Consider the following 72,089-nt stretch of genomic DNA (forward strand, 5'->3'; position numbering starts at 1 on the left):
TATCTCTTCCAATTAACAATCTCTTTAGGGTTGTTTCTTCAACATTGAACATATTGGGAGAAAAATACATTTGGATGCTTCCTTATCTTATTATTTTCACATCTTCTCCTAGTACATGGATAACAAAAGGCTTTTAAACAAGATATGTATTGAGAAATGCAATTATGTGCCTTTTAAGACGGCATAATTTTTATTCAAACTTTAACTCTATTCATACACCTTTTAAATATTTTTTTCTAGAAAAATCATGGATAAATCAATGTATGATTTTTCATTACTTTTCAATGCATAAAACTAAATGTTTAAATGTTGAAAAACATTTTCTATGGAGTGTGTGTACGAAACTTCTTTCTATTGTTGGGTGCATGATAATGAATCAAGACTATCAATTATGGGTGTGTGAGTTCGCCGGCTCCATAGGCCCAATGGTAGGGCAGCAGGCTAGACCCATAGGATTGGATGGGGTCTAAGTTGTGCCTATGGATATAGTTCAAGTGGAAATTGGAGTCACCATTAAGAAGCGGGTGGCAAGGTGGACCCAAATAAAATAGCCACTTTCTAAACAAAAACTAAAACTTACTTGAAAAACTTAGTAAACTTGGAAAAATGAGATTTTTCTTCTAGAAAAAGTAAAAACTCAAGTAGAATCATCTTCTTTATAATCGGGGATAGGACATTGATAGTCTCCACAAGTCACCAATATGACTTCAATCTGTGAAAATTATGGAGGGACAGTTCTTGGAGGAATTATACGCATTTCCAAGTGAAAATTTTTTCCAAATCAAATGTGAAACAAGCTACTGGAAGAATGATTAACATTAAGATAGCATCATAGGTAGGGCCTCAAGTGAGTTGCTCTATCCTTGTGCTAGTCTTCTACTCTAGGCGGTATGAGTGTTTGTAAGGGGTGGGGGTCTCACAAAAATTTACAGATGTGGCCTTAAGAGATGTAGCAACATCCAACACTTCTACATTGTTTTTTCCTTTAAATAACTTTTCAGGCATTAAACTCCCCTTTGAATGAGTCCTCTAAAATTTTAACCTTTAACATGATGCCATAATTTCCTTGGCCCCCCACGCATGTATCTTAAAGTAGGCTGTATATCTCCCTCTCACATAAAAGCTTCATTAAGGGGGCTAAATTGTTCGCTTGCATGAAGGTTGGTCCTTGAGGCATGTCACTCTATTTTTTAGGCCTAGAGGATGTAGGCTCAACAATGGAATGCTCAATTTAATGGCTCTCCCCATCTTGAGAGGGGACAACAACAAAGGAGAGAGGTTCTACCATTGTGGCTTGGCACTTGAAGCTTTAGAACATTTGATGTTCTTCACCAAGCCATGCCTTAGCTTTCAAGCTATATCAACAATCATGTATGATAACTTTAATGCATTTAGTTGTCCTAAGATCCATTGACACCCGCCCTTCAAACACGATTCTACTAACCCAGGATTTTCCAAGTATCTTGGATACTTAGATGTCATGAATGTAAAGCTGTTGTTGTTTAAATCAGAGCTTGCTAGCCTTATATACTCGATCTTAAGATTAGAGTCTAGATACTATTAGTAAACATCTAAGCTCGGGCTTAGATAGCTCTTGCTCTTTCCTATTCTCTCTAGTTTACCCCATGATCTAGCATAAATATATAAGATGATTCAAAACTTTTCATATATATACTAAAGCACGTTGAAAGGTTAATAAATTATATTTGAATAATTCAGTTTGAGAAGTGAATATCTAGTAGGATGTCTAATAAGTCAAACTTTAAAAATTTAAATTGGATTATACAACACAAATAAACATACAATGAAATTTTAAAGAATAACATTGTAATTCATAAATGTTAATCTAGGCTAGAAGTATAATCATAGATAAACATACATATGCCTTAAAAATAGTTTTTATGATAATGCACAATTTAAAACCGATTTCTCTAGCAATCATGGATAAGGGTAGCACACAATGATTCCATAAAATTTATAATGTACATACATAATGATCCACACAAGAAATGAAAATGTAATAGAAACAATTATGGCTATTTCTTATTACAATATACTTTTTGGTTTATCTTGAGTATACCAACTCAAAAGTTGTCGGATAATGTATATTTAGAACCTACTCTTCAAGAGATTTCCAACAATATGTCATATGAGGGGGTTTTGACAAAATCTTAAAAGGATTTACCATGCCCCCTATTTTTTGATCTTGCAAAATGGAAATTGGGATTTTCCCAAACTCCCTAATATGATCTTGATGGCTTAAATGCCATTTTTAACTAGATTATCTAGTAATACTAGGTGTAAGATATTATAAAGTAGTGCAAAAGTATAAAAGTATTTCCAAAGCTAATGATGATGCCTCTACTAGGCATGTAGTGAAAATGAGAGAGAGGGCCTCTTTAACTAGGTGAGGGCTCCTCATATACATGGGATTGCACCTAAATTGGAATGTATGAGTCCTAACCACCATGCACATTACTTTGGATGAGTTAACTTAAGGAAAAAAGGGCTATACTAAGGCTGAATAGAATAAGATCCTGTAATGCGCAAATGCAACTAGAGTTGAGAAAGCCCGACACCACTCATGCAAGAAACCACTAGCCATCTCATGGTTTATCAGTTAGACCTAACAAAAAACCATGTGCACATAACCACTTTTACCATTTTTCACTTTTACCACTTGGTTTCCTCAAACCATGGTTTTCACTCAACCTTAAGCCTTAGACCATTTAATTTAATTTTTCTCAAAGAATGCACACACTTAGGCTAGGCCTATTTAATTTAATTTTTCTCAAAGAATGCACACACTTAGGCTAGGCCTATTTAATTTATTTTTCTCAAGATGCTACCAACACATTTACCCAAGCTCTTGGTCCTAGGAAAAACCCCACATTCCACATTTAATTATAGGTTTAGATTTTTTAAATTAATATGGGATCTAAGTGCTTTCACATGGGGTTACACTCACATGTGTGCACATGTACATAATTGCACTTTTATAATTTTATAAGCATAGGAATCTTACACAATTTTAGGGTTATCACCTAAAAATTAATTTTCAAAGGCTTTTGAATATTTTTTTCCCATGTGTATAATTCTTCTTCAAGAATTTACAATTTATGAGACAATTTATTTCTTTTATTTAAGATTTTCTTTAAACACGATACGAGGGATCTTACAAAAACTAATGACCCTATATTTGAATAATTCACAAATAACCTTGAATAATTTGCATTTAAAAATTATATAGCCCATCCCAATAGGCAATATAATACATGGCTTTCATAATATAAGTTACGGTATTCCCATAAAACTATAAATGAGAGTACTCACATAAATACGCTAAGCAATAGATGAGGGTATGACTACAATAAGTTATATGTATGTTCTCACGCTAAGGTATAAATTGGAGTACTCTCACTAAGTAATAAATTGCTCGGCATGTGTAATGTACCCCTACCTTATAAGCTTATGCCTCATTTCAAAAAACCCCTTCTCGTACACTCATGTGATATCTTATAAGCTTATGCCTCATTTCAAAAAACCCCCTCTCGTACACTCATGTGATATCATAAGTTTTCTAAGAGTGAATCCCCTAGGAATCAGAGTATGTTCTCTCACTACAATCAGAGTATGTTCTCTCACTACAATAGGAGGAAAACGTTTAAAAAGATAGAGGTTATGCATATATTTTGTAGCTCAATACTACGAGGGAAGGTTGTGTATAATCTCTCTATACAAAAAATTTACTTTTAGAAACTCCACACAATGAGACAATGAATTCCAAGAATTTTAAGGCTTATTCCAAGGAAAATAGAAGACCCTTGCAATAAGCCTCGATTTTTGCAAGGTTTATTTTGTGAGGCTCCTTGTGATGTCCTAAAATAACAAAGGCTTATTGTGATGTCCTGAAGCAACATACGGTCATTGTTTTGAGGCCCAATATTTTTTTGCAAAGTTAATTCAAACTATCCAAATTTTCCTCGCTATGCTCTTGTATTTTTGTAGTAGTGAATTTATTTGTGTAGCCGTGCTTACACTCTATTGAAATAAGCACGATTTTAATCCAATAAAAACTAATTTAAATTTCTTGATTTTTTAAGTTAGTTCACTCTTTACATCAATCATAACGGTGTTCTTGAAAGGTGTAGGGATGTTTGTTTCTTTTTCTAAACCAAACGAATCTATTCTTAAATATTATTCTTAAAGATGCACTTCATTATGCTTTCTCTTAGTATCTATTGCCTCCGAACAAGGTTTATATGCCTGTGTTTATTTGGCATTTCTCAACACTATTTTTACTGGGGTTGTATAGTTAATGCAGGATATTTTTTATCTTTCTTGACAAAACTCAGATAGAGATGATATAGGATATGATAGCTTAGATACAAGTATAATATACACTCCATGGGAAGATTGTGAGATGTATAGCTAATAGGGAGACTTGCATGTATATAAAAAATGACACATAGCACGGATGGTAGGATTCGTGAGATATATAGCTCAGACAGAGATAGAGTTAATTTAAAAAAGGTAAACCAAGATAAAAATATGATATACATTATGGATTTTTGGATTCTTAAGATTTATTACTAGGAAGATATTTGCTATGTATGTATATAACTCAAGATTATAAGGGCATTGTTGATGTTTGTGTTTCCTAAAGTGCAAGAGACATGGTGGGGCGCGAGAGTTGTTGTGGTCGCAAAACTTGGAGTATAGGAAGAGGAGCATTATGCACTAGGTGATCTAGGATCTAAAGTCTTTCCTCAAGATGAAATAATGCTATACAATATGGATAGTAGGACTAATAAGATATATAAGTCATAGGGAAAGTTGATATAATAATGATACATCAAGAAAAAAATATGATACACTATGGATAATAGGATTACTGATAGAAAGCATGAACTATGGCTGGTAGGATTGTTGAGATATATATGTCCTAGGGAATATATGCATATGTAATAATCATCCCCTTCCATTGAATATGTCTCTTCAAAGATATGTCAGCTATAATACACATAAAACATATTCCACTTTGATCTCACTATTTGTTATAGTACTTTTTGGAGACATTTTAAAGCATTCATTTCCCAAGTCAAATGATGATGAAGTTATTGAACAAACTAGTATTACATCTTTTATTGAGGCAAGAAGTTGTGATATTTTCTATGCACGCATATGTAGTAATAAATATCATTTTGTTGAAGATGTGTCACTTTGAAGATATTGGAGCTATAATATACAAAACCACTTTGATCTTGAAATTTGTATTTTGTTGGATGTAGTAGTACAACAACATTTATAGATGCAAGATGTTGGGTGATGTTTTTTAATCCCAATATTTTTTGGCACTATACACAAAAGTATATAGATATTTGTTTTAAAGATAAATTGAGCTCAAGCCAATTTGTATTCCAAGTGTGATACCAAAGGTATTCAACATAAGGAAGAATGGTGGTGTAGAGTGAGATAAGCACGAACCCCATCATTTCACAAATTTTAAAAGAGGAAAAATATTTTGATGTCTTTTTAAAGTACTTAAGTGATATAGTAAAACTTGTAGTTTGAAAAGACTTCCACCATTAAGGAGAGTGTAGACATGAAAAACTTTTTAGTCAAACCGACATTATTGCATAAAGAGGAAGAAGGTGATATAGTAAAACTTATAGTTTTTTGAAAAGACACTCACCATCAAGGAGGAGGGTAGACATGGAAAAACTTTTTAGTCAAAACTACATTACTATGTGAAGAGCAAGAAGGTTCCTAGAAGTGAAAACATGGGGCTCCAACGAAACCATTCGTGCTCCACATGATGGTGGGGTTTACGCTAGATCCTTGTGGACCTACTTGAAAATGGAGAGGGTCATATATTTGTGTCGCCTACTTGAAAATTTTGACAAGATTGTTGTGTAGATGGGTGTGACATATGCTACATCGAAGACCATGTTTTGGAACATTAATAAGGCTAGTCACACATTTACCTTGGACACATGTGGGCTAGCTTCATTGGGTGGTGGAAGATTTTAAAGTGGCACCCCCACATCCTTTATGATGGTGTGTGTGTGTGTGTGTGTGAGAGAGAGAGAGAGAGAGAGAGAGAGAGAGAGAGAGAGAGAGAATTTCTATGTGTGAGAGACTGTTTTGCTTTTAACCATATCAACAATGAGCACAAGCACGCCTTTTGACGGAACCACCCTTAGTGTCTCGCTCTTATCGATTTTGACCCGTAAGGAGTGAGCACCTTTGGGAAATTCTCTATAAGCGGAGTGCTAAAAGCATGTGTGGGGATTTCTCAAAGGTACTCAAAGGGGGAAGGGGTCTCGTCACGCATCATCTTCGCTGTCTCGTCTCTGGTCGCTCCATCCACAAAGGCATGGCTGGCCATCACGCATCCCCCCCCCCCCCCCCCCCTCCCCCCCCCCCCCCCCTAGTTTATTGAAAATGCGTTTCCATGTGCTTTAGTGCGCCATTGTATACCATTTGACTTAGTGTCACTAAAAAGTATACCATCGCCATTCAGATTTCAAATAGAAATTTATTAGCTAGATGCCTTCCAAGGTTCAAAAGCCATGGTCATTACAAATATACCTCCACCATCATATTACTTCTTGCACTTTTCCAACCAATGAGAAGATGTCACCTCCGATTTTCTACACCTCACAGCTCAGCTTTTGTTGTGAAAAAGTTACAATACTTTTTTCTTTCCTTTTTTCAAAAGGAAAAGGGTATCGTTTTCAAAGTGGAGGGTGTCCAATAATTTAGGTTTTTTCATCTTAGAGAGTCCCTACATATTTTGGATAGCATTTGAATACCCAAACATAAATCATCCCTTGAATATAGACCCGATCTTTCTTGCCCACATCCTTTTTTAGTTGTGAAAAAGGCAAACGCATGATGCCTATCTTTGTCGGCCTCATGTACTTAATCAAAGAAAACTGGCCTTTCATGTCACACCACTTCTAAAAAGCACAAAACAAATGCATTTGGTTGTAAGGAAAGTGTCATATTTGCATCAATCTTTCTCACATTGTAGTTTCTAATGAAGAATTTTAAGGCTTTGTAGATCTAGTTAAACTTTAGTATCTGGTTATTTGAAGCTTTTTAGTGTCATGCTCACATCAATCTCTCTCACATTATAGTATCTACTGATTCGAAGTTTTTCAGTATCATGCTTGCATTAATTTTTCTCACATTGTAGTTTCCAATGAAGATTTTTTAGGTGTTATTGATCCAATTAATGGAGAATAATTAACTTTAGTATCTAGTTATTCTTCGGAGTTTTCCATATTTTGTAGCCTTTATTAAGGTATGTCCTTCCTTTTGATGTGATCTTGCAAGAAGTGTGTCAAGCTCAATATCTTCATTATTCATGCTATCTCAATTGATTGAAATGATCTTACGGACTTACAGAATAAAGTTAAGCGAAGCCCATGTCCATTGAGATAAGAGTGGAGAGGCTCCACAAAAGGAACCCAATTGAACAAAACTCTCTTTGGATTACTCATGTGTGGTGAACATTATAAATTATAAGAACATTACTAGTCATGTCTGGTATTGTAGACATTGTAGGTTATAAAAACTTGATAGTTCCACCAAAAGATAAAAGGATTAAATTATAAGAACATTACTAGTCATGTCTGGTATTGTAGACATTGTAGGTTATAAAAACTTGATAGTTCCACCAAAAGATAAAAGGATTAAATTCAAGAGAACATTGTTTTATTGAATAGATGTGAGAATTCACTTTACATTGTGGAAATAAGACAACATTATGCATCTATAATATATTACTTGTAACCTACCATGTGGCAAGCAAAGGAGAGCCCCACTTGGCAAGAGAAGGAGAGATCTTTCACATAAAGGAGAAAGGAGAATTTTTTTAACTTTTATACGTATTATTTACACATGCCTAAATGCATTGGGCTCACAATTAGTTGTCACCATCAAGTCATTCGCTCATTGAATGAGTGTGTGTGTGTGTGTGTGTGTGTGTGTGTGTGTATATATATATATAGAAGTATGTATGTATGTATAGGAGAGTTTCACATTTTTGAACTTTTAAGAAGGAACATTCTTTTCCACAAGCCTAGATGCATTGGGGCTCACAACAATTAGTTGTCACCATCAAGTCATTTTCTCATTGAATGAGTTATATATATATATATATATATATATATATATATATATATATATATATATATATATAAACACACACACACACACATACACACACACACACACACACACACACACATATTAGAGAGTTTCTCATTTGCTCATTTGTTTCCCTAGCACACATAGATGAACACACACAATATTATATATATTATGTGCACATGTGTGAGACCACAGAGAACACATACACACATACATGTATATATATGTATTTATAGGTATGTATATATGTATATATAAATAGATCTATATGTATGCCAACATAAACACATGCACACAACACATCGCACACATACACATGCACACAAAAACACACACGCACACAAAAAAACACATGCACACACACTTGCATGCACGTGCACATACACAAATATGCACACTTACATGCACACACTTACTTAACCTCACACATGCACATACACATACATGCATATAAACTTACATATATATACATGCATACACACACTAAAATACACAAATACACGTGCACACACATCGATAGGCACACATGTATACATAGATGCACATGCACACACACATTTGCACGTGCACACACAGACACAAAAATGTCCACATGCACACACACATCGATAGGCACACATGTATACATAGATGCACATGCACACACACATTTGCACGTGCACACACAGACACAAAAATGTCCACATAAAAAATTTACATGCCTGTACACACATATACATTCGCATATGCACACACGTTCATATATATATATATATGTGTGTGTGTGTGTGTGTGTAAATAATATACATATATATTATATTATATTATATAAAGAGTATAATGTGTATATAACTATACGATATATAATATATATATACATATATATATATGTATGTATGTATGTATGTATGTATGTATATATTATAATATTCTCTCTCTCTCCCTCTCCTAGATAGATATATATACCATTATTATACTCTTTATATAATACAATATGATATATATGCATATGTGTGTGTATGCATGCCTGTGTGTGTGTATGTATGTGTGTATGCATGCTTGTGTGTGTGTATGTATACATATAAGTGTGTGTGTGTGTGTGTGTGTGTGTGTGTGTAAGAAAATATATAAATACATACACACACATATATATGTATGTGTGTGTGTGTGTGTGTGTGTGTGTGTATAGATTATATAAAGAGTATAATCTAAATATATAGCAGAGAGAGAGAGAGAGAGAGAGAGAGAGAGAGAGAGAGAGAATATTCAAATACACAACACACGTATATACATACATACATACATACATACATACATATGTATATATGTATATATATATATATAATTATTTTTATGTTTAATATTTAAATATATATATATTTAGAATATATATATATGTGTGTGTATATGTGCATGAGCACGTGCGTGAGTGTGTGTGTATTATTATATTAAATTTATAATAATTAAATATATATTATTAAAAAAATTTATAATTGTGTATGTATCTATATACATATGTGTGTGTGTGTGTGTATACATATACATACATATATGTATATGTATATGTATACACACACACATATATATACATATACATATATGTATATGTATATATATATATATATATATATATATATATATGTATATGTATATATATGTATATGTATATGTATATGTATATATATGTATATGTATATGTATATATATATATATATATATGTATATGTATATATATGTATATGTATATATATGTATATGTATATGTATATGTATATATATATATATATATATATATATATATGTAAAGTCAATATTAGATAATTTGGGAAAAATCTCATATTTTGGGAATTAACTTTTCTATATAGTTTTGGACATATCTTAAATATAATAGCTTCAAAGTTGTCAGAGATTGTAGATTTAGATTCTAGTCTTCACTAATGATATGTCACATGAGAGGGTTTTGATAAAATTTTGGACAAGTTCACCATGAACCCATTTTTCAAATGGGAATGAGAATTTTTCCAAATTATCTAATATGGTGTTTGTATATATATATATACATATATACATATACATATATGTATACACACACACACACACACACACACACACACACACACACACATATGATTTAAACAAAACATGTGATAAAACCAACCTTGTGAAGTGAGTGATATTCACATAATAAGAAACATCTTCATTCAAACAAAGCACATGAGAAAACCAACCTTATGAAGGAAGTGAGTCATATTCACATGATAAAACCAACCTTATGAAGGAACTGAGTCATATTCACATGTATCTATTAAAAGGGTGGTCTTACAAAACACATAATAAAACCAACCTTGTGAAGTGAGTGATATTCACATGCATCTATTGAAAGGGTGGGTCTTGTAAAACCCCCTTTGCATAAAGTTTTATTGTCCTATAGTGCATCTTCTCCTCCCAAAATGGTTCCCATAAATGCTTAAGGAAATTCATCATGGTTTAGCATAAAGTCTTCAGAAATATTGCATTATTGGTAGCTGAGAAAATATTTTCATTCATCTTTTGAAGTGGTGAGATAATATGAACCTATTGAAAGGATGGCACAAAACCTCTTTTGCATAGTTTTCCTACAACAGTGCATCTTCCTAAATGGGCCCCATACACACTTATGTAAGTAATCACAATGTTATAATATCAATGGTAATTCTCTAAGCAATTTTCATTCAAATGCAAAATGTTCTCTTATTTCCACAACGTAAAGTGAATTCTCACATCTAATCAATGGTAATTCTCTAAGCAATTCAATCAAACGAGTGGGCGAGACCCACCTTCGGCAGGTCGATTATTAACCGGTGTTTATATATATATATATACACACACACACACACACACACACACAAAGACATATATGTATATACATACATACATATATATATATATGTCTGTGTGTATATACATATATACATACATACATACATACATACATGTACATATATACATACATACATATATAGATGTTATTCACTAAGAATGCAATCATTCGCAAGACTCTAGTTGATGCATGAAGAAAATTGTTGGGCTAAGAAAATGTTCGAAAGAAAGTAACATCTAAGTTAGCCTTGGATTAGCCTAATTATCCTAGATTAAGAAAAGCTTAAGATATTATCACTAAGGACAATGGAAAGTAAAGTGTAATGATAGTCCAAATACTCAAAAGGTCCAAAAGGTAGAATAGTCTCAGAGCACATGCCTTTTATAGTCCCAAGCCCCCTATGCCTTAATCTCACATGTAAATGATCCTAAGCCCATGTGCCTAGGCCCATCCCATGTGCATGCGTAGATTAAAAACACTTTGTTACAAACCATCCCCTCCTAACATGATTTTGTCCTTGAAATCTAAGGGTGGCCGTGCATGAAAATACATATGCAAGAGGCTATATATACAAAACAACCAAAAATCGAACATAAAGTACGTATACATCCAAGTAAGGAAATGAAGATTGTGGTGACAGAGATGTTGAAGAGGCCTCCCAAATTGAATGGAAAGCCCAAGAGTCACACAATCAAGGACATGGATCTCATGCCACCCGGGTCGAAAGGATAGGTCATATCTCCCCAATGCCACGAGTGTGCGACCACTTAGGTCAAACATAATGTAATGCCACCCCAATGTCAAAAGGTGATCTTGGACGATGCTCACATTGAATGGAAAGGTCAGTGGACTCCCGTTGATGATGAGGCTAGACAAGCTTCCGCCTAGATCGAATCGAAAACTAAGGCAATCTAAATCCAAGACTGTGGTGCTAATGGAGAGGCTAAGGAACCATTGTCAGTGGTGAAACTAGTTGTGTACCCTCCAGGATCAAACAGATAGATAAGGTACACATCAGGGATCCTTGATATTGATGTCATGGTAGCACCACCAGGGTCGAGAAGGGAAAGCTCGTAAGCCCGCCCACACAACCACAGTGTGAATCCAAAACCTAAGGTATCCACCAAGTGGAATCAACACTCCTAGCATAGGAATGTGGAATGGTCGCAGCACAAAAGAGCCATCGTGTATGGCACGACTAAGATGTGCTATAGGTGCATCAAAATGATGTGTCACATAGTCGGTAACCATGTGCCCAAAGTGGCAAAGAGTGTACCCATAGGAAAATGTCCCAGCCCCAAAGAACATAGGCTTGTGTCGACACCCGTGGGGGAGCCAAAAGAACATAGCTTGAAGTCAGCGTCGTGCAGGATGAAGTGTGAACTAATGCTATCATCCACTAAAGCACCACTTAAACAATCGAAGGCACGATCCACTACGTCAATGTGAGTAGAAACATGATCCAAACCATGCACTACATCCTCCAAGTGCAAGATCTTCTATGTGTGCATGATCCACCAAGGTAGAAGCATGATTAATAAGATCACTGTAGACCTCATGCACTATCATATGCTCATCAACATGTGACTCATCTAGCACTAGGAACTCAAGTCTATGCTCCTCATTCACTATTGTATGCTTATCAACATATGACTTCAATATCATTATCTCCAATCTAAAATGCACTAATGGATGCATCATTAATCAAAATTTGAACCCCATGATAGTCTAATGCATCACTATGATCTGCTGGAAGGTAGGTAGACATAGGCATATCATCAATCATAATGCTCAAAATGTTCGCTGCCACCCCTCCCATCAAGATCATGCCCACATGATCTAACTCACACACATCACTCTCGTACATCATCATCATGTGCATATATGTGAGTGGCCTCATGTGCACCTCTATCACTATCATCATGTGTATGTATGTGCGCGATACATCAATATCATCATGTGTATATGTGCACGATACATCATCATATGTATGTGGGTGTGATACATCATCATCTGAATAGTCCACATCTTGAGGAATATGACCATAACTACTCACGAGTGTAGGACACTCGCTCAAGTCTCCATGCACATCATCCCAAGCAAACAATGCTGATCTGTCTGTGTCAAGATAGCCACATAAGTCAACACGAAAATCACCATGTGTGGAGGACCATCTGACACGTATAGCTCCCTCATCGACTAGATTTCTGAACTAACTACTTAATAAACCCTAAAGCTCATACAACCATAGACGACATGAGTATGCTACCTTGGCATAGCATGATGTCGGTGGGGAAAGATCTAAAGGTCAAAGTGTCATGTTGCCAAATGTATGTGTAAACTCAGCAAATGATACACAACTCCCAACTCAAAGTGGTAGCTCAATATAGAGCAAGTAGAGCCATCTCAATAGAGCGTGAGCAGATGTCAACTAATGAGAGTCTGAAAAAGTAGCGTAGTGATATCGACAACGATGATGATGCTGAGTAGCAAAGCAATCATACAAAGCATAGTAATAAAATGAATAGCCCATAACTGCGTATGAATATGTAAAAGAATCCCAAAATGTGCTACGTGTATGAATGAAGGCTAGCAAGACACAAATGCATGTGAACAAAGGCCAAAAATCCCCAAGGAATCCCAATTGTGCGAATAAGGCCCACAATACACCAATGCACGTGAACAATCACTACTAAAAGCACAAAATTATGTGAACGCCTCCCACAATGTTTAAACCCTAAAGATCTCTCTAGCTAATCACTATGCATAAACATGCATAAACTGGGCATATACTCATCCACCCGACCACCCCCGAGTCCAAAGGTGCACACATAAATATAATGAATTACCACATACCTAACCTTGGTGTCCCATACCACCAAGAGGTATGGCTTCAATCCAACAGCACATAGCTCTAGCATGAAATGGCAAAAGAGTAGATACAATGCTCTACATAAGAGAACATCCCATGAGAGTGCCCCATGCCCTTTTTATATAGGAGGGCCCTCAAGTGACTGTTGATTCTCCATTTCCATGTGTGACCCTTGGTTTCCTGACCCTAACCTCAACCCAAGGTTATACCTAACCCTTTCCCCACTAGAGCATGTTCCCATGCTCCTATGCTCACATGCCTAGGGTGGGTTAACCTCCTAGTATATGCACATGTAATGTGTAACATACCTCCCCTCTCTCAAAACATTGCACTATTGCAATGAAAAGAAGGAAACCTGTGCTGAAAATTCTCAATTGACTCCCAAGTCGCATCCTCCATTTCCCTGTATTTCCACATAATTTTAACCTCAGGAATTAAGCGACTATGAAGTTTCCTTTCCCTAAATTCAAGTACCTTTTCATGTTCATGTGGAACATAGGATAAATCCTTGAATTCAATGAGTTCTTGAGGAGTAACTATGTTATCCTCACCTCCCAACTTCTCTTTCAGTCTATTGACATGAAAGACTGGATGAACTCTAACATGTGGAGGTAGTTTTAGCTCATACGCAACCGTGCCAATCTGACGTATAATTCAAAATGGACCACAATATCTAGGAGATAATTTTGAGTACTTTTCTATTGACAAAGTCTAAGAATCTTTAGGAACTTTAAAATAAACCAACGCTCCTAGCTCAAAAGAGGGTAAGCATCCCCTCTATCAGCATAAAACCGTGCTTCATTTCCTATATATCATGCAAGAAATCCCTTAAGACCGACAGCAACAGGTGCCCTAGGTTGATATCCGTACATAAGCATGAATGACTGTAGCCAATAGCCGTATGCTTAGAGCTGTTATAGGAAAATTCCATCATTAGAAGATATTTTTCCCAACTCGATGGTTTTCCAGAGACATATACACAAAGAATATCCTCTACAATCTGATTCACATGCTCTTTTTGCCCATCAGACACTGCTGGTGATTAGAGAAACTCATACTCAAATTAGTTTCCAATTTCTTGAAAACTTCCTGCCAAAAATGAGCCGTGAACTTAGAGTCCCGATCGCTCATAATATCAGAAGGTAGACCATACAGTCTAAACAATTTCTCGACAAATTGGTAAGCCAATTTCGATGCTTTGAGTGTTGTTTTTATGGATAAAAACCTAGCCATCTTTTTCAATCTATCCATGACTACCCAAATGACATCGTGACCTCTACTGGTACGTGGAAGTCTTGTAATGAAATCCATGGAAATACTTTTCCACTTTTGAGACAAAATATCCAAAGGATGTAATAATCCAGCAAATTAAGGTGCTCTACCTTATTAATGTGACACTGATGACACTGATGACACTTGACCACATAATTTTGAACAAAATCCTTCATTTTTGGCCAATAAAAAGTCCTAACCAAAGCCAAGGTACGGCTAAAAGCATGGTATGGTGGAATACTATTTGAATGTTAATAGCTATAGCACAAAAAATGGACGTCCGGTAATTGTTTCACAAATCATATCAAAAGTTATCATACATTGTAGATCTAGGGTCTTCACTTCATAAGCTTTCTAATGATATACAATATAATAGGCATTTTCCTACTTAGAATGGAGGTATAGAGTCTATAGTTTGTGATAGTAGGTTTCCCTGGACATAGCTCTTTAAGCCACCATACCATGCATTTAACCATATGCTGTATGCTAGGATGTCATGCCGATGGTGCATCATGGCACTAAAATAGGACTCTCAATTTAATTTTTGGCACATCCGGCATGCAAACCTTATCATTTTGGAATAAAAGACCATTCCGAATAAAAAATTGGTTGGCTTTTCCTTCATTAATCAGGTTTCGATCTACCTTAGAGTGGACCCTGGTTTTGCCAAATTCTAATATTTTCCAAAGAAAATATCTATACTGCATTTTCCCCTTTAGTGAATCGTACAAGTTAGAAGTATTTTGCATAAAGCTAAGTTCATTCACTTCACCAATTCGACTCAACGCATCAGCAATGCGATTCAAGCTACCTTTCTTGTATTTAATCAAATCAAAGTCCTGCATCAACTCAACCCATCTGGCCTTTCTACCTTTCAGGTCCAGTTGATCACAAATGAAATGTAAAGATTGGTGATCTGTCAAGCCCATAAACTGAGACCCGTAGAGATACTATCTCCATGCCTTTAAAGAATAAATGATCACATACAACTCTTTCTCCTAATCTAGATACTTGGTTTGCACATCATTGAGTTTCTTACTCTCAAAGACCACAGGCTTCTCATCCTGGAACAAAGCTACGCCTACTACAAAATAACTAGCATTTGTCTCAAGGCCAACACAGGAGCATCTCGAACTTTATTTTTCAAAGTATTAAAAGTTCCTTGTAGCTTCTCATTCCACTCAATTGGAGAATTAGACTTCTTATTTTTACCTTTAAAAGGTTGGTAAAAGGCACTGTCAACTTCGAATAATCCTTGACAGATTTTTAAAGAAATACCATAAAACCTAAGAATATCTTAATTGCTTGATCGTATGTGCAACTGGCCATTCCAAAACCTTTTGGATCCAATCCAAATCTATACTTAAGCTATCTCGAGAGATCTTATGACCTAAGTATAATAATTCCTTCTTGAAGAAATCACACTTATATAATTTACAATATAGTTTCTCCTTCCTGAGCCTTCCTAGAACCTCTTTAAAAGATGATCCTCATGCTTAGCCAAAGTTTTATTGTATATCAAAATATAATCTAAGAAAACCACCATGCATTTTCCTAATAGATCCTGAAATAAATCATTCATCATCTATTGGAAAGTTGCTGGTGCATTATGAGACCAAAGGGTAACACTAAAATTTCATAATGGCCCATTAGGAACTCAATGGAGTCTTTTTGGGCCCTTTAATTTGCCATTGCCTAATGGAGGTGATTAAGAAATAGACAAATAGGGAGATTACATGTGGACTGAAACCAATGGTTTGTAAGAGCCTAGAAGGTAGTGGTCAAACTTAGAATAATAGGCTAAATAGGCTCTTTTTTAATTTTTAAAATCAACTAAAACTCAAAATTTTTTTAAGTATATGAACTTTTCCCCTATTTTTTATAGAAAAGGATAGCTGCAGCCTGCAGCCATCATTAAGTAAGGTCTCTAAAGTGATAGAGGCCCTAAAACGAGTTCCCATGCATTCAATGCACATTCCCCTTCACTTTCCACTATCCCTCTCTCCCACGTTCCCTCCAAAACGCTCTCTCTTCCCCCTTTCTCATAGTAGGGCGTTTTTCACTCTCTAGACTACTTCTTTTAGCTATCTACCTCTTGATCTACCTCTCTCTTCACTCAGAAACCTAGATCTATAGCAATGGAAGCTTGATCTGCAACCTCCTCTCAGAAGCTATGGAAGTTTGATCCTCACTTACATTTCCTTCCTTCATCCTTCTTCCTTGTCCAACCTCCTTTTACAGAGTGTAACAGCAGAGCTTAGCGATGGAAGCTTGATCTGCAACCTCCTCTCAGAAGCTATGGAAGTTTGATCCTCACTTACATTTCCTTACTTCATCCTTCTTCCTTGTCCAACCTCCTTTTATAGAGTGTAATAGCAGAGCTTAGCTATGGAAGCTTGATCTGCAACCTCCTCTTAGAAGCTATGGAAGTTTGATCCTCACTTGCATTTCCTTACTTCATCCTTCTACCTTGTCCAACCTCCTTTTACAGAGTGTAACAGCAGAGCCAAGCTATGGAAGCTTGAGTTGCAAATGCTTTGGCTCTCATAATCTTACTCATTGTCTCCTCTCACCCCCTCTAATATCCTCTTTCAAAGTGCAGTAATAGCACAGCCAAGCCCTTGGAACTTGCTCTACAACTCCTTCTCTTTTGTACATCTCCCTAGTCTAAGTTTTTTTCTCACCATTCTATTTTCCTTTGTCATCAAGGTTTATAATCTCCCTAATATATACATCTGATGTCTTCTTCTAGAGCTCGAAGGCCTCCGATCAGTATTCAATCTCTCTCTTGTAGTAGTGGTCAAGATGAGGATGGGCACTGGAATATCAAACAGTACGAGAAGTGGAATTGGATTACGATGCAACCTAATACAAGAGGAACCCACAAGGTGTCAAAGCGATACGTTGATATACAAAGTCACCATTGGAAAGGGCGGATATTGGAGCTCAAACAAGATCGTGATGGAAAAAAGCTAGCCAAGGTCCAACATGTTTACAAGGCAACAGAGCTGAAACTAGCAGACCATGACCAACGTCAACGATTTCCTGCAAATTGTAAGTCATTTCACCACTTTATATTCTTGTTTTTAAATCAATTGTGTGCTAATAATGGTATACTGAGCACTGCTTTGATTGTTCTTGGGTTCCTCTGCGTAGATATTTTTCCCTCAAACTATAGTGAGTGGGAGCCTATGGAGGCAGTTTCAGGAACCTTTGAAGCATACCATGTGGAGCTTGGTAGTTTAATCTTTGGAGGGTGTCCAGCTGCACAACTTCTTGCACGAAACATCTTCTTTTATGAGGATACATATGTGGTTTCCACCACAACAGCAAATGGTACTAGAAAATTAGTTCCAGAACCTATGCCAACTCTCACATCTATTGAATGGCCAATTCCAGACAATGCTTCAGTGGGGCCATGGCTTGTTTGCAGATCGAAAGCAAGGTGAAAAATGCTATGAAGTGCACATATGGATCTCACAAAGCAACCATAACCTGCTTCATACCTCTGCACCTCTTTGTGTACCTGTTCCGTACAAGTGACACACATCGTACCCCAACTTTATGGATTGCAAAGGGGGAGAAAGCTCTGACTTGTTTCTTATCACCTGCATGGGATAAAAAAGTTGTTCAACACAATGGAGACACCATCAGATGCGGAGTAATAGTTGAGAAGGTTGTGATGCACTACCATATTGCCAAGCAACAGTTGTTGATTGTGTTTTACAGGCGATGGAAGCTTACAAATGGAGAATGGGAGGCGTTAGACTCCGACACAACCTCTACAGAACAGGGTGTACTACATATATCCATGCAAGGTGGGGATGTAGAAGATGTTGCTGTGAATGATGACTGGTCCCTTGCCAACTTACATGACTACTTAGTTCTTCGATTCTCACTGAGTGGTGATTTTGCTTTGATAATCAATGGTAGAGTAGTGCGCAAAAGGCAGGAACGATCTTTTCTTTGTAGAGAAATTACTTTCCCTAGCTGTGTAGCTATCAAATAACCACTGGATATGTAATCTTGGATTGAAGTAAATACAATTTCAATTTTTTTGCCTCACTATCTTATTAAGGTTTTTCAATTGTCTTGTGCAAGTTTTATTTTTTTGTGATAGTGTAAGGTTGGTCACACAAGCATCTGTGGCTTGAGCCACTAGTAAATTAGAAATGACCTTATGATGGAAGGATACGTTCTTGCTGTCGCATACCATTTTTTTTAAATTTTTTGGTACTTAAAAATTTTAAAAGTTTTTAAAAATTTTATAACAAGGTCGCCCATTTATAAATGATACTTTACTCATTTTCATCAATTGACAATTATCGTTCTCTCCTAACACTTGCTCTCAATTTCGCACACCTTTCTGTATCACACACTCTCTATTTCTTGCAATCACTCATAGTCATGGCACCTCTACTTGACGCACTTATTGCACAGCTAGGAAAGCTTGAGTTACTTCATAGGGTTGATGAGATCGTCCCTATGTTTGAGGGAGCAATTGATGTGCATGCAACAATGCATCTACACGCGGATGCTTTTACAGATGTCATTCAGTATATGGATGAACACATCAGCACGTACTCCATCATGTTTGAGGGTGATGAGGGCCTATGGGTTCCAGTTGACCTCATCAGGGAAGACAAGAATTTTAGATTTCGCCTATCAAGGTTTTTAAAATCCCTCACAGAAAAGGACTACAGGAATGAGGAGGAAGACTTACTCTTGGATCTACAAATGGGCAACATCGGCACTTCTTTCCTGAGCTGGGACATGGTTTTGGTCCTTCTGTTACAAGAGGGTGTGGCGAAAGAAAGTGGCAAGGAAAAAGAAAAGGGCAAAGCAAAGCTAATGGAGCAGGTCCAAGAGGCCCATGCTGAGGAAGAGAATGTTACAGAACAATGGGAGGCCTCAATGGCATTGGTGGCTCTACAAGAGAATGTCCCCGACGAGGAGGTTCCGGACCTAGTTCTAGAGGGCGATGAAGTACTTGAGGAGGTCCTAGACCTTGTTATCATGTCTTTGCATCCAATCATTATTAATGGGAAATAATTTTTATTTTTGGATGACATTGCCAAGACACTCGGGTTTCGCGAGGATGAGGCACTGTCTATTATTGCCGTGAATGCTGGTGGGGGTCAAGACAAAGGGAAAGTGAAAATCTCTTTTGAAGATGACAACCTCACAAAAGCGCTTGCATACGATATTGGTAGCAGTTCCTTGGAAGATGTAGTGGCCAAAGCGCTCGTTGAAATAAAGCAAGATGTGCAATTCTATGAGAGCGTAGCTACCTTTGAACCACACATGCCCTTGGCAATGTTTAAGACCAAGGAAGCATAAACTTGACAAATGAGCAACTAGTTGTAAGTAACGATGCAACTGAGGTATGTCCTAACTTCTTAGTTGTAAAGCAAATTATTTTTAGTTGTATCATTTCACGCTTCCTAACTTCTATATTGACATTTTGACAGACTGCTTTTGAAGTGGACAAGTTTGCTATGCGCGTAGGAGGAACGCGGCCAAAGTTAGAGGGTCGAGATGCATCTCTTTGGCACTACATACCTGCCCTCAGAGCCGACATAGTGCGGGTTTTTCATTTAGACTATTCAGAGATCGCCTATGCCGAGCTCCTAAAATGTAAAGCACTTAGTGCAGTCTTATCGGAGAACCCCTTAGCCTCAAACATAAATAAATGTATTTTGGTAGCTAGGAAAGCTGCCTTGTATTGCTTTACGGGCAAGCATCCCGGCTCAGTTTTAAGCCATTGTGCCCTTTCTCAGGCTCAAGGAATCAATGAGCCGCGAGTGATATATTCCAAAGCTTAGGCCAGAAACCAGCCTCTAGAACTCTCTCTCTTGAGCTCTTCCAAGAGCTTATTAAAAAGATGTAATGCAAACTTCTCTTCCAAGTTTAATAAAAAAATTTTGTTGTGCATTGTAAGTTGTGATTTTTCCTGGCGTACTTGTGATATACCATTTCAAGCCTTGCAATTTCAAGATTTTGTTCATATGTTCATAGAAAATATTGTTTAGGATTCATTTTAAATGTGATCGTGATTAAAAAAAGTAATCGAGATTGGGTTAGAGCGGTACGAAAAAATGTTGTATTTATAGATGTATACACACTCACATATATGTATATATATGTACATATATATATATATGTGTGTGTGTGTGTGTGTGTGTGTGTGTGTGTGTGTGTGTGTACCTATATATATATAAGATTCTGGGACTATTGAAAGATATATACATATATAATATATATATATATATATAAGATATATATATATATATAAGATATATATATATATAAGATATATATATATATAAAAGATATATAGGATATATATATATATATAAGACATAAGATATTATAAGATTTTGGGGCTATTATAAGATATATATATATATATATATAATATCTTATATAAATATATAAGATTTTGGGGCTGTTAGGGCACCTAAAGGGCCTTATGAGCCTCACAAGACCAAAAATATCAAAAAAAATGCCATGTGCGCTACGACGAGAAATCAACATTTTGACCTGGTCAAACTGGCGATTAACGCGCCGTAGCGTACATGGCAATTTTTATTTTTTTTTTGATTTTTTTGGTCTTGAGGCTCATAAGGCCCTCAATAAGGGTCTCTAGGTGACTTTATAGCGCCGTAGCGTACATGGCAATTTTTATTTTTTTTTATTTTTTTGGTCTTGAGGCTCATAAGGCCCTCAATAAGGGTCTCTAGGTGACTTTATAGGCTCTACCTTTTTTGTATATATATATATATATATATATATATATGTGTGTGTGTGTGTGTGTGTGTGTGTATATATATATGTGTGTGTGTGTGTGTGTGTGTGTGTGTGTGTTTGTGTGTGTTTTTTCCTGTGTGTATAGTGCTTTTATATTTTTTTAATGAAATGTTCATTGGCACTGAGCATACAAAAAAAATTGGACTCAACAAAGAATGTAACACAACTCAAAAAGCTTTCATTAATGTGTGAAAATGCTACAAAGGAATTTGGGAACATTACAAAATTTTGTAATGAGAATTACAAAGTGGGTTAGCCTATTGAGGTAGAAGGCTACGCTCTAAACGTAGGCGTAGGGCTAAGGACATATCTACAGTCTTCAAAGTGACTCTCTTGGCATGTACCATAGCTAGCACTGAGTCTTCAAAAAGAGAAACTATAATATCTTCAGCAGCTTCTTGAAGAGCTTCAAGAGCTGTGCTCTGTATGCGGTCAACCCTGTCAGTAAATTTTTCCATTGTTTCTCTCACCAGTCGAGAGAATGGTGCCTTGGGGATGAGAAGATCTGTGCTTTTCTGATATTTCCTAATCTCTCGTAGCGCGACTGTTCCTGGCCTCCATCTTCTCTTCTTCTTTGTAACCGGTGGAGGCGGTGGTGGTCTTTGATTCTCCCACGGTGGTCATTCAGACCTGAACTTCCTTTTCTTTTGTGCACGCTCTTTCTCTTCTTGTTGGTCTCGAAACTTGCCCTCCATTCTTTTGCCACACTTCTTGACTGGACGTCTGGATGTTGTGGCTGCTTGTGGATGTGCTTGGCTTGCCCTCCTTGCGTCCTCTTTGGGCTGCTGTCTCTTTTGCATTTCTGTCTCCCAAGCCGCCCTCACAAGAGCAAACTCTTTGTCAATGGTATCTTTCGTGAGGCCATAGGACAAGAGCTCGACCTCCCTATTCTGTAAGATAACCTCTAGCTGTTCTAGGGTGTCGGCCTCAATAACAATCTCCGGTGGTTGCCCTTGACCTTCCTCGGCTTCTTTTCGACGCCGCTCTTCTTCTGCTTCTCTACTAGGCTCTGCTTCTTCAGCTTCCTTCCTGCGTTGCGCTTCTTCGGCCTCCTTCCTGCGCTCTTCTTCTCTCATCTCCTTTGCCTCTTGCTCTGTTACTATAGGTAGATTTGTCCTTTTTGCTGTAGCAGGTAGTGGGCCGAGTTGATCGAAAAACCGCAAGTCTTGCTCCTGTTCTTCTGGCATGGCCTAGGTATGTACGAGTGCGAGAGATAGTGGGAGGGCAAGAGAGAGTAGAGCACAAAGAAGAAATTGAAATGTGGTGGCTATAAATGAAAAATGACTTAAATATGTCTATAAATATAATTTTTTAAAACTTTTAAAAAATTTAAAAACACAAAAAGATTATAATCAGAGAGTTTAGGCCCATGAGGAACCACACCGACGCTTGCTTGCTACCCACTGACGTAGTCTCTCCCTAGCATTTGATTGTATCCTTCAGTTCTTCTTGCATTAACAGTTTTCATTATTTGACGCCTAAGAGACAAATTACCGCGAGCTTTCTGCCTTTTTTTGCCAACCAGAACCAGTTGAACATTTCATGGAGCACATTACTCTTGACTTTGCCACCACCATGGCGAGTGCCCTTAAAATACATGGCCTTTGCTTGGTAATGTGATTTCTCCATGCCTTGATTGCTCCAAAGTGCTAAAGAGCCATATCTATCGAGAAAGTATGGCCCATGTGCATACAATATATGCTGCATAGAAAATTACAAAAACTCAACAAACAATATGAAGAACATACTACAAGGACACAAGAAATATAACATTACCATGTAGTGAGTAATGTGTGTTTCTCCCCATGCCTCGACCATTTCTTCTGTAAATCTACAAGTGGCTTGTTTAAGTGCCTCAATACCATGGTCATCTAGGTGAGGTCGCTCTAGAAGATCGACCATTTTATTACACACCTCCCATACACGTGCACGTTTTAGGCCAAGCCTGGCATCATTTCCTCGATATGTTGTAACATCACATATCTTCTTCCAAATTTCAAAGTCAGTGTGGCTATGAGAACCCAAGTGGTTTGATAGCAAGTGTCTTGCCTTTGATCCACCCATGCAAATTTTATTAGGGTTGTCTTGTGTAGGGTTTGATTTTCTGTCCTTTTTCAAGACCACTGCTCCAGCATGTAATCCCATAGAGGAAAGTACACCCTCTAGTGCACGTATTGACTCTTCTCGTCGATCTTCGGGCTCCATGTTCCAGACATAGTTTATGTGGAGCATCAATAGCTTATCCAATATCCTGAGTCTTGCATGTAATGTGCACATATGCACTTGACATAGTGGAATGTCCAAGATTGGGTTCCAAGCATTGTCCTCCTGGTCACGACTAGGTGGCTTGCTCTGGTCACAACTTAATATGCCATTATGCCATACCTTTGATCCTTTTCTCTGTTCAGCATAAAAAACGATTGCTTTTTTTGCACCCACCTGTTTTTGACTTTTGCCTTTGCTAGGTTGTTTCCCTTTTACTCTTGATTCTACTGCTGTCTTGGAATGACAACAGTAAACACATGAGAATATAGTATTCGCACCTGTTTTACAACCCAACATACACTTTAAGGTTTTTAGATCGCCACCCAAGTGCCATTCAACGTTAAAGCAGCCTATTCCGGGAACATCAAGCTTTTGACCATTGACCTGACAAGAGACGACATGTTGAATGCCAGACCGTTCAAAATACCACCTCAAGGTATCATGGTTCTCTTTTGGGAGGACCCATGCTGCTTGCCACCAGATGTTGTTCTCTGATTGAATGCCGTAGTAGTCTTGCTTATGCCCTTGACCCCTATTGTTGCTGTCTTCAGTTGCATCCAACTCTTGGGTCTCTAAAGGCTTTCCTCTAAGTGCTCGGCTCATCAAGGTTAAACTAACACGCTCCAGTCTTTGACCTTTAACCACTTGACATTCATCCAGCTTCAAGACAAACACGGCATTTCCACCTGTCTCTTCAAGTGTGAGGCCATAGTACTGAATCATTGCTTTTTGTAGCACTTCCATGTCAAAGGGTATATGCATTGTATTCAAAGGGTTTGATTGTGAACAGTGGCATAATATCCTCCACCCACTTGTATCCAACATTAAACATGGATGCAATATCACCATTAGCACACTTCTTTGCCATCTGTAAGCTATAAAGTGTTGGAAGCAAGGATTGCGTAACTCCCTTTGCTCGCAACCCTAAAGTGATTGACCTGTACATTGCTCTGTAACCTTTCTGGCTAATACCTGCTGAGTCACATATATCAAGCATCTCTTTGGGTGTGACAATTTCTTTGATTTCCTTCAAGAAATGTTGACGAAGGGTCTCCCGCAGCTTATCATTACCAGAACCTGTTATCATTTCCATGATATCCTTCTCCTGAAGGACATGCTGAAGAAGGGAGACATTAACATTGTCCTCAGCGTTGTTACATCCTAGTATAGCTGTTGCACATGCCCTACAATCGCAAGAGTCACCCATGAGAGATGATTTATTCATTAATTGCTTCTCAAAGTTGCTATAATTCCTACAAAAAACTTTACCTGGTTGTTTGTTTACGCCTCTTGCATGCGCCTGGTATCTTAGAAAGTAACCCAACAGCTTTATGTTTTCTTTGCCTTGTGTGATATCCAATGGGAAGGTGAGTGAAATGGTGAACACGACGCCGAAGATTACGAGTGGAGTGTTGAAGACGAACATAATTATCAGTAAATTGATTTATTGTGCGCACACGATCCGCTAAATTATTCTTCTGCACCTCAAGCTCCTCTGAGAGCTCTTTAATCCTCTGCATCAAACTATTGATATGCTTAGTCGATGCCGCTTGAAGCTGGTCGAAGGCAAATTATGTTTGCCTCTTTTCAGCTGCCTCATCTAGCCACAACATGTGTAATCTCCTACAATAGCCAAGAAGCCCATTGAAACCATCACCAACAAACTTAAAAAAACTTGTAATGCTTTTGAATGGTGGAGGGGCACCAGATATTGGATCTGGTGGATAAAGATTTCCATCAATCCAAAGATCAATGGCCTTTGCTCCTTGCATTCGAAGCTGATCATATGTAATATTGGGTGCAACATGCCTACTGCGTAGGGTTGCATATTCTATCTCCAAATCAACCTGAAGGTGGATCTTAGAAGGCTTATTGGTGATGTCTTGTAGTGCCATCTACAAGAAAGTAGGCTTGTAAGCTTGGGTTGAATAGGAGTGGAAGGAGCACGATATGGTATCAAAAAATAATGGGAAGAATGGAGATGAGGGTTGCTTCTCTAGAGCTGCATTGTGGATAGAGAAAGAAGCCAGAAAGGGAGCCAAAGAAACATAGAGAGGGTTGGCAATGGTGAGACGAAAATGCAAAGGAGACAATGCATCATGGGAAGCTTCTTTAGTGCAAGCTATGGCTGCTAAGCAATATAGAGAGAGAATACATCATGAAAAGGTTCTTCTGTGCAAGTCATGGCTACTACTGTGGGTTTGGAGAGAGAACCAAGTATTGTAGAGAGAATGCTCCTGGTAAGCTTCTTCCTTGCAATCCATGGCTACTACTGTGGGTTTGGAGAGAGAAGGCTCATTTAGGAGTACAGACCTGCTAGCTATGGAGAGAGGACCAAGTATTGTAGAGAGAATGCTCATGGTAAGCTTCTTCCTTGCAAGCCATGGCTACTACTGTGGGTTTGGAGAGAGAAGGCTCATTTAGGAGTACAGATCTGCTAGCTATGGCTTTTGGAGTAGAGAAAGATGCTTTTTTCCATGGAGAAGGAGTGCAGGGCATTTTAGAGAGAGAATTTAGAGAGAGAAAGAGATCTGGTGCACACACAAAAAAGGGGAGAAGAAAGTGATGAATTTTTGGAATGTTTGGAGTTCGAAAAGGTAGAGAAGGCTATGATAACTGACTGACAGCCCATTACAAAGCTTTAAAGTCACCTAGGTGGCCAGATCTAAGAATATCTTCTTTTTTTCATTTTTTTTTGTTTTTGTAAAAATCAAATATATGCTTTTAGGACTAGGCCTCTAGGCTTGGTCAAAGATGGATTAGCATTTTAAGCATTTCACTAAACGTCCAAATTAAAGGACCCAAGAAGACTCCATTGAGTTCCTAATGGTATAACGTGTGCTAAATTTCATAATGGCCGTATAACGTGTGCTAAAAGTAATTTTAGGAACATCTTCCTCTACAATATGGATCTAATGATTAACTGGTTCGCAAATCAAGCTTTGTGCAATACTTAGCTCCTTGCAACCTATCAATAAGATCATCTGATCTAGGCAATGGGTATTTGTTCTTAAGTGTAACCTTGTTAAGATGTTTGTAATCAATACACATCAGCTAGGTACCTTGATCTTTTTTCTTAACCAGGAGAACTGGTGCACCCCACGAAGACTTACTTAGTCTAATCTTACCCATCCTCAATTATTCAGCTAGTTGCTTGGCTACGTCGTCTTCCTAAGTCTGGCTAAGCTGATATAGAAGACTACTAACAGTTTCTACACCCGACACTAGCTCAATTTTATGGTCCACCTCTCATTTAGGAGGTAATCCACGAGGTAACTCATTAGGAAATACATCTTAAAATTTACTCTTAATGGAATTTAACACTTTACTTCCCAAACATCTAAAGAAACAATGTTTACATCAAAATGAACACATGAAGACACTGGATCCATAACCAATTGGAAAAGTTCATAGTTAAAAAGATTTTCCATTAACTCAATCTCATTAATAAAAGTTTCCTTGTGTACAACAATGTTTTCCTTAAGAGTAACAAGGTTTCCATTGTGATGGAAAGATATCAAATGTTTGACCTGATCAATAGAAAAATCCTTATTTTTTCGATGAAACCATTCCATCCCTAAAATGATGTCTACATGACCTAAGCTCATGACATGAAAATCAAGTCTATTTGAGTACAAATGGATGTCTAACGGTAGTTTTGACACCTTCTTGTCCCAGAATTTGACTTGTCCTCTAGTCATCCTCACCTTATACATGTAATCATTCTATGTGGTTTCCAGCTTTATCCTCTGTACCAAAATGTTATCAATAAAATTGTGAGTACTACCAAGATCAAACAAAATATGAACGTGATGTCCATTTATTGATCCATAAACACAAAATAATTCGTTTGGACCAAAAATGTCTTTACTGAAAAAACAATCTGAACATTGGCTTCCTTCAAGATGCGTAATATTGACTTCAAAAAATTTACCTTGAAGTTCTATAATGAGCACAGATTTCTTTGGTATAACTTCTTCGGTGCTGCCTTTTTTCCAAGCGCCAAAGGTGTTGTATCTTCATTCAAAGGATAAAATTTCTTTGTGTGTCCCTTTTCCTTGCATTTGAAACATGTGATATTATCCCTACTCATACATTTATGCTTCTTGCTGACGTTGTCATAATTTTTTGGTTTTGGTATGAAAACCAACTTTCTTTCTTGTCCACTATTTAAAAAAGTGAACGTGGATTTCTTTTCATTAGACGATGGTTTTAAAGTGTTAGTGCGCTGACCATAGTCTTATGAAAAACCTGAGCTACCTAAATAATATCCTTAACCATTTTGACCTTACATTTTTTACCTCATATTGATAGTCACAAGCTAGACCATTGATGAAAATCCCACACAAGGTATGATCATCAGACTTGGCTTTGGCAGAGCCAATTGTCTAAACTTTTACACATAATTGTCAAAAGACAGATTTTCCATGCAATTTTTGGGATTCTTCAAAATTCATGATTCACTTGAACCAACTTCACTTGACCACCCTTGATCAAAATGATCTAGCAAATCAATTCGCTAGAACTGACTGCACAAGAAAAAATGCTTGAATTAGCATTTGGTGGCTAAACAATGGTAAAAAATCATGAAAACACCGTCTAGAATCAATCCAAACGAAATAACTACTAATACGAGACACAATCGCATTAATAATATGTGAATAATCCACATCTATCTAATGTCAGTATGTGAAAACGTACTTCAACACTAAATAACCCCAAAACGTACTTCAACAATAACCCCAAAAAATATTAAATTCTCAAGAAAAAAGAATTATCATGATTTTTCCTAAGTTTTTCTATTTTTCTAGGGCCTCAAAATTTACTAATTTTGAACTCCACCTAATTCTATCTTATGGCACTCCAAATCTAAATTTTCTAGAAACAGTTAGTAATAAAATTTGCCAAAATATAATTGATATTTCAAAAATACAATTTCGAGGATTTCTAAAATAATTTCTAAACTTTTTCTAAGTTTGGTAATTATTTAAAAAATTACCCCAAGAATCCTATCGATCACCCAAATTTTTCATTTCTGCCCAACAAATTCTCAAATCCAGTCACTCTAATTTTAATGGAATCACTAATTTTCTGGGCAAAAAATAGTTTTTTTAAGAAATTTGAATAGTCACGGGCACTCAAACGGACATGCCACATGTCAATCGACAAACCTGGATATTCCAAAAATTGGAAATAACCTTTGTCTAATTTTCAACGAATTTTCAAAAAAATTTAATGTACCCCAAATGCATTAGAATACGAACAGACAAAAAATTTCGGAACCCGAAGAGTCACCCCCCCGGAATGCGGACAACCAAGGGTTGCGGACAATGAAGAGACAAATCACTCCGGAATTTGAAAGGTTTAAAAAAAAAGTTTGGACCCCAAAGGCCTAAAGGTCCAAGAGAAATTTCTCTTTTAAAAAAAACATGAGAATAAAGTTTTTCTTTAAAAAGCTTTAATCAAAAGCTTATAAAGCTTTTTTTTTTTGGAAGAATCATGGGGAGGGTGCAGATAACCGCGAGCTGGGGAAAAAAAGCCCCCCTATGTGCGATTCGTGAGGAAGAGGGGGCAACATGAGCTACTCCATTCCCCAGCCCTTCTCCACCTCAATACCCTCCTCCATCTTTTCTCTCATCTCCTCTTTTCTTCCACTATGTTAATCAAGGTGGTTAATCACTAATCAAGTTTATTTACTAATCTTGATTATTCACTAATCAATTTTACCCACATAAGGGGTGTTTCCACGCGAAAGAGAAAGAAGAAGGGAGAAAATCCAAAAAAAGCGAAGAATCCATCGCCACACACACAGGAGAGAACCCAATACATCCACATTTTGCCCCCACTGATTTTCAGCAGAAAATCGACAAAAATTTGATAGCATGCCCGTGGGAAACCCACAAAAATATATTAAAAATGTTTTTTTCCAAAAAAATACTCTTAAAAACTCCTAAATAATTAGGAAAATTTCTAAAAATTATAGAAATGTAGGGAATCCTTTCTACCAAAAATTACTTGCAGTAGCATGTGCAGTATTTTAGTAAAAAATCCATAAAATGCTTATTTTAACCATAAAAATAGCATTTTCACTCACGGAATTTTCCCACAACATTGATACGTTAATCCAAGTCGAGAAACACCGTGTTCTGACTGCCATATTGACATTCCCAACACATAGACCACCAAAACAAACCAAGAAATAACATTTTTTGCTTAGTAAATGTTAAAATTTACTTAAAAATGCTAAAAATTTTAGAATAATGAGAGGAACTTAAGAGGAGGAAAAACATCAAAAATTAACTAAAGACCGCTCTAATACCACTGTTAAAACCCTAAAGATCTCTCTAGCTAATCACTATGCATAAACATCCATGGATAAACCAGACACATACTGATCCACCCGACCACCCCTGAGCCCAAAGGTTAGGTATGAGAGAAACTTAAGAGGAGGAAAAACATCAAAAATTAACTAGAGACCACTCTGATATACCACTGTTGAAACCCTAAAGATCTCTCTAGCTAATCACTATGCATAAACCAGACATATACTGATCCACCCGACCACCCTTGAGCCCAAAGCTGCACACATAAATATAATGAAATATCACATACCTAACCTTGGTGTCCCATACCACTAAGAGGTATGACTTTAAATCCAGTAGCACATAGCTCTAGCATGAAATGGCAAAAGAGTATATACAATACTCTACACAAGAGAACATCCCATGAGAGTGCCCTATGCCCCTATTATATAGGAGGGACCTCAAGTGACTCTTGACTCTCCATTTCCATGTGCGACCTTAAAGATCTCTCTAGCTAATCACTCTGCATAAACATGCATAAACCAGGCATATACTCATCCACCCAACCACCCCCGAGCCCAAAGGTGCACAATGAAGTACCACATACCTAACCTTGGTGTCCCATACCATCAAGAGGTATGACTAATCCACTAGCACATAGCTCTAGCATAACATGGCAAAAGAGTAGATACAATGCTCTACACAAGAGAACATCCCATGAGAGTGCCCCATGCCCCTATTATATAGAGGAGCCCTCAAGTGACTCTTGACTCTCCATTTCTATGTATGACCCTAACGTCAACCCAAGGTTAGACCTAACCCTTGCCCCACTAGAGCATGTTCCCATGCTCCCATGCTCACATGCTAGGGTGGGTTAGCCTCCTAATATATGCACATATAATGTGCACATAACACACAATGCACTAGATCACACCGTAAATGATCGTCCCTTGTAAACACCCTAAGTGAGAATAAAATAAACCCCACAAACACACAAAATTGTGTTGCGTATGGGAAATCCCAAATAGACCAAGTGGTTTTTGTGAAGCAGCCCAAATCCTCAGGAGAATATGGAAAGGTAAAGAGGTTAGACAAAATAATGAGAAGGAGTGTGGATGGGCCAAAGGAAATTAGGTGTGGACAATTAGAGTATGGGTCAAAGAAAAATGGGTTTGAAAAAGTCTAGAGAAGTCCAAGGTTGTGAAAAAAAAAAGGGCTAGGTGTGAAAAAAAAGGGGTTAGGTGTGGAATGTTAAAACCCTAACTTAACTTCCTCTTCCTCTCCACTCACACTTTTAGCTCCCTTAAACTCCAAGTGCATGGCGGTTTCACTGTACACACTCAGCTCCTCAGGTCGATGATGCTCTCCATGATGGCTAGGCAATCAAACAATCTGGAGTCTCTTCAGTGCATAGCCATAGCCAGGGTAATCTCGGTTGCTTTGTTGTTTGATCATCTTGTACCAATGCACATCTTGCCGCGCTCTGTTGTTTGATCACACCACCACCTAAAGAAAAAACCGTGCTGACGCTATGGCCAAACAACAAAGCGCTAAACTTAAACAATGGAGAATTCACGGTGCTTAACGTGTGCTTTCACTCTTCTCTATATTCTATTGGCATCCACCATGGGCAATGCTGACGAATGCTACGTTTCTTTTTCTTTGTGTTGCTGCTGTGACGAATCATGCTATAGAGATTAGCAACCATGTTGCACTGCTTGTATTGCTTTCGTGTTTATCTTGTCGGATGAATCACGCTGTAGAGATTAGCAACCATGCTGCACTGGCTGTGCTGCTTTCGTGTTTATCTAAGCCTAACGGTGTGTGCTAGACAAGCTCCTTAGCTCTGAGCAATCTGGGCTACTGGCAGCAACACTCCATTTACAAGAAAGCTGTTGGAGTTTAAGACTCATGTCTAAGTGCACGTGTGAAACGCCCACAAAGGTGTGATGCCAAATGGCACGTCTCATGCAACCAACCGTCATGCACGTTTTAATATATGTAACTTGCTTCATGCAATAAACACAACAACTTATTAATCATTCTTGTGTATCTCTTCCCAGCCTGTGCGTAACTGCCTGGCTATAGCGTGCTTTCTCAACCTACTCCGCCCTCTTGGGCTTCACATAGAGTTGGGGGGTCTCTATCAAAACCCCCACATGGTATCAGAGCCTTCGAGCTCTAGGGCCTGTGTTGGCCTACCTGCTGTGCCTAGGTTATTAGCCCTACTCTCTCAAGAGGAGGAAGAAGAAGGCGATTGGCAATTCAACCACTGTGAAGAAGAAGGCGACCTGCTGCCGATAAAAGGGAAAGATAAAGAAAAGGGCAATGACCCTGGCCAAGAAGCAGCTCTCAAGGCAAAAGAACCTGGTGCTGCAGTCGAAGAAGAAGAAGAGGGAGATGCTGAAGAAGAAAAGGGCAAGAATCCTACAGACCCGATTGAAAAAGACAAGGGCAACAACCCTGAAGACGGCTGACTTAGAAGAAGACAACATCAATCAAGAAGATGATGGTGGTGATGCCAATGAACATGTTGCAGATCATGTAAATGAAGAAGATGATGGAAGATTAGAAGATGACAATGATGAAGATCATGACGAAGGTGATGTTGTCCGTGATGATAATCAAGAAGGCAGTGATGAAGATGCAGCTCTCACTGGAGATTCTAATGGCAAACAAGATGATGATGATGGCAACAACAAGCATGCAAATTCAGGACAAGATGATCAAGGTTATGAAAAAGTTTTTGATCGTAAATCTACTCCAAAGCCAGCCTTTCGATCACGGGTGAAGATGAAAGCATATCTATTTCTCTTCATTACAATTGGGGCCCAAGTTGATCCTGGTTAGATGTATCAATCATATTGTAATTATTATAGCATATAGCGTAGTACTGTAGCTTAGGATGCAACTCTGCCCAATCTTACACACATATCTACTTAGCTCTAAGTATTTTGAAAGGAGTTAACAGGCTGATAAGGAGTTGCTAAAACTTCATAGCCTCCCATGTGCTAAGAGTGAGAAGGGTTACTTTGCTGGGGTAGCTATGATAATTGTAACGGTACCCTTTTATGTTGACTATAAACGACATCTGATCTCGTGGTTGAGCTTGCTAGAAATGATGACCAAGCCTTTAATAAAGACGGTGATGAGTGCCATGATGAGCTCAAGGTCTCTGATGTAGTGCTGGATTCTTGCTTGGAGCCAGACACAACACAGTGCTAGAGAGGCTCTTAAGTAGAGGCAAAGGGACTACAGCACACCAATACTTTTTCTCGTTGTGTGGCTGCATACTCATCATGTCTCTTCGTACTTATTTGACCAAGTTTTTGAATCCTCTTGCTGCTTCAACTTGACTTGTAGAAGTTGTTGTTCAAGTGACTTGGTCCTCAGCTGCTTGGTTGTTTGTGATGATGTTAGGCTTTGCTGCTGTTGTCAAGCCCCTTTGATTCCCTCTCACGTGATAGTAGTAGAACCAGGAATGGCTATGCCAACAAACACTAGAGCAGGGTTGTTGCTAAGCCTGTAATCAAGGGCAATGATGCTTCTGAAAGTGTTTTGAATACCATGTATGTATGGGTTTTACACCACCTTTTTGTGAGTGTTCAAGTCTTCTCGCTTGCCTCAAGCATTAAATGCATTTGACACAAATCTTTGCTAAATTCACTAAGATTAATCACTTATCATAACTGTTTACTCAATTCTTGGCCAAGAAACTATTTAAGTTGCTCTTAAGCATCAAATTATTATGGATTTTACATACATCTTGCAAGATTAACAATCTCGTAGCTTTAATACATCAAGATTTGCGTGATAAACCAAACTATTATAAGATTTTATCCACAGTCAAGTGTTTTGTCCTCTGCATGGAAAAACCTTTTGCATAGCATTATAATAGTAAAGATAGGATAAAGATTGAAAGATTATTTAGGAACACTCACTCTTGTCCATTCTTCACAAGATTTGATTTCTACACTGTCTTTGCATTCTCTTGACAAATCTGCACAATCTTCAATACTTTACTCTGTTCCACACAAAATCTTTGAAAAACTGTGCACATCAAGCTTTTAAAACTGTGAACTGCTCCAAAAACTCTGCACAGGAACCAAAATCTTTGCAGAACAGTAGCCTCGAAAACTCTGCACAGTAATCTAGAATTTTACATGCAAATCTTGCATAGCAATCTGAAATTTTTGCACACTTCTTGAAACTGCACCAAGATTTTGCACATCAACCTTCACCTTACAATCTTCCTTCAAGAACTCCAAGATTTGGCAATATAGGATTTTGATCTTAAATAAATAAGACTCTAAAGATTAATCTCTGAAAAATTATGCTCCTTAAGCAAGAAATCACTCAATACTGCTGCTAGCTAAAATTCTTACATCTTGTAGTGTTATAGGTGGAGTTTCATGATATCTCAATTAGGTTGTCTTAGAGTTGTAAGGACCCCTACCCGTAGGGCGGGGGGGAATCCTTTTGATAGGCGGTTAAGTCTCGTTTTATTTTCCGATTGACGACACCTCGATCTCGTAGAAATACGAGGTTACGAGCAAACGGAGGGACCTAACTCTATCTCGCAGGGGAAGCGTAGTCATCCTAAAGGAAATTCTAATCCCCAGCACGGAATGTGCGTGGAGATGGAACAAGATCCACACTTGGTTCAAGGAAGCCAACGCCTTTTCCCCCCCGTATTTCATGAGGCACGGCCGCTGGCTCGGTCCCCTAAAACAAGTCTTATTCGGGACTCTACTATTCCCTAGGTATCATAAGTTACGTCTAGTAAAAAGCTACCCGACTGATCGGGTCCACCCATCCTTAGAATGGTACCGTCAAGGCATCCATTCTCCCACTTTCCACACACTCACCCGTTCAATTGTTTTCTAATTAAGTCCTACCACACTGTGAAACACTTAAAAACAAATTCCTTGTTAATTAATTACACTTGATTCCTTAAAAGAAATCTTCCTTAGCACAACATTGAAATCAACAAACATACTTACAGTGAAAAATATTTACAAAGACCCTGGAACCGGGCCGATATTCCACTCCAAACTTCCATGTCCAAACCATAACCATAACCATAACCACAATCCAATCACAACCACAACCACATCGATGATCTAGAATTCGATCTTCCAGCCTCAACCAGCTGGGTAAACCTCACGGACCATCTCCCCTCGTCGTCGTCAGAGCTAGCCGATGAGGGCCAAGCCGTCCTGTCACCCCCTCACGTACTGTCGCTTGTACCAAACCCTCTCGCCCTTCGGAGGGGACGTCTCCTCATGAGGAGGGGGTTACGTCACCGCACTAGCCTGGACCCATAGAACTAGGCAGCATATATACATCACCCTAGTGGTGAAATCCAATTCCCAGTGGCATAGGAGGAGATTGCCCTCGGTCGACTCCCGGCCTCGATATATCCTCCGCCCGGCTACACAGGCAAGCACAGAGTTAGCTAAGGGGGGGGAGAAGCTGTACCTACATGTTAGCAATAAACCAGCAGTATATCCAATAAAAAGAGACATAGCCTTTATTCAATGAATTCACACATTAACAAAAACCATCGTTTCAGAAAGACAATGATTCAAAAGCAAGATTATTTTCCTATAACTTTACTTAAGAGTAACCATAAGGTACTTTAGGCCATCTATACTAGGGGTTTAACCTTGGTCCCTTTCCTATTATTTCGAATCTTTGCATTAAGCTTCATAAGAGAGAATTTTACTTAAACTTGTTAAATGACCAACTTGGTTATCGTTTTCGTGCCTATTCGCTTCACGAGGGGCGAAGTCGATTGCAGGGACGCGATTCGCTTCATTCCCTCCTTGGGCAGCGCGTGGTTCTTCACTTCGGCGGCGTTTCGGCGCCATAGGAGCACTAGAGTTTTAAGAGGATAGAGAGAGAACGGGGTGAATATAAGAGGTTGGGAACTTGGAGGGAAAAGAGAGAATTCTACTGGTTCAAACGGATTCGAAAACGGAGTCCGTTTGGGGTGGGAACAGCTTGTTGGGCTTATGGGTAGGAACGACCTCTTAGCCTAAGTTTAAGTCGCCGCATATGGGGGGGATTGAGAGGGTGTCCTTAACTTGGAGAGCTCTTGAGAAGAGTGTACGTCTAGGGAGGCCTAGGGAAGAGTAAGGCAAGGGTTGGAGGAGAAGCACACTTTAAGTCTATTCACACGGGGGGGAGAAGAGTGTAGGACATGTCCTAGAGCTTGAGGGAGGGCTTTCGCCTAGGGCCTTGCTGGGGGCTTGTCTGGAGAAGGGGGCTGGGAGGGTCCTTTTATAGGTGCTGGAGGGTGGACGTTCGGGTGCGGGAAGGTGACACCTGGGTGGTGTAGGTGTCCGGGAGAGAGTGTGGGTGTGAGACACCTGGGGGTGGAGGTGTCTCGAGGAGAGAGAAAGTGTGACACATGGGGGTGGAGGTGTCCCCAAGAGAGAGAGAGCGCAACACCTGTGGATAGAGGGTTCTGGGAGGAGGGGATACGTGTAGGGGTGTGCTGGAGGGTGCGTCTAGGTCGTGTACATGCTTGGGTGTCCCGGGTGGATTGTCGGTTTTTTTCACGGGCGGCGCCCGTGGTGGGGCCCACGCCGGCGGCCCGCGGTCGCCCCGGGGGGTCAAAAAATTTTTTTAACGAAAATGTCCGGCCTTGCCCCGTGACCATGGGGCCGTGTTCCGTTCGTTGATTAGACGCCTGGATAGTTACTATTTTAGGTCGGAAGTTCGTAGATTTAAAGGCTTAAAAGCTTAATTAAACCCATTCCGAGTACCCGTTTTTAGTTCAAAAAAAACTACTTTAAGCGTAAAATTACGCGTAGATTCCAAATTTGGATTCAAAATTATAAATTTCTAAGCAAAAATGGCTCATTTTCCAAAAATAGAAGTTTTGTGATCGTAAAAATGACAAACTAAGTTATATTTTTCAACTCTGAAGCAAGTACATTGTTATTTACAATGGGTATGTTACATTTTTCAACTCTGAAGCAAGTACATTGTTATTTACAATGGGTATGTTACATCCTTCCCTACTAAAAGAACTCGAGATGTCCTCATCTCGGCACGAACTCTGGGTAATTCTTTTGGAGGGTTGACTCTTCCTCCCAAGTGGCATCCTCCTCAGGGTAATCTTTCCATTCCACTAAATGTTCCCTAAGGATTCTATTGCGAAGCACTCTTTCCCTAGAGTCGATGATTCTATTAGGTCTCATTTCAAGGACTCCCTGAGTTGGCATTACAACTTGTTCATCATCAAGAACATGATCAGGATGAGGCACATATGGCTTTAGTAAGCTTACATGGAATACATCATGGATTTTGAGGTGGGTCGGGAGGCGAAGTTTGTAGGCATGTTTTCCCAAACATTTGATGACTTCATAAGGCCCACAATACCTTGGACTCAGCTTCCTAAATTTTCCAAGAGATAAAGAACTTCTCTTTGGCCGCACTCGAAGAAAAACTTTGTCTCCTTGCTGAAAAATTCTTTCAGATCTTTTGGTATCAGCATAATGCTTCTGTCGATCCTGGGTGGCTTTAATATCCTTACGAATAGCTTTGGTTTGTTCTTCCATTTCTTCAAGCATTATCCTGGAGGCTTCAACCTTTAGTATGGGGTCAGAGAAATTTAAGGGAGACAAACATTCCTGACCATAAAGAGCTTTGAATGGTGACATCCCATGCTTTGGTGATAGGATGTATTGTAAGAGAATTCCACTAGAGGGAGATACTGAATCCACTTCTTTGGTTCACGCCCACAATAGGCTCTCAGGATGTCTTCTATAACCTGATTAACTCTCTCAGTTTGACCATCTGTTTCTGGGTGGTAAGCTGTACTGAAACAAAGTTGTGTTCCAATAGCCTGGAATAATGATGTCCAGAACTTTGAAGTGAAGTCAGAGTCCCGGTCACTGACTATTCTTTTTGGCAATCCATGAAGCCTAAAGATCTCCTTGATGAAAAGGCGGGCAATATCAAAAGATTTAAATGTCTTCTTTACTGGGATAATATGGGTCACTTTGGTAAGCATATCCACAACTACTAAAATAGAATCATATCCTCCTTGTGTTGTGGGAAGACTTGTGACAAAATCCATACTGATACATTCCCACTTCGTCTAGAGGTTGGAGTTTCCCGGGCATTTTGATTCTTTCATCTTTAATCCTTTGACATGAAAGGCATTGTCTGATGTATTGAAGGATATCTCTCTTCATTCCAGGCCAAAAGTAACTTCTCCTTAAGGCATTCAAGGTTTTTGCATAACCTGGGTGTCCTGCTAAACGGGGCTATCATGAGCTTCATACAAGATCATCTTCTTCAGTGTAAGATCTTTGGGAATACATAACCTATGCATGAAGTAGAGGCATTCATCATCGAGGGTGTATCCCTTGATCAATACATTTTCCTTTTCTGTGGGTGCCTCCTTGTGAACTAGGCTTACTAGCTTTTGGTAATCAGGGTCATGAGGTGAAACCTGCTTTACCTTCTCTAGGATGGGGTTATTTGGCATAGAGATTGCACTTAGGAAGGATTTGCAACTGAGGGCATCTGCTACAACATTATCCTTTCCAGGACGAAATTTGATATCAAAATTAAACTCTTGCAGAATCTCAATCCACCTCCTTTGCCTCATGTTGAGATTGGGCTGGGTGAATATCCACTTTAAAATCTGGTGGTCAGTTACAAGCAGAAACTTATGGCCTAGGAGATAGTGTCTCCATAACTTGAAACAATGAACAACTGCAAGGAGTTCCAAATCATGGGTGGCATAATTGACTTCATAGGGTTTAAGCTTACGAGAAGTGTAAGCCACAGGCCTTCCTTCTTGAATTAAGACACCACCAAGTGCAAGGCCACTAGCGTCAGTGACAACCTCAAACTCTTTGGTGAAGTCAAGGAGCTTCAGAACTGGTGCTGAGGTGAGGATAGTCTTAAGTTCGCTAAAACTGATTTGGTGGATTGGTAACCATACTATCTTACATTCCTTCTTGAGGAGATCAGTTAAGGGTGCGGCTATCTTGGCATAATCCTTGATGAAGATCCTATACCATCCTGTGATGCCTAGAAACCCACGGATTTCTTTGACTGTCCTAGGGGGTGGCCATTCCAATATATCCTTGACTTTGGCAGGGTCTACTGAGATGTCCTTTGAGGAGACAATGAACCCTAGATATTCGATTTGAGAAGTGAAGAAGGTACATTTGCTTTTCTTGGCATAGAGCTTATGTTCGCGCAGTATTTGCAATACTTTGCGTACATGCTCCTCATGTTCCTCTTTTGACTGAGAATAGACCAAGATGTCATCAAAGAAGACAAGGACAAATTCATCCAAGTAGGGTCGGAAGATATCCTGCATCAGGCGGTTGAAGGTGGCGGGAGCATTGGTTAATCCGAATGGCATGATTGTAAATTCATAGTGGCCATAGCGGGTATTGAAAGCGGTTTTGGAGATATCTGATTCCTTGATCCTAATCTGATAGTAGCCAGACCTTAAATCCATCTTGGAGAAAACTTTGGATCCATAAAGTCTGTCAAGAAGTTCGTCGATGCGAGGAATGGGGTATTTGTTTTTGACAGTGACCTTGTTTAGGCCTCGGTAGTCAATACAAAGACGAAGCGTGCCATCCTTCTTTCTCTGGAAAAGAACACAGGTGCTCCCCATGGGGAATTACTAGGGCGAATGAATCCTTGCTCAATGAGCTGCCTAAGTTGTTCCTTGAGCTCTATGGCTTCAGGAAGAGACATTTTGTAAGGCCTCCTTGAAACTGATTCAGCCCCAGGGATTAACTCAATCCCATGATCTACTTCTCGAGATGGGGGTAGTTTTGTAAGTTCCTCTGGAAAGATATCTGAAAACTCCTGGAGCCAAGAGGGTTCTAAATCTGGGTTGCTTTCTTCTACCTTGTTGAGTTTGACAAGGAAGATCTGTTGGCCTTTGCACACTCCCTTAAGAAGGCGATTAGCTTTGACCAAATAAAATTTGGGTTTATCTGATTTTTCGTGGGCTGATACTACCTGTCCTTGACTATTCTTAAAGGTGATGCTTCCTTCAGCACAGTGAATGTCAACATTGTTTGCAATTAACCAGTCCATACCAAGGATTCCATCATAAATCCCTAATGGTAAGCTTCTGAAATACCCATGGGTTGATTCACCACCCAATTCAAATTCAAGATCTCCCACACAATGTCGGGATACTTCTTCTTTTCCACTAGCTAACTCAACAATCATTGCTTGGGCTGGTTTTTGATCTAACTGTAACTTACGCAAGCATTTTGGAGAAAGAAATGAATGCGTACTACCACAATCGATCAAGAGCTGGAAAGATCTACCTTGATAAGTAGCCGGAGCTTGGATAACAGAAAACTGCTGATTAGGTCCTTGATGTTCTATAGCTGCATGAATGGTGGCTTGCTCTTCTTCTTCCATCTCTAAAGTCGGTTCACCAATCATAGAGTAGACACGGGCAGTCACTCCACGACCTCTACCACGTCCACCACCACCTCGTCCAGCCTGGCGGTTATTAGGAATCCCACGACCTTGAACTACCCGGCTGCCTTGTGGAGCAGCAGTGACACTAGGATTGAGAGAGGGTCTTGCAAGTTTGGGGCATTCATTCCGGAAGTGGCCAACTTCATTGCAATAAAAGCACCTTTGGTCCCCATAGGATTCTGAAGTGGAATTAGCATAACTGCGGGGGATAAAATTATTGGGGTACTGACCAATAGTGTTGTGGCAGAAATTCGATTGGTAATTCCTCTGAAGGCGCCCCCTTGGGTTAGACTCAGGATAGACTCTCTTCTTTGCTTGACCACTCTTTACTTCTTTAGCCAGAGGTTTGGCTTGGGTAAGAGCATCTTGCAAGGTAGTTGGCCTCATAGCTTCAAGGCGAGAATCCAAAGGTTCATTCAGCCCTTGGCAAAATCGGGCCACTTGTTGAGTGATCGACATAGGTGGAGCATATTTGCCAAGTGTGACAAATTTTGAGTAGTATTCCTCCAAGGTTTAGCTAAGCTGCTTGAGGCTGAACAACTCGTTCATCTTAATAGATTCATGAGATGGGGGAAGATAACGACCCTTCACAACTTGCTTAATGTCACTCCAGGTTTGGGTATCTTCAGTGACGCCCTTATCTCGGCACCATTGCTTCCACCAAAGTTTGGCGTCCCTGCTGGTAAGACGGAATCTGGCAAGCATGGATTGATTCCCAATTCCTGTACCAGCAGCAGCAGCCGAAAAGTAATCGTCCATGGCTTCTATCCAAACTTCTGCATCCCTTTCAATCTTTGAACCTGCCCCATTAAATGAGGGAGGTTGCATTTGTTTGAGGAGAAGCTTCTTCTCCTGTGTATCTGTATATAATGCATTGGGAGCAAGAAGTTGACGATCTTGATTATCAATATGAAGCTAAATTTAGAATCATGTCACTTAGGCGGTTTAATACACATAAGACAATGAGTGTGAAAATCAAAACCTTTTATTCCAAGCTTTAATATTTACAAGTGAACCAAGCCATTTACAAGGATTGGACTAAATCCAATCTTATTTATTTACATGGTAGTCCTCTAGGGAACCTAATAAAGATCTGCGGTGGTAGCATTGAAAAAGTAGGGGGGTTCTCTCATGGTTTCAAGAATTCGATAAGTCTCTGGTAGGGGAGGTAAACCACGTCTAGAAAGACGGGTAACGGCTACTCTATCAGGGGATACAACTCGAGTCACACTATCATAAACCCATCGATTCTGCAACATGCGATTCCCATCGATAGTGACATAGGTGTTACGAGGAGTGCCAATAAACCAGAACAGGCGAACCATCCGCAACATCTCTGCATATCGGATCCGCCTCAAGTCGTTGGTGAGATTGCCGACGTGCTCAGCTCGAATGATGAAATAGGTAGATCGACGATGCCAATACTCAGCTCTGTTCCATCCCCTTTCGATGCGAGTGTAATGAGCAAGGGTTAGCTTGTCTACAATATGCATCATAGTGTCACGGAACTCAAATTCGGAAGAGCGACAAGCAGTCATGAACATGCATTGGAATACCAGGAAGCGAGAATAGGGATCCATCTCGTCCTCCTGCGTCCAGTCGTAACTAGATTAGTTTAACAAGAATTCCTAGAGCAACAAGAGAATACAATATGAAATCTCCCAAGTCTAAACCTGCTCTGATACCACGTGTAAGGACCCCTACCCGTAGGGCGGGGGGAATCCTTTTGATAGGCGGTTAGGTTTCGTTTTATTTTCCGATTGACGACACCTCGATCTCGTAGAAATACGAGGTTACGAGCAAACGGAGGGACCTAACTCTATCTCGCAGGGGAAGCATAGTCATCCTAAAGGAAATTCTAATCCCCAGCACGGAATGTGCGTGGAGATGGAACAAGACCCACACTTGGTTCAAGGAAGCCAACGCCTTTTTCCCCCCGTATTTCATGACGCACTGTCGCTGGCTCGGTCCCCTAAAACAAGTCTTTTACCGTCAGGGCATCCATTCTCCCACTTTCCACACACTCACCCGTTCAATTGTTTTCTAATTAAGTCCTACCACACTGTGAAACACTTAAAAACAAATTCCTTGTTAATTAATTACACTTGATTCCTTAAAAGAAATCTTCCTTAGCACAACATTGAAATCAACAAACATACTTACAGTGAAAAATATTTACAAAGACCCTGGAACCGGGCCGATATTCCACTCCAAACTTCCATGTCCAAACCATAGCCATAACCATAACCACAATCCAATCACAACCACAACCACATCGATGATCTAGAATTCGATCTTCCAGCCTCAACCAGCTAGGTAAACCTCACGGACCGTCTCCCCTCGTCTCGTCAGCTAGCCGATGAGGGCCAAGCCGTCTTGTCACCCCCTCAGGTACTGCCGCTTGTACCAAACCCTCTCGCCCTTCGGAGGGGACGTCTCCTCATGAGGTGGGGGTTAAGTCACCGCACTAGCCTGGACCCACAGAACTAGGCAGCATATATACATCACCCTGGTGGTGAAATCCAATTCCCAGTGGCATAGGAGGAGATTGCCCTGGGCCAACTCCCGGCCTCGCTATATCCTCCGCCCGGCTACACAGGCAAGCACGGAGTTAGCTAAGGGGGGGGGAGAAGCTGTACCTGCATGTTAGCAATAAACCAGCAGTATATCCAATAAAAAGAGACATAGCCTTTATTCAATGAATTCACACATTAACAAAAACCATCATTTCGAAAAGACAATGATTCAAAAGCAAGATTATTTTCCTATAACTTTACTTAAGAGTAACCATAAGGTACTTTAGGCCATCTATACTAGGGGTTTAACCTTGGTCCCTTTCCTATTATTTCGAATCTTTGCATTAAGCTTCATAAGAGAGAATTTTACTTAAACTTGTTAAATGACCAACCTGGTTATCGTTTTCGTGCCTATTCGCTTCACGAGGTGCGAAGTCGATTGTAGGGACGCGATTCGCTTTATTCCCTCCTTGGGCAGCGCGTGGTTCTTCACTTCGGCGCTTCACTTCGGCGGCGTTTCGACGCTATAGGAGCACTAGAGTTTTAAGAGGATAGAGAGAGAACGGGGTGAATATAAGAGGTTGGGAACTTGGAGGTAAAAGAGAGAATTATACTGGTTCAAACGGATTCGAAAACGGAGTCCGTTTGGGGTGGGAAAAGCTTGTTGGGCTTATGGGTAGGAACGACCTCTTAGCCTAAGTTTAAGTCGCCACATATGGGGGGGGAATTGAGAGGGTGTCCTTAACTTGGAGAGCTCTTGAGAAGAGTGTACGTCTAGGGAGGCCTAGGGAAGAGTAAGGCAAGGGTTGGAGGAGAAGCACACTTTAAGTCTATTCACACGGGGGGGAGAAGAGTGTAGGACATGTCCTAGAGCTTGAGGGAGGGCTTGCGCCTAGGGCCTTGCTGGGGGCTTGTCTGGAGAAGGGGGTTGGGAGGGTCCTTTTATAGGTGCTGGAGGGTGGACGTCCGGGTGCGGGAAGGTGACACCTGGGTGGTGTAGGTGTCCGGGAGAGAGTGTGGGCGTGAGACACCTGGGGGGTGTAGGTGTCCGGGAGAGAGTGTGGGCGTGAGACACCTGGGGATGGAGGTGTCTCGAGGAGAGAGAAAGTGTGACACATGGGGGTGGAGGTGTCCCCAAGAGAGAGAGAGAAAGTGTGACACATGGGGGTGGAGGTGTCCCCAAGAGAGAGAGAGCGCGACACCTGTGGATAGAGGGTTCTAGGAGGAGGGGGTACGTGTAGGGGTGTGCTGGAGGGTGCGTCTAGGTCGTGTACACGCTTGGGTGTCCCGGGTGGATTGTCGGTTTTTTCACGGGCGGCGCCCGTGGGTGGGGCCCACGCTGGCCGCCGTCGCCCCGGGGGGTCAAAAATTTTTTTTAACGAAAATGTCCGGCCTTGCCCCGTGACCATGGGGGCATGTTCCGTTCGTTGATTAGACGCCTGGATAGTTACTATTTTAGGTTGGAAGTTCGCAGATTTAAAGGCTTAAAAGCTTAATTAAACCCATTCCGGGTACCCGTTTTTAGTTCAGAAAAAACTATTTTAAGCGTAAAATTACGCGTAGATTCCAAATTTGGATTCAAAATTATAAATTTCTAAGAAAAAATGGCTCATTTTTCAAAAATAAAAGTTTTCTGATCGTAAAAATGACAAACTAAGTTATATTTTTCAACTCTGAAGCAAGTACATTGTTATTTACAATGGGTATGTTACATTTTTCAACTCTAAAGCAAGTACATTGTTATTTACAATGGGTATGTTACAAGAGTGAAGCTTAATTAGCCACACTTTGATCCTTGGTGGCATATTGTTAGGACACATTGCATGAACTCCTCCTAAGAACACTATATGAATACACCGAAAACTGAGAGTTTCACCATGTTCTATTAAACATGTAAGTTTTACATCAATATGTTTCTTCCTTTGCAAGCTTCACAAGTTAGTGTAGGACCTTTAAAATACCAAGACATCAAATTCTTTTATTATGATCAATTATTAGGTGGTTCTAAGACAAGGATGTCTAGCTTGTAAATATTGCAGTCTACTATCCGTCTATAGAGCGCGCTGGCCTTTTAAAAGTCTAAAATTAGGAAAGTTTCCAAAATTAATAAGGGCTAATCATACCAAAATCTCAAATTTTGAAGACCTCTAATGAAATGTGTTTGTTGGGCACCTTAAAATAATTAATGGGGGCTAATCATAGCAGCATCTCAATTTTTGAAGACTTCTAATGAAGCATCAAGTCTTTGTTGTTGGGGGCACATTCAAATAATGTTTTTATTGGATACCTTAAAATAAAGTATGATAGAAAATCATTAGAAATTTTTGAACCCAAAAAGGGCCTCCTAAGGATTCCTAATTTTAAGGGATTAGAGCTTAAAAAGCTAGGCTTAAGGGAGAGAAAGGCTATGATGACCCCTATTTTTTACCTTGCCACATCAGCCATACCCCCCTAGTTTCACTTTTTAAAGGGAATATTCTCATACTATCTCTCTTACTTTTTGACTTTTCTTATACTTTCTCTCTTACTTTTTGAATTTTTTATCTTCACTCTCTACAAATTGAATCTTTCTTGTCAGTTTGAAATCTCCTTTCTCATTAACTCCCACCATATCTCCCTTCCACATCAGCAAAACATTCTTGTATTTAGGTGGGCCCCAAAAAGTGAAAATTTTTTACTTTTTATTTTCTACATTTTGAGGTGGAAAAAACACCACCCAACCAATATGTATGATGAAAAAAACTTTTTCCCTCCAAAAACCTTGTAATTCAAGGGTCACGTTAGAAGCCTGTCAGGAGCAAGTACATCCATAACTATAACTGTCAGGTCCCCCCACAACCCATAAACATAACTAACTGTCAGGAACCACTACATCCATGAGATCCAAAAATTATGGGGACCCCAAAAATTATTATTTTTTAATTTTTCTCATAAATATAATTTATTGATGAATGTTAGTATATTTGTATATCAAAAATATCATTTTCTACTTAGAAAAATGGATTTGTGTAAAACCTGCAAGCAACAGCAAAGTTTAAATAATCTCTCTCGCTCTCTCGCTCTCTCGCTCTCTCTCTCTCTCTCTCTCTCTCTCTCAGGATCTCTCTGCTTTAGCTTCTTCCTCTGCTTAGCTATGGAGCCTTTGCAAGCTGTGTGTGTAGCCCCTTGTGAAGCTAGAAAATGGAAGGTTGATTTACACATTCGTATTCCTGAAGAGTATGGCAGCTCTAAAAAAACCCATCCTACTGATGCACAATCTGTCCAAGCTCGTAGGATAGCTAACGAGAAAAATATAGATCTTTGGATTGATGGGTATCCAGTTGACCCTCCATTAAGAGCAAACCCTCCTTTTCGCAATTTATCATCTTTTATGCAATTTGTTGGTAAAGGAGAGCTTGGCTTGTTAGGATACTGCAGAAGATTGACTACAAGTGGAGCTTGGCAAACCCATATTCTCCAATCTCAATTGCAAGCATCACAATCCAGCCTTTGACAATGTCAAGAAGGACTTAAAACATCATCAGTGAATAAGCAGGCCTCTGGTATGTCATACAAGGTTGCTCAAAAGGTCTCCATGACTGGATCAAAGGCAAGGAGATTTTTGGAGAAGCCAGCAAACATAGAGAATTCAAAGAAGACTTGGGGACTCTGGAGAGACCTGTGTGCAATCACCACAAATGTAGATTGTCCAATGCCAGCTATTGTAAATATGCGCAAACAGCTTTGGATAAATTTCAATAACATGGTTCGCATTAAGAATCAAAGTAGCACAACTACCCAAGAACGAGCATCATTCCAGCAACATATCATAGAATTCACCAAAAGTGTGCTAGGTGCTTGGGGAGAGAGTAAAGTAACACACTATATGGTAAGTTGTATAGTAAAAAAATAAACTCGTGTTTTAACCTTAACTTTGTCTAATTAAATTCTATTGTCATGTGTACAGCACATAGTTTATGCACATGGTGCGTATTTCATGAACAAGTATGGATTGCTCATGTGGAGTACCCAAGGGATGGAGAAATCACATTATAAAGAAAGAGGGGTTTATTTCAAAAATACAAGACGTGGAGGTGAAGCTTCTCCAGGAGGAACACGTACAAACTATCTACAAGAGATGTTCAATTGATTTTATCACACAACCTTTGAAAGGGTATTGGTTAGGGAGCGGGCCCAACAATCTAAGCTTGCGCAAGAGGCACACAAGGCTACAAAAAGTCATGCTTGGCTTGAATGGTTGCAGACCAATGCTCCCCATAGGCATGGTGCTTTTGGCATGCATGAATGAGGAGACAAGGGAGGTGTTGGGTTGTGCACGTACCAGCATAAATCTAGATGTAATAAGGCTAAGAAAATAAGTTTAGTTATGTTTTTTTTTTTGCCCTTAAAAAAAACTATTAATAGTTTCTTCTCTCACTTCATTTTTCATTTCACTTTTTTAGAGAGCTTGAGCTCAAGATCTATGTAGACACCCACGTAAGGACACTAGCACATCCCCATGTTAGCATAGTCATACATGGATATGGCATGCACCAAGAACACCGCACGTGTTACCATGCCTTCACAAAACACAGTGCAAGGCACCCAACCACCACATACTGGCGACACCACGGAAGAGAGTGACCCCTTGGATTCTAGGACACGCCCAATGGGATCACCAGAGTCCACCAACCCTCCTCCCACAGCAACACCAACACACACACATGTAGGCCCTTCTAGTGGGAGCAAGCGTGTGAAGAAGACCCCACAATGCAGCCACCCCAGAGATCAAGACAGAGAGGCCAATGATGAGCAATTCGACTGGGTTGGTGAAAACATTCCTACATTGCGCAGCACCATAGGTGGCAAGACCCTAGTACCAGGACAGGGTCCCCTACCTACCCGGGAGGAACTTGATACACAAGTACCACAGCACAACAGGAGGAGGAGGATTCAGACTATGAGAGAGACCAAGAGGAGGTTCTTGCAAGTGCGCACAAGCATAGAAAGGTCAAGCTCTTCAAGCCAAGGAAGTCCCAACCTCGCCAAGTTCCAACGCAGTAACACAACACAGAGAGCTTCAAGGAGAAGGATGCGCCAAGGGCATAGGGCTCTATAAGAAATCAAGTTTTATCAGAGGAACATTCGCACTGTTCTAGCACTTCTCCTCTAGCCACTTAGGATCATTTCTGATGCATTTATAATGAAGTTGAGCACACTAATTGTGATGAGAAAGAGTAGTTTATAAGATAAAAACACCTTTAATCATGTGTAAAAATATAGTGTTTATCATCCAATGCATAAGAATTGCTCTTGGAAGCTATGCCAGAACAGTGCGAATTTAAGCTTTGCAGCGACGATGCAGGCTCAAAATTCACACTGTTCTGGCACTACTCTCCTAGCCACTCAGGATCATTTTTTATATATTTATAATGAAGTTGAGTATACTAATTGTGAGAAACAATAATTTATAAGATAAAAACAGCTTTAATCATATGTAAAATTACATTGTTTGTCATCCAATGCATCAGAATTGCTCCTGGAGGACTGGGGAAGCTATGCCAGAATAGTGTAAATTAAGGCTCTGCAGTAGCAACGGTGCAGGCTCAAAATTCACACTGTTCTGGCACTGCTCCCCAGCCACTCAGGATCATTTCTGATGCATTTATAATGAAGTTGAGTACATGAATTATAAAAATAGTAATTTATAAAATAAAAATACCTTTAATCATGTGTAAAAATACATTATTTATCATCCAATGCATCAGAATTGCTCTTGGAGGGCTAGGGAAGCTATGCCACATTAGTGCAAATTTGGGCTCTACAGCAGCGATGCAGACTCAAAATTTGCACTGTTCTGGCACTGCTCCCCCAACCACTCAGAATCATTTTTGATGTATTTATAATCGAGTTGAGTACATTGATTATGAGAAACAGTAATTTACAAGATAAAAATACCTTTAATCATGTGTAAAAATACATTATTTGTCATCCAATGCATCAGAATTGCTCCTGAAGGGCTCGGGAAGCTATGCCAAAACAATGCGAATTTGGGCTCTACAGTAGCAATGCAAGCTCAAAATTCGCACTGTTGTGGCACTGCTCCCCCAGGCTCCCAGGGTCATTTCTGATGCATTTACAAAAAAATTGATGGTACAAACTAGAAAAAACAATGATATACTTGATAAAAATAAGTTTGCAAAAATTGTCTTGTATTCATAATAAGAAGTGATACATCATCTTTACAAAAGCTTTCTTACAATATTGAGCTTCCTTCTCTTGTTATTGGTGGGCAGAGTGTGCTCAAGGAGTGATTGGGCTATTTCTTGAGGTTCCTCTATGCCTATGCTTTTGACTTTACCTATACAAGCAAGAAGCTTACCCCTAAATCCAGAACCAAATACATCGAAGGTAAGGGATTTTTCAATCAGAACTATACATTTGGTGCTCTATGCCATAGAGGCTACACAAAGCACCTTAGAGAGGGCTTTCAAAAAGAAGAGAGTGAAGGCAGATTGAGGGGTGTAGTCCCTATGGATACTAGCGATGCCATCTACAAGAATTTGACCAAGATAGTGCGCCAACGCAACATCATGTCCATGGACCTTGGCTTGGTCTTTGCTGCCGCCGCCTCTCCCAGAGCAAATGCGTCAATTTCAACCACCCTCTGCAATCAAAGGAAAAATCAAAATATTTCCTATACATAATTACAAATGTTTCTAGGTTGTAAAAGGTCGATTATTACCTCTTGCTCAATGTTTGCTTTTGCCAAAGTGCTGGTGGGGGCAGCGAGGTCAATCGAGGACTGAGCCTCATCCTTTTTTGGTGCTTTGGTCTCCTCCATCACTCCGGCAAGGGTATCCTTTTTAGCCTCTAGCTTGTCTTGTAAGGTTGTGAATTCCTCCTCTGGAACTAGGGCTTGCTCCGCGGTCTCAACCACAGTTTCCTTGACCAAAGCAACTGTCTCTGCGATAGATTCTCCAAGGGGTAATATTACCTAGGTGAGGACTGAGGTTGGATGTATCAAGGTCCACCTCACATCGCGTGCATATAATTTCCAAGCATTCATCCATTCTCAAGCCAACTGCCTTTTCATCAAGGTCATGAAGAAATAAGTATTCTTCACCTTCCACCACAATGGTGCTCAAGAGATTGATCTCAAGCTCTGGCAACACCTTGCTCTCCTCGTGTGGGGAAGATGGCCCCGCATCTTCTACTACAGTGGGTTGTTCAGCTCTGCAGATTGTGCACCCTCTGGAAAGTGCTCTGATGCAAGCTGCTCTTCCACACCAACACTCGTTCCTACTGCCTTCACTTCCTTGTCATCCCTCAAATACCCTGCCAACTGCAATGCAGGCATCTCTACCTCCTCATCCAAATCCTCATCTCGTTGTGAGGAACGCAAAAGTGGTGAGCCACGAGAGGAACCTAGTTCCTAAATTGCCCTTCCCCAACCTGTTCACCTCCTGCTTATTGAAGGTACAGTAAGGTCCTGCGGGGATGCAGATGTCGATGAAGCATTCAAGACACTGGTGGATGTAGGGGCGGGCATATTGTTGAATGTACTTAAGCAGCTCAATAGGCACCCATCAATCATTGGGGCAATGGGAAAAGGAGATGGAGTGGGGAGCCAAGTATTCCTCCATGTATGCAATATGCGTCTCATAATGTTGGGACGCAAGGGCGAGCGACTTTTTAAAGTCGACTTCACGAGAGAACATGACAAAGAGCTCGCTCTTGCCCGCCCACAGGGTGGTGGAGAGGAACTCACAGAAGTTGTCAAAGTGGGTAGCCATGTGAATGCAAAGAGATAGTGTGAGCTCGTGCTTGGTTTCTATCGCATGAAAATGAGAAAGAAGGCACCTTTGGCTATTTATAGTTAATTTAAAGTTTGGCCTTTTCACACTAGACCGTTAGACAAAAAAAATATAGTTTGCAAAAATACTAAGATTTCAATTAAATAAAGATTGGTTAAAAAAGAGCCTGCTACAAAATTACAAGCATGTCATCTAATCTAAAATTGTTCTAATGTCTTCATTTTTTGCCCCTCTTGTGACATTTACTTCATGTTAATCTCCATATCCTTGTTGACTTGAAAGCTTGTCATTTCCTTCACCTCGATCTTGAAACTCTTGCCCCTCACATGCATCAAAACAAAGGCTATTTTCCCATATACTCAGTTCATCTTTAAGCTCTTCCACATGCCTACTATGTGTTGGTAGGGCTATGCACCTTGCTGCTGAAAATTCAAGGTCCCCCATTTGCCATGATTCTGAGACCATGGTTGTCCCCTCCTTACGCTTTCCAATCTATAAAAATATAGAAAGTGGCACAATAACCAGAAAGTGTAAGGGTTAATTCTAGACATGTAGTGGAATCAGATATACCTTTCTTCTCATCAACTTGAAACTTGACTCTTCCACATTGTCAAAGCCCGTGATGCTAAAGTGTGTTGTTGATGCAGGTCTGCTAGGCTTCAATGCTTGCTTGCTGCCACTCACTCAATCCATCCATTTTGCATCATCACAACTACCTCAATAGGCATAATTTCTTCTTTTGAGGCGGCTTGAAGTGGGATCCATGTCCCATGCTTTTGCATCCATCTTTGGTAGTGCAAACACATGTACAATATAGAGCGTGCCTTCAAGAACCTGAAAGACACTGTAGAATCTACTACATTGCACTTGTACACATCACCTTGATGTGACCCCTCATTAACCTCTCAACCCTCTCCTAGTAATCCTTAAATGAGGTCAAACCGTACCTCCTTACAAATATACATTGTTTTTGTTTGGTGCATTGGCATGGAATTGAACATGTGCAGGCACAAAAACATGTAAAGGACAAAACCAATTTAGCCCTACAGACCTAGATGCCTTGAAAACTTGAGTGATGTCTTGATATCACTTACCATCTTAAACTTTAAGCATAAGATGGTCCAAGCATCAGGTTTGGGCCATTCGGGATTATTAAGAGGGGAGTTGGGGATCTCTTCTAGCTTGCCAAATAAACCTGGTTTTTTATCTACAAAATATGAGTGAGAAAAGAAAAAGATATTGTTCTGTACAAGATCACTTGGGCTTTGAGATACAAACATTGCCTCTCCAATGGATACATGCATAGCATAGAAAACTCTAGTGAGGCTTTGGAGTGGTTGTTTCTCAACATAATTAGAGGGGAAAATATTTGCAGAGAGACATAAGAAAATTGAGAATCATAAGAAAATTTGAAACAAAAAATCCAATATTAGCATGTTATTAAAGCTGTGTTTATGTTACACTAACAATTTGAAGGAAACCTTGGTCGTTGGCCTTGAATGTACAGGTCTCCAAGGGTATGTTGCACTATGGTAACCAGTCCTTCCTTCTTAGTATGCTTGAAGCCTTGTAGCCACCCCTTCCAATGATGTAGCATATTCCCCAATTGACGCACGCGATGTGGTCCCTTAGAGCTTGGCTGCATGTAGACCCAAGCCCCAACCTTGAATCTTGTTGAAGCCCAAACTCCATTCTCATCTCTTGTGCTATGTAGCACAAGCTCTTCGACCTTCTCCCTAGGTCTTCTCACATTACTAGAAGAGGCCATGGTTGTAAGAAAAGAGAAGAAGGGAAAAGAAAAGCTTGTTTTACAACAGAGGAGTGGAGAGGAGAGAAAGTTCAGGGTCTTCAGTGCAACAATGGAAAGCTTAAAAGAAGGTTAGAGTTTGAGAATAGGCTTCCTGAACCTAGAGTAGACTAAAGAGGGATAGAGTTTCTGCAGCAATGGAGAGGGAGGGAGCTTGAGAGAGAGAGGGGGGGAGATTGAGAGGGAGGGAGCTTGAGAAGGAGGGAGAGCTTGAGAGGGATGGAGTTTCTATAGCAATGGAGAGCTTAGAAAAGGAAGAAAGAGGGAGAGGGAGCTTGAGACTGAGGGAGCTTGACAAGGAGGGAGAGCTTGAGAGGTATGGAGTTTCTGTAGCAATGGAGTGCTTAGAAGAGGAAGAAAGAGGTTCAAAATGAGCTTTCCAAACCTAGAGTATGTTGGAAGTTTGAGAGGGAAAACACACTTTTAGGAAAAAAATAAAAATTTTCAATTTTTAGGGTTTTTAATCTGCGCGATTCTAGGTGGGAGGACAAGAGTAGTAATTAGGCCCCATTAGCAAACCAAAGCCTAGGCCCCCTAGGGTCAAAGAAGTCAAAAATGTGCACCCAGTCCTCTTCCTATTGGTCCATTCCTAATCAAAAGTTAATCCAAGAGGCCCTCTTTGGGCCCAAAAAATTCCTAATGTACAAAATCTTTAAACATTTTTTTCTTGGTGTATAAATTCAATGTGTACATCTTGTCCTAATTTTGGGCAGGTGGACAATATGCTCTTAATATGACTATATCTTCTTCTTCTTCTTGGTCGGTGAATAATATGTTCTTAAAATGATTACATCTTTTAAATTTTATTTATAAAGTGATAAGAGGGTAAGAAGTACTCAAAATAATGTGGTCCTAAGGTTAAATCTAGGTTTTAACATTTGGATTTTTTAAGATTTTCATTAGATTTTTCTATCAAAGTGTAGAAAGAATTTAAATTAAATTTAGAAGCTTATAATCAAAATAATTCAGTAAAAAATTTTTTGGAGATAAAAGAGTTACCCACTATGAAATTATGGAAAAAAATTAATTGATTTGAGTAGGATAGTTTCTAATCTTACCCCTCCCAAATGATTTTGAGTACAAGAAGGTTTAATCTTACCCCTCGACCCAATCGATTTTCAGACAGAGAAGGTCTACTCCTAACCAAAAAATGTTATATATTGTGTCCCATTGTTCCCCTTTAAGTAAAAAGTTGAAAACTGAGCCTAATTAGCCTTCGTAATCTAGGCTTACATCAACATTAGAAGTATGATGCCATGTATGAGCCTATGAGGCTCTAACACACATCATCGACATGTCATACCATATCATCACTAAGTCCCTCTATGGACATGCCACCAACATGCCACATCACCTTGCTACTTTGATACTCCATGTTAGCATTGGTCACACTTTGAATTACCAACTCACCTTCATAGTCATCATTATTGCCATGTCGTTGTGTCACCTCACGTTTGGTGACATGGCATGCCACATGTCATGGAGCCATGTTATTAGAACCAAAGAGATAGGTACAACATGATGGTGTTGTCCACCCATGTGTGCTCTAGTGTAGAGCTTAGATGGTGATCTAGATAGACTCTGGATGGAGGGCGTACTGAGAGTATAGGGTATATATGCTCAAGAATTGGATGCCTTATCTTGTGCCAAATATGTCCATTTATAGTGTTGTAGGTAGTGCGATGGATGTGTCCAATACATGGGTGGCTACATTACATCGATGCGGCCCACCGCTTGTGTATTCATAACGCGTGCAATATCATTACTTGTTTCTACATAACATGTTTTTTCCATTTTTTGCATGTCTCTAAACAACTCACCATGATTGGTCACGTGGTTAGAGGCGCTAGAATCCACATACCATATATCTTTACATCCTCACACATGTCCTATTGTGGAATTGAGCATGTGATGCATCATAAACAACTACTCACTTCTGTCATCACCACCCTATTTACTAGAAGATACATAGTTGCCTTGCTGCAACTTTCTACTCTTAATGTCATTCTAGTTTTTAAAGCAATCCTTTGCCTTGTGCCCTGGTTTCCCATAATAATATCACTTTATGCTATTTGCACTCTGATTTCTTTGCCAACCACCTCAGCCCCTTTGGTTCCCCTGCCTCTAGACTGGCCTCTTCCACCTATATATGATTATTATTACATGCCTACAAATCATTGGACTATTGTTATCCATAATTTTGGTTTCCATGTCGGCCTCAACCATGACCTCTACCTTTGCCTCTACTTGAATTGGAGTAGAAAGCCTAATGTATTCTTGCTTTGTGAAGAAGAGTCCTCACCTAGTTACTTTTCTTCTATGATCAGCATAGACACTAGGTCCCGAAAGTTGGGAATATTCTCTTTGACAGAAATGGAGGTCTTAAATGGCTTGTACTCTTTACCAAGTCCATTTAGATAGACACTCACTAAATCATCATCTTCCACCGATATGTTGATAGACCCAAGGGATTAAATAATGCCCTTGATCTATAAAGCATACTCATTGATAGACATGCTTTTCTTCTCCAAAGTACAAAATTCTTGTTTTAGTTGTAGTTTCCTTGCCTTCGTGCTGGTTTGGAACATCTGTACTAGGTTCTGCCATGTAACTGATGGAGTGTTGGTATCCTATATGTGTCCTATCATTGTGTCTATGATACTGATTGAAAGCCAATACATGACTTTCCTTGCACCCTGGTTCCAGTCCTTGAATGCCTTTATATCTTCTAGAGTGGCATTATCTTCAGACAGCTTTGGAGGCTCCTCATTATCTCCCTTGACATAGACCCAAAATCATTTACCCATTAAGAAATTGGTCATTCTAAACTTCCAGGCCTCGAAGTTGTTGTTCTCCAGATTTGATTGACAATTTGATTGAGTCTATCAAACATGAATTCGTGCAATAATCAGAAACCTGCAAACATAAAATTTATATATGCAACCTATAACACAATAGTATCTTTTGTGTGACTGCTAATACAGTGGTACTTCAACGTATCTTGTATGTCACCAGATGTGACAAGAGTACATGTACATACACCTAAGATCAACAATACATGTACAAACACTGTGTGCACTCCCAAAATGCACTATTGCACTAAGATTTTGACCAGAGATAGTTCTTAACCGCAAAACTTTTTAAAATTTCCAAAACACCTTTCAAGGATTGAGTGGAGACCAAAACATGCTTAAAATGTGGTTTTTGCCGCAAAACCTCAGTAGTACTATGCACCTTGCAGGGACCTCCAAGCCTACAAAGACAACTCCTTAATCGGAGGTGTGTCGCTCGTAGAGCTACCAAGGGGGTGTCATACCTACACAAGAAGGGGAAGAGATGATGATGCTCTTACTTGTGTATTGATTCCTTGTTTGCTTTGTTCTTACCTCTTGCTTGCTCCTTAGCTCTCATACAAAGTGGAGCTCTAATACCTAGATTTGGTAAAAATAGTTGATTATACAAGTGCCAAAGTTGCTTGAGATTTAACATGTGTGAAGTCCCTACCTACTGCTAAGTATACTTGTATTCATTCTTGCCCTCATCACATGGGTCCAGTGGAAGTGTAGATTGGCCTTCTATCCTAGAATTTCTCAATAGTGGGGCTCTTTAGGGTAGCACATAATTAGGCTTATCAATTTGACCTAATGCTTCATAGGTAGCTAGATTATAGTGTTACTAAAGCATACCTAGAAGCTTTTTAGGGTCAAACTTTAGGAAGCCCCCTTATTAGCAAAGCATTTTTTTGATAGAGGGAAACCTACACATCTTCTTTCGGAACCTTGCTCAACAGCAGCACTTAATATATCTTTACAAAATAGCAATTAGACCTAATGTTGTGTATGCTTTATTGTCACAAAATTTACCTTGCATAAAGCACATATAGCTTGATTTGATGTATGGAAGGTTCGTGCTTACACTGGGGGCTTGTTTTTGAAAAGTGCTTGGGCCTAGTGTGCCTGCATCTAATGTCTCTCTTTTTGAAAATTTTGGATTATGGTCCAATTAAGGATCCTATTGGCCAATAAGATTAATCCAAGTGTTGGGATGAGATAAATCCAATGAATAAAAGAAAATAGCCAAAAATGAGTAAATGATCACATAAGATGAAGAGTTGACTGAGTACAAGGTATATTAGTTAAAAATTATCAGATATTACTAAAAAAAATAAGATATTTTGGAGGAATGATGAATTTTTGACACCTTGGTAAGGAGGGGGAGACCTTTGAGGTAGGCGCCTCCTTCACATGTGTGGGGGAGTTTTAATTCAAAAATATTAAGATAATTTTATCTCTCCTCTCTCCTGGATCAAACTAGATCAAAATAGGAGCTAAACTGGTCCAAATCTTGTCCAAATTCAACCAAACTGAAGCTGGAAAATTCTAGAACTTAGTTGGACTCAGTCAGTGGCCTCCCTAACTTATAAATAGATGTTCATTCTTTTGTATTCTCATCTACTATGAACTAGACCATGCCAGTATTACATTAAAATAAGCATATTTTCTATTATCCCTTAAAAATTCTCTACATTTTGGAGAGATTGGAAATTAATTATAATCTGCTAAAAAGACCTTAGCCTAATGGTCCAGATTTTTTGAAAATATTAGATTAAGGTTCTGAGGGACCAATCAGATTAATCCAAATGTAGGGAGGAGATAAACAACCCCCCAAAAATGAGTAAATACTCACATAAGATGAAGAGTGGACTAAGGACCAAAGGAAATACTAAAAAAGTAAATTTTTGACACCTCAGAGTGGGGATTCCCCCTCATGAAGGAGGCGCCCATTTCACATGTGTGGTGGAGTTTTAAACTCTAAAATAATGAGATATTTCATCTCTCTCTCTCTCTCTCTCCTAATTCATCTAGTTACAAAAAGTAAGCTAAACTGACCCAAAAATAGTCAAAAATTGACCAAACTGATCTGGAAAATTCTAGAATCAGTTCGCTTGGTTAGAGGCTCATTTTTTCCTATAAATAGAAGCCTCTCCCTTTGAAGAAGCTTAATAGTGTTTTATGCACTGTTACGCTACTCCTCCTCGAGAGCCAAAAACATTAAATTCAGAGATAATTCACTTGTTTTTTACTAAGTCCTCTACAAAGAATTGGTGGCCACTCTTGATCCAAGCAGAAAGAGTAGAATCCTCAATCCCTCAAGCCAAAGGAAAGCTCACAAAAACTCCATGTAAGTTAGAAATTCTACTTTGTTTTAATTCTATTCTATGGTTTTCTGATTTCTTGTTTTTTTAATGTGAAATTGGATGTTATGCCTTGATGGAAAGGCTTCCCCCTTCTCTTCATTGTGAATTCAGCCCTTCTTTATTCAAGATGTGTAATCAAATAAATAGAGTTAAACTTTTCGTATTGTTTACTGTTAAAAAATGAGAATTGATTAGATTAGAGTGCTAAATTCATCTTGGGGTAAATTCTAAGTAGATTTAGAATGAAAAAATTTGAAAAATGGTCAGCCATACAAAGGAGGTTATGGTAAAATTCTCTTAAATTTTGTGAAAATAAGTTTTATCTTTATATTATTCAAAAAGAGTAATCCCCTCCATTTGTGTATTCTAAAAGTGTTATTTTTATTCTATGCATAGAAAGATGCAAAGCGTTATTTTTATTAGAATTAATTTCTATGCATAGAAAGATGCATATTGGGAATAATTTTTTATTATAAAAGTGTTACTTTCACCAATATTGATTTTTATGCATAAAGTGATGCATAAAAGAATTTTTTTTATTATAAAAGTATTACTTTCATCAAAATTTGTTTTTATGCATAAAATGATGCATAAAAGAAATTTTTTTATTATAAAAGTGTTACTTTCATCAAAATTTATTTTTATGCATAAAATGATGCATAGGAGAATTTTTTTTATTATAAAAGTGTTACTTTCATCAAAATTAAATTTATGCATGAATTGATGCATAAATGACTTTTATATCAAAATTAGAGTTCTCTTGAATTCTATGTTTAATTTCCATGAATAATTGATAAATGAATAAGTAAATACTCTGTGAGAGAAAAATTCTATCATTTCATATTCACTCAGATGGTAATGAGAAAACTCAGAAAAAAAAACTATCGAAGTCAGAATTTCAGATAAATGATTAATTTATTCTTCATAGGAATTCATGTGATTAGTTTAGAAATCAGTTAAGCAAATATTCAATGAATGAAATTCAAAAAAATAGTAATTGAAATATCACCCCTTTTGAGAAAGATAGTTCAGGAAGAACCTTACTAGACTCAAATCCTGAATCAGGCTATGACCAAGACCAAACTCCTTCGTCAGTTTCAAGGAAAGACGATGTGACCAGTTCAAGAAAAATACATTCAAATCACCCACCGAATCTGAAACTAAGATGAGACCCTTTGATTTTGATCTGAGGATCAAGGTTACAGAATTCGAGGAATTCTATTTGGAATTCAGACCTGCGATCTAGAAGTCTTGGATACGGATCTAAGATATACTCATTGTATTCAAAAGAAAATTAAAATTGAAAACTTGCATAGAAACCCTGTTTTCTTAAAGGATTGTCTTATGCCAGAACGCTGGAGGGAGCATTTGGTATATGTGTTTTTCTAAGGGGCATTCGATTGTTGCAATAGCTGGCGGGGAGTGTTCAAAGGACGGCTCACATGGCAAAAACCTGCCCACGTCTTGACCAGCCTCGGTATGGTGAAAAATGGTGTACTTCCGGTACGATGGGCGAGGGCCGACAAAGCGGTCCCTGAGTGAAGTGCCAGGACACCTAAGGAGGATCCTAGAGGGTTCTGACCAGGCGATGCACAGGCTCGCGGTGCTTAGGACACCCATACGTATGTCAAAGATATATATGTATGATGACGAAAAAAATTATTGTAATCTATTACTGGCAGCTGGTCTCAAACGGAGAGTCCAAAGTGATACCTGTTTTTGAGAAACAAGAAACTGGATGAAAATTTTGAGTTATGATATCTATAATCAATAATTGTTTATTCAATCGATCATTTTATAAGTTCAAGTTTTAAAGAGGAGTGTGTGCGTATCTGTTTTCTAAAGCTAAAGTTAAGAAAGGCATTCAATTATGGGTGGGTGAGTAATTGTTTGGTTCTACCGATTCCAGTGGTAGGCTGGTGGCTAACCCATGGGCCGGATGGGGTTAGGTTGGAATCAATAGAGTTTTAATAATGAAATTGAACAATAGGAATATGCTTAGAACACTTGAATAGTTAAATAATACCCTGAAGACTTCTCAAATGAATAGATCGGCTGTGCCTGATTCAATTAGGAAAAAAGCATTGATTTCTTCAAGTTAAGTCTGTAATAGTTTTCCTTCTATCTGGTTTAATCAGATGAAGGTTAGTTTAGTCTCTTGACCCCATTAGAAAATTCCTTAAGAAATTCAAAAAGGTGGACTCATCCTCGTTTTCTTGGCAAGGATAATTTTCTCGCTTTTGGTTTCGAAATGATCACCAGAGTAGTCTCGTGCACCTGGACATTCGAGGGCGAGACCTGGAGAGGGAAACCCTACCCCGCGCAAAAGGAAGTTACTTCCGCTCTACTGCCAACCCAGGAATCCAATGCGCAGAGGGACAGTGGGATCTCATATTTGGTATCAGAGCACTGTTATAAACTTATGAAATAGCAGTAGAAACTGTCTAAAATTCTAAACTAAATCTGCGAAAAAAATATTTTCACTTGCTAAGATTATGTTTGAAATAAATTCATAAATTGAAAACTCATAAATTGAGTTGGATTTTTAGATAGATACCCAAAATTTGTCTAGCATTCCTGAACTTTCCCAGAGTCAATATATGATCGCCTTTGCCTTCGAACATCTCGTCAACTCCGCTACAACCCGTATAAGCAGAGTGAGGCTTGCCCATCACTTTGAGGATCTATACTTCCTTGATCCTATAGAGCGACGTTGGTATATGTGGTTCTCTGGAGGAAGATGTATTAATATCAATACCAATCAGCGTTAGAGACTCAAGCAAAATATTTCCTTAGCCATGACCTTGATAAGGCTAGGGGTTGTTCATTATGTATAACTCTAATCATTCACCCATGAATTTCAGAATTTCTTGTCGAGTTTTTAGGTTTCTTAGGCGCTTTATCCCTAGAAGTAGAGTTACAGCACCTCTTTTAGTGATGAATCGTGTTTATCATGGCATGTCTCCTTTGCACTTTCGCTTCTTTATGCGTACGCGATTGAGGCAGTGACTTTCGAGCCATGATGCTTTATGTATATATCTCAAACTTTTGATAATAAACGATATTTTGCATAAAAATTCTAAATTGTTTTCATGATTGTGAATATGGTTAATAAAATTATCAGAGTAAATCTTGTTTCAAGAAGTATGATGAAATAATTATCTGCTTAAAGAATAAATCATAAAAATTAAATAATCATAAATCTGTTGTCAAAGTTAAGTTGATGAAAATCTCGTTTTGTCAGAATCATGAGGTGCACAGCCCGTGCAAGGCAACCGGATCCTCTAACCGATGAGGAAGAGTTAGATCCGGATGTTCGTAAAGCCCTGCACAGATCCCAACCTGGTCCCTTCAAGGGTGAAGGGGAGCAGTTAGGAGACATAGTGGAAAAGTGGATTGAGGCAATGGAAGAATACTTTGATGTAACTGGCTATAACGAGAGAAGCAAGATGTAACTAGCTATAACAAGAGAAGCAAGATGTAACTAGCTATAACGAGAGAAGCAAGATGTAACTGGCTATAAAAAGAGAAGCAAGATGTAACTAGCTATGAGAGAAGCAAGATGGCTCTCGCCAGATTAAAGATTGTGGAAATGGCCAAGGTCGCATGGAGGAACCATTGCGAGACAAACCGTCTCGATAGAAATACCAAGACCTAGTCAGATCTTAAAGCATACCTAAAGAAAAGGTTCTGTCCTCCGGGCTTCCTTGAAACCAAAATGAATGAATTCTTAGAGCTAAAGCAGGATAGCCGGGGGACAATTGAAGAGTACCATCAGGCCTTTGCCCTTCTCCTCAAATATTCCCCACAATTGGATGAAGAGCAGCTGATGGCCATATTCATTCAAGGAATGAACGAGCCATTGGATACCTTAGTGAAGAATGCCAAACCTGTCTCAATGGCCGAAGCTGTAAGAATGGTAAAGGACTTTGCCAAAGCCTTTGTTGTTAAGATTCCGCCGAAGCCTGCACCCTCTAACTTTAAAAGATTCCAAACCCCGAGAAGTACTTCAAACCTTCCACCCCCAAAGAGGCAACAAGGCCCAAATCAGAATCAAGATACTGGGAGATTTAGAAGTGAAGGAAGACCCTTCCCACAGAACACTTTCTCAGGAGCCCCACCTATTTCAAGGATTCAGAGGGATGAGCTCAGAAGTGAGAACCAGTGTTTGGATGTCAAGGTTTTGGTCACCACCTAAAAGACTCCGACTCCTGCCATGTCAAGGGGACAGGGAAGTCAAGGATCGAGAGTGCAAAGTCCAACCCCTTCGTATCAGTCAACCGTCTTGCCAAAATCAAGGCAATCCCAGGAGAACTCCAGCTCAACCATTTGCCTCTATTCAAAGTAGTCTCAGAACTCCTTCCCAGAATTGGGGTAACGAAAGAGAAAGAGTTCCGCCCCAATCTGCAACAACAGCTAGAGCGGTCACAATAGCAGAAGTAGTGGAAGAGGAAAGAGGACAGATTTATGCAGCAATTGAAAATCAAGTGCCAAATCATCAATTCTCCATCATCCATACTCCATCTGAGTATCAAGGTAAGCCTTTTAAGCTTTTGATTGATTCAGGCAGTACTCATTCATTTATTTCCCCTGGATGCTTGCGTAAGCTAGTCGTAGATCAGAAATCAGGGAAACCTATGCAAGTTGAATTGGCCAGTGGTGGCGGGAAGATCCTTTTCACTCATGAGATAGATCGTATTCAATTCAATCTAGATGGTAATATAACTGACTGTCAATTCAGAGTCATACCTTTGGGAGTTTTCAACGGGATCCTTGGAATGGATTGGCTGCTCCACAAAAATCAAGCTGACATTCACTGTCATAATGGAACCATTTCCTTCCGTGACCTTCACAGAAACAAAGTTCAAGGAACCGGAATTTCAGGATCCCCAAGTCTGCAATTAGTAAAATCTTCTAAGTTACTAAAAGGACTTAGAAAGAAGTAGCTCATTTATGTTGTCAAAATGAATCCGGTAGACACAACGTTAAAGGCTAAAGAACCAGAATGGTTAAGAGAATATGATGATTTATTCCTAGTAGAGCTAACTGAGATGCCTCTGATTCGAGAAGTAGATCATGTGATAGAATTGACCCCCGGAGCTCTGCCAGTAGCCCAGTGCACATACAAAATGCCAGTTCTTGAAGCCATCAAACTCAAGGAACAGCTTAGACAGCTGTTAGAACAAGGATTTGTAAGACCCAATGTTTCACCTTCGGGAGCGCCAGTTCTCTTTCAGAAAAAGAAAGATGGAACGCTAAGACTCTGTGTGGACTATAGAGGTCTCAACCAGCTGACAGCAGCTTTAAGAATAAGTATCCTTGATGAGCTTCTGAACAAGCTAAGTGGATCCCAGATCTTCACAAAGATAGATCTCAAATCAAGGTATTATCAGATCAGGATTAATGAGCAAGATATCCCGAAGACAGCCATCGATACTCGGTATGGGCACTATGAATTTACAATCATGCCATTTGGTTTAACAAATGCCCCAACTACATTCAATCGCCTAATATAGGACATTCTCAGAGAATACTTGGATGATTTTGTTCTTGTTTTCTTTGATGATATTCGGATTTACTCAAAGAATGCAGCTGACCATGAAGCTCACGTTCGAAAAGTTCTTGAGATTCTAAGGAAGCACCAACTCTTTGTAAAAAAGAGTAAATGCACTTTCTCTTCCGACCATGTTGAATACTTGGGCTTCCTAGTATCCAAAGACGAGATTTTCCCAGATTTCGATTAAGTCTAAGCAGTCATAGATTAAGTCCAAGTAGTCATAGATTAAGTCCAAGTAGTCATAGATTGGCCTGAACCAAAGAGAGTGAAAGAAGTCAGGAGATTCTTGGGATTGACTGGTTGGTATAGAATTTTTATACCAAAGTATTCTCTCATAGCTTCCCCCCTGACTAATCCTCTTAAGAAGAATACCCCATTTCAATGGTCTGCCAGGTGCCAGAGTGCTTTTCATAGACCACCTTGGTAGCCAATCCCGTTCTAAAATTGTCGAATTTCTCTCTACCCTTTGAGGTAGTAACTGATGCTAGTGGTTTTGCCCTGTGAGGTGCACTCATGCAGGAAGGTCATGCAGTGGCCTATGAATCCCAAAAACTCAGAACGTATGAGAGAAATTATGATGTCCACAACTTGGAGCTACTTTCAGTAGTATATGCCCTAAATTTGTGGAGACATTACCTACTGGGTCAAAGATTCACTTTGATGACAGATCATCAGAGCTTAAAGTGGATCTTCACTCAGAAGGATCTCAACATGCGCCAAAGAAGGTGGGTGCAGACCCTGCACGAATTTGATTTTGAAATCAAGTATCACCCACGCAAAGAAAATGTGGTAGCAGATGCCCTCAACAGAAAAGCCTCCTTCCTTACATTGTTATAGTGGTGTCAAATCCATTGATTAATGAGGCAAGAGAGAAGATCATGTAGGATAGATTCTTTAGCCCTATTGGCTACCCTACTTATGCAGGAAAGTAAGACTCCTCGGGAGTTGAACCGAGTTCAAGGGTACACCCTGGATGATGGAATTTTGTATTATAATAGCAGGCTATGTATTCCCAATGATGAGGGAACTAAGGGTCAAATTCTAAATGAAGCCCATGAAAGCCTTATTGTTTGCAGGACATTCAGGTTTCATCAAGACCTACATGTCTGTAAAGAAAAGCTTCTTTTGGCCTGGACTATAAAAAGGGATGTACTTAATCATGTACGTCAATGCCTGATTTGTCAGAAAGTCAAAGCAGAAAGAATAAAAATGCCTGGGAAGTTACATCCATTAGACATCCCCCAGATGAAGTGGGAATGCATTAGTATGGATTTAATTACTGGACTACCTTCAGTGCAATCAGGTTATAACTCTATCTTTGTGGTAGCTAATAGACTAACCAAAGTTTCCCATCTGATTCCAGTAAAAGAAAAGTACACTGCGGTGGACGTGGCAAGAGTGTTCCTCAAGGAAATCTTCAAATTGCATGGCCTACCCAGGAGAATAGTAAGTGATCGAGATCCCAAGTTCACATCAAGATTCTAGACTGCATTTTTTGAAGCAATAGGAACTTTCTTGGATCTCAGCACAGCTTACCACCCTGAGACTGATGGTCAAACTGAAAGGGTGAACTAAGTAATCGAAGATATACTTCGGTCATGCTGTGGTGGCAGGGAACCCAAGAAGTGGCTAAGCTATCTACAACTAGTGGAGTTCGCCTACAATGCCTCTTATCACCAAAGCATCGAGATGAGCCCTTTCAAAGCTTTGTATGGACAAGACTGCCTAACACCATTAACTTGGTCCGACCCATTGATTAGGGTCAAGATGTCCAGACAGATGCTTGACGACATGGAGTAGCAGATGCAGTCAATCAGCAAAGATTTAAGAGCTGCCCAGGATACACAGAAGCAGTATGTAGATAAGAAGAGGTCAGACAAAAAGTTTGAAGAAGCAAATATAGTCTTCATTCGTGTACGCCCCAAAAAAAGTTCTCTATCTCTTGGGAAGTACAAGAAGTTATCCCCCAGATACTGTGGGCCATATCTGATTACAAAGAAAGTAGGTGACATAGCCTATGAACTTCTTCTGCCTCCTCATCTCAAAGTACATAATGCATTTCATGTCAGCTCATTTAAAAAGTATGTACCGAGCCCGAATCATGTGCTTAATGGTGAACTCTTAACTTCTTCAACCCAAGGGCTGCTGATGGAACTCCAACCTGAAGAAATCCTTGATGTTCGAGAGAAGGTTCTCAAGAATAGAGTTTTGAGAGAATTCTTAGTCAAATTGAAGTTCTATTTTTTTTATCAAGCAACCTGGGAGAAAGAAACCGATCTATTGCAGGATTATCCCCAGTTTGCAAGATGAGGATATCTCGCATTTTTCAAGTGGGATAGAATGTAAGATTCCTCCCCAGCCCCTCAAGATGTCCAGTATCGTCCCCTGTAATCAATCCCCTTTTCAGAATAATAAAAGATCTTGTTTCTACCTATTTTGGCTTAGAGAGAGAAAATATTCTAGAGAGAGGTTATTCAGTTTTTAGATATTTTTGGATGGAAAAATATCTCTTCTTATTAAAATAAATTCCCCCGAAACCGAAGTTCAAAAAGAATTTCAAAAGGTGCATTAGAAATTAATTATAATCTGCTAAAAAGACCTTAGCCTAAGGGTCCAGATTTTCTGAAAATTTTAGATTAAGGTTCTGAGGGGACAATCAGATTAATCCAAATGTAGGGAGGAGATAAATTGAAGAAATAAAGAACAACCCCCCAAAAATGAGTAAATACTCACATAAGATGAAGAGTGGACTAAGGACCAAAGGAAATACTAAAAAAATGAATTTTTGACACCTCCTCAGAGTGGGGATTCCCCCTCATGAAGGAGTCACATGTGTGGTGGAGTTGTAAACTCTCAAATAATGAGATATTTCATCTCTCCTCTCTCCTAATTCAAGTCTAGTTCCAAAAAGTAAGCTAAACTGACCTAAAAATGGTCAAAAATTGACCAAACTGATCTAGAAAATTCTAGAATCAATTTGCTTGACTAGAGGCTCATTGTTTTCTATAAATAGAAGTCTCCCCCTTTGCAGAAGCTTAATAGTGTTTTATGCACTGTTACTCTACTCCTCCCAAAGCCAAAAACATTGAATTCTTTGATAATTCACTTGTTTTTGACTAATTCCTCTACAAAGAATTGGTGGCCACTCGATCCAAGCAAGAGTAGAACCCTCAATCCCTCAAGCCAAAGGAAAGCTCACAAAAACTCCATGTAAGTTAGAAATACTACTTTTTTTTAATTCTATTCTATGGTTTTCTGATTTCTTGTTTTTTTTATTCTATGGTTTTCTGATTTCTTGTTTTTTTTAATGTGAAATTGGATGTTATGCCTTGATGGAAAGGCTTCCCCCTTCTCTTCATTGTGAATTCAGCCCTTCTTTATCCAAGATGTGTAATCAAATAAATAGAGTTAAACTTTTCGTATTGTTTACTCTGAAAAAAATGAGAATTAATTAGATTAGAGTGCTAAATTCATCTTGGGGTAAATTCTAAGTAGATTTAGAATGAAAAATTTTGAGAAATGGTCAGCCATACAAAGGAGGTTATGGTAAAATTTTCTTAAATTTTGTGGAAATAAGTTTTATCTTTATGTTATTCAAAAAGAGTATTCCCCTCCGTTTGTGTATTCTAAAAGTGTTATTTTCATTCTATGCATAGAAAGATGTATATTGGAAATATTTTTATTATAAAAGCGTTATTTTCATTAGAATTAATTTCTATGCATAGAAAGGTGCATATTGGAAATATTTTTATTATAAAAGCGTTATTTTCATTAGAATTAATTTCTATGCATAGAAAAATGCAAATTGGAAATATTCTTTTTTTATAAAAGTGTTACTTTCACCAATATTGATTTTTATGCATAAAGTAATGCATAAAAGAATTTTTTTTATTATAAAAGTATTGCTTTCATCAAAATTGATTTGTATGCATAAAATGATGCATAAAAGAAATTTTTATTATTATATAAGTGTTACCCAAACTATCGAAGTCAAAATTTCAGATAAATGATTAATTTATTCTTCATAGGAATTCGTGATTAGTTTAGAAATCAGTGAAGCAAATATTCAATGAATGATTCAATTCAGAAAAATAGTAATTGAAATATCACCCCTTTTGAGAAAGATAGTTCAGGAAGAACCTTACCAGACTCAAATCCTGAATCAGGCTATGACCAAGACCTTCTTTGTCACTTTCAAGGAAAGACGATGTGACCAGTTCAAGAAAAATACACTCAAATCACCCACCCGAATAATCTGAAACTAAGTTGAGACCCTTTGATCTGAGGATCAAGGTTACATAATTGGAGGAATTCTGTTTGGAATTAAGACCTGCGATTTGGAAGTCTTGGATATGGATCTAAGATATACTCATTGTATTCAAAAGAAAATCAAAATTGAAAACTTCAATAGAAGAAACCCTATTTTCTTAAAGGATTGTCTTACACCAGAATGCTAGAGGGAGCATTTGGTATATGTGTTTTTCTAAGGGAAGCTCGGTTGCAACAGCTGGCGGGGAGTGTTCAAAGGACGGCTCACACGGCAAAAACCTGCCTTGGTCTTGATCAGCCTCGGTATGGTAAAAAATGGTGTGCTTCCGCCGGTACGATGGGCGAGGGCCAACGAAGCGGTCCCTGAGTGAAGTGCCAAGACACCTAAGGAGGATCTTGGAGGGTTCTGAGCAGGCGATGTACGGGCTCGCGGTGCTTAGGACACCCATGCATATGTCGTGGAAGATATATATGTATGATAACGAAAAAAATTATTGTAATATGTTACTGGATCTCATTTTCTGACCAACTGGTCTCGACAGAGAGTCCAGAGTGATACCTGTTTTTGAGAAACAAGGAACTGGATGGAAATTTTGAGTTATGATACGTGTAATCAATAACTGTTTGTTCAATCGATCATTTTATAAGTTCAAGTTTTAAAGAGGAGTGTGTGTGTATCTGTTTTCTAAAGCTAAAGTTAAGAAAGGCATTCAATTATGGGTGGGTGAGTAATTGTTTGGTTCTACCGATTCCAGTGGTAGGGTGGTGGCTAACCCATGGGCCGGATGGGGTGGAATTAGTAGAGTTTTAATAATGAAACTAAACAATAGGAATACGCTTAGAACTCGAATAGTTAAATAATAACTTGAAGACTTCTCAAATGAATAGATCAACGGCTGTGCCTAATTCAATTAGGAAAAAAGCATTGATTTCTTCAAGCTAAGTCTGTAATAGTTTTCCTTCTATCTGGTTTAATCAAATGAAGGCTAGTTTAGTCTCTTGACCCCGTTAGAAAATTCGTTAAAAGAAATTCAAAAAGGTGGAATCATCCTCGTTTTTTGGGCAAGGAAAATTTTCCCGATTTCGGTTTCGGAATGATCACCAGATTAGTCTCGTGCCCGAACATTCGAGGGCGAGGCCCTGAGTGGGAAACCCTACCCTGCGCAAGAGGAAGTTACTTCTGCTGCTACCAACCGGGAATCCGGTGCGCAGAGGGGGCAGTGGGATCTCAAAGTTATTCTATCATAATAGTATTACAAAGTCTTATTCTTTCAAAATTTATTGAAAATTATCGATAATAGCAGCGGAGCTATGGCAAAAATTTTAGAAATTAATACATAAATCATTTTTATGCATAATGTGAAAAGAGGACTTCCTACCATATTCTAGGATTAGTCATCCTATGCTAAAAGAATAATTTTCATTACATTCATGGAAAACTAATTTTTATTATTTATGCATAAATAATTAATTAGAGAAATGAGAAATTTTTGGTATTTCTATTTTTATTCAAAAAGAGAAATTTCCATGATAATGGAGATCCATGTAATTAAATGAGAAAAGAGAAAATTTGACATATTGAAATAATTAATATTTTTATTTAAATTATAAAGAAGGATTTTAGATAAATTTATTTTCAGGCATGAGAAAATTTAAATGATAAAAGAGAAATTCCCATGACATTTGGAATTCAATCATTTAAATGGTAGTAGTGAAATTCTTGGCATATTTGAATTAATGGATATTTTTATTTAATTTAAAAAGAAATTTTAGATAAATTTATTTTATGATAAAAGAGGAATTCCCATGACAGTTGGAATCCAATCATTAAATGAGAAAAATAGAATTTTAAGATTTTTAAAAAAATGGATATTGGTATTTAGTTAAAAGAAGAATTTTTATGGTATTTAAGTAGAGAAAAAATTGAATTAATTTTTGGTGACAAAAGAGGAATTTTCACCAAAATTCCACCTAGATAATTAGGGTTGATAAATTAAGTGGTAGAAAGAATATCTTTAGATATTTTATGTGGTTAAATCTCTAAATTGGTATTTACCCAGAATTAGATTAAATGGAAGAAGAGTATTTTCATTAAAATCCGATATTCTCATATAAAACCAATTCTTAATCTATTATGGTTAAGAAGGAATGAAATTCTGGAATTTCCTTACGATTAGAAGTTCAGTAGATGTTTATCTGAAGGAAATCCTTGGAATCAAAGGTAGAACTAAACCGAATGATTTTGGTTAGACCACGACTATGAGAGGGACGGTTAGTAAACTACTTGTCCATCTCTCGATCTGAATCAAGCAAAAACCTCATGAAACCGATTCTAGTTATTAGTAAGTCAAATGATGGGTAGATTACCTTGATGAGAGATCAAGGATTCTCATGAAATTGGGGATTAAGGAAAAAGGGTTTTGTGGAACCAATCTTAAACTGGGAATTTTACTTACATAGAACCTCTGTTTTCTTTTAAAGGACTATTTTACGCCAGAATGCAGGAGGAAGCATTTGGTATGTGTTTAATCTAAGAAGAGGCTTGTTGGCAACAGCTAGCGAGGAGTCGTCGAGGGACGTCGCTCACGGTGGCAAAGCCTACCGAGGTCTTGACTAGCCTCACGGTGGCAAAGCCTACCGAGGTCTTGACTAGCCTCACGGTAAAAATGGTGCGCTTCCGGTACGATGGGCGAGGACTGACGAAGCGGTCCCTAAATGAAGTGCTAGGACACCTAAGTAGGATCCTAGAGGGTTCTGACCAGGTGATGTATGGGCTCCCGGTTGCTAGGACACCCATGCATGCGTCCAGGAAGATTCGGATGGACTAAAAATGTGAATCAAATTTTGATATTGGATCTCGTTTGGTTGGCCAGTTGATCTTCAACGGAGAGTCCTGATGACATATTTTATAATACAATGGACTCAGAATTTTGGAGGATGATGATCAGTAATATTATGATTTTCATTGAAGGATTATTTTAAAAACAGTCGATTTTGTTATGATGGCAATTTTATATTGGGTGTGTGCATGGTATACCTACCTTAATTTTTGCATGAAACACGGACTAGGGGGCCTGGGAACTCTTTTCCTCGATACCCGGGTAAAACATAACCAAATCCTTTTAAAGGAATCCCACCAATACAGTGGTCGGGCGGTTGGCTATACGGGCGGTTGGCTAACCCGTCGGCCGGTTGGGGTTAGGCTGGATCGGGGGATTCTTGCGATACCATTAAGTTACGATTAGTTACGTTAGATAGATTAAGTCCTGAGAAGACCCTTGTTTTGTGGGAGGGAATCAACGGGCTGTGCCTCATTAGAGGAAAAAAGCAGTGATTCTATGGACCAAGTGCAAGTCTCTTCTTTGATCTGACCATGTGACTTCAGGTTCGATCGAATCAGTTTGAATAGTTAAGACTTTGACCCTTTAGATTAATTCTCTCATTCAAAGATTTTCCTTGGAGGAATCGCCCGTGCCTTCCGGGCGAGGGAAGTTTTTCCAGGTCCAGACTAGTCTCTTGTCCGAACATCCGTGGTTGGTGGGCGAGGCCCCGAGTGTGGATCCTTGCCCCGCTCGAGAGGCTAACGTTGCTTCCGCCACCACAACGCCCTTGGAGGGGGCACCGCGAAGGGGGCAGGGGTCTCACATCAAGAAGAAGGCCAAGAAAATGGATGCTATGAAGAAATCCCATATTGAAGAAATACAATCCAAAGAACAGATGCTTCCGGGCTTCCAAAAATGGGCCAAAGAACAGATGCTTCAGGACTTCCAAAACTGGGCCAAACGAGAGAAGAGGGCATAGGAAGACATGCAATAGAAGCTGCAAGAAGAACTGGGCTAGAACGAGAGAAAAAGGAATAGGAATACATGCAATAGAAGATGCAATAGAAGCTGCAAGAAGAAATGGGCCAGAAGAGCCTAAGTGCCTAGAAGGAAG

The sequence above is a fragment of the Cibotium barometz genome, chromosome 7 (genome assembly GCF_041138505.1).
Source record: "Cibotium barometz isolate CiBa-2024 chromosome 7, ASM4113850v1, whole genome shotgun sequence".
Taxonomy (NCBI): domain Eukaryota; kingdom Viridiplantae; phylum Streptophyta; class Polypodiopsida; order Cyatheales; family Cibotiaceae; genus Cibotium; species Cibotium barometz.